The sequence below is a fragment of the Carassius carassius genome, chromosome 31 (genome assembly GCF_963082965.1).
Source record: "Carassius carassius chromosome 31, fCarCar2.1, whole genome shotgun sequence".
Taxonomy (NCBI): Eukaryota; Metazoa; Chordata; class Actinopteri; order Cypriniformes; family Cyprinidae; genus Carassius; species Carassius carassius.
The window spans coordinates 9,509,217-9,578,298 of NC_081785.1; the positions used below are offsets into that span (position 1 = coordinate 9,509,217).

Genomic DNA, 69,082 nt, shown 5'->3' on the forward strand with positions numbered 1-69,082 from the left:
TGCATGTATCTGATGTACTTGAACATAGATAGCCATCACTACGCAAGAAATAACAATGCGCCGCTAGTTCATTTGTCAGATTTAAATTATGTAAAACTTGCTAAAAAAAGGCATCCAAAATGTGCAGTTTCTCTTAAAAAAATGCAAGACCTAACATATGAATATTATTGTTATAATCTGTTGCAGAACACAGGGTTTTAGCATCATTAAGACGAGTAGATCCGGAAGGAACGGAACTGCGCAGGTTACGTCTTAGGACGGCCCGACGCCGACGTTACAGTGTACCAGCTCCCAACAGTGTGTGGCACATTGATGGGAATCATAAACTTATTCGGTTGGTGTTAAGCATTTCTTTGGTAAAGTTAATGGATAATGTTGCTAATGTCTAGGGTCACACATAATCTGCTCTCTTACACACCTAAATATAATCCTTTACATATGTCTACAAAATAAAATTCCCATCAGTCACAAAGTTTTATTTATCAAATATTTTGTTTTGTTTTATGTTTTCAGCTACCAATTATAGTGTAATAGTCTTGTATTCTTTCAGATTATCAGAATATATGCAAAAAAGTCTGCATGCTTGATCTTGCCCTGCTTGTTATATGTAATGATTTCATGTTATGCTTTTATTGACATAAGTGAATATGTGGTGTAGGAAGAAAGCCATTCCTTAAAACCTTTCCTGTACTATTGGACACAAAAGCATGTTCAATGTTGTAGCCATTGCATATAGTTTTTGTGTGCTTGTGTGGGACAAGTTATTTTTTAATACATGTTGTATTCTTAAATGAGTAACTTTAAATACTTAAATTTGCAGACGGAGAATTGTTATCCATGGGGGAATTGATGGCTTTTCCCAGCTTGTGGCGTACTTAAAAGTTGCCACAAACAACAAGGCTCAAACAGTGCTGCAAAGCTTCCTGTCTGCTGTACAAATATATGGTGTTCCCTCTAGAGTGTGTTCTGACAAGGGGGGAGAAAATGTAATGGTTGCCCGCTTCATGATAAGAACCAGAGGAGCAAACAGACAGTCACACATCACAGGAAGAAGTGTGCACAACCAGAGGTAGGCTTGTTACCTTGTAGCCACATGAATAGTGTTTTCCTTCACTGAAGTTTTTTAAACTGAAGTTTGTTTGTTTTTTATGTAAGAATTGAGCGGTTGTGGAGAGATGTCTTTGACCAAGTAACAGACCTCTTCTACACCACCTTTCTTCGGTTGGAAGATGAAGGATGGCATAATCCGGACCAGGAAGTGGATTTGTTTGCCTTGCACTGGTCTTACATACCACAAATTCAGAGGCATCTACAAGAATTTCAGAGTGCCTGGAATAGACACAGTCTAAGATCTGCTGGCAACAGAACTCCGCTGCAGCTTTGGTCAAATCATGAGAAGGAAGGCTCAAATCAGGTAATTATGCAGTGGGTTTAGTTCTTGATCTCTGCCCGTGTCCTGGTTTTCCTGTTTCTGCCTCACTCTCTGGATTTGTCTGTTTGTTGGATTGCCTGCTGCCTGTGTATGACCTTTGCCTGGATTTTGATTACGATTCTGAATAACACTTTAAATAAACTGCATTTGGATCCTCAAACTTCATGTCTCGGAGCAGTTCATAACAATATGTGCATATCAGAAAGACATTGTATTTGTTGATCAGGAATCAGACACAATATCTGAAAAAGCATTTAATTTATGCGTTAACACGCTGTAAACAACATTTTAAACTCATTAAAAGTTGGAATTAACCATGTCAGTATGAAGAGATTAACTGTCATGCATCAATTATTAATGTGTTAATGTTTACTTTAGGTTTTTTTTTCTAATGCTTTCAGAAATGAACAAATCTTGTAGTATGAACTTGACTGGTTATAGTGCATTGTCACTGAGCAATAAAACAGCTGAACAACTGTAACATTTCATGTTGTCAAAAAAAAAAACCATTGTATTTTCAAACAACAATGCATTTAAACTCCACCCTAATGAAATTTATCCCATAATTTACTCACCCTCATGCCATCCTAGGTGTACGATGTCTTCAATTCTTCAGCCAAACACAATTGGAGAAATAATAAATAACATTCTGACTTTTCATAGCTTTATGGCATTGTTGTGATAAACATGTAACAGTTTCAGAGTGTGTTCACTATTACTGGCTGTTTATAGCTGTTTTGTAATTATCTTCCTGGTCACCAGGGGGCAACGCCCTCAGGTAAGGGGGTTAGAGTACCCATATAAGGAAGAATGAGTGATCTAGCTAGGAAGGCCATGTGGTGGCTTTTCTGGGAGAGGACTCACTCTTTCTACTAAAGAGGGGTTTTGAGTTAAGGCTCAATGGTTATGCCTCTTTTGGCTACTATTTGAGGAACAGTGCGTTTGCAATACTCAATGTAGGCCATATTTCCTCAATTGTGTTGTTTGGTGTTACCCGGAATCCTTGTGTTCAATACGGGCTTAACCCCTGCATCAAATCTTCTTCGAACGGATTTCTTTGGTGGATTATATATTTTTTTTGTTCCAACCTGGCCCAGAGGACTACAAGTTTTGGCTGAGTGGGTTTTTTGCGGTGATGGGACTGTGGTCGCAACTGGTATAATTTTGAACTGAACTTTTGTGCACTATCAATTGGACTGATCATCGCTGGATGGCAGGTTCATTATTTCCATTACACACATATCATCCATATTATCCTTTTATGGTTTTGTGTTTACCTTGTATGGACTGAACTACTGTTGAAGGTCTCATTGGACCAGGTTTTGGGTGATTGTAAGCTATTATTGCTTTATGGTGTTGTGATATATTGTTTTGATATATATTCATTTTGAGCTGGTGGTTGGCAATTATATTTGGATGTGATTCCCCCCTTATTTTTTTTTTTTGTGTTTCATTTTTGTCTTTGATATTAGACGAGTTGCTACAAACAATTCAATATGAACTGCTAGGATTTTGTTAAATGTTACTCCACATGTATTTGGCTGAAGAAAGGAAGATGTTGTACACCTAGGATGGCATGAGGGTGAGTAAATTATGGGGTAAATTTCATTCATGGTTTAAGTATAACTTTAACGGGATACTCCACTTTGAAATGAAAATTTTGTCATCATATACTCACCCTCATGTTGTTTCAAACCTGTATGAATTTCTTTCTTCTGCTGAACAGAAAAGAAGAGATTTAGAAGAATATCAGTAACCAAACAGTTTCTGGTCTCATTGACTTCCATGGTAGGAAAAAATATATACTATGGAAGTCAATGAGACCAGAAACTGTTTGGTTACTGATATTCTTCTAAATATCTTTCTTTCTGTTCAGCAGAAGAAAGAAATTCATTCAGGTTTGAAACAACATGGGGGTGAGTATATGATGACAGAATTTTCATTTCAAAGTGGAGTATTTCTTTAATGCACATGCGTTGAACTACGCTACGCCAAATGTTGGTGCCCACAGTATGCCATTGCTCATGTGCATTTTGAATGACTCGTAATTGTAATGGATGGGCAATTTTAACACAATGTTGCAAGTGTTTGCCTCTGGAAATATTTTCTCTGGTGCGTCATGAAGAAATTCGATTTTGGGCTGCTGCAGAAAGCCATGGGGTGGAATGGCTGAAGACCCTGAAGTAAACTCCAGCACATTCTCCAACGTCAATGGTGTACATTCTTCATCTGTAACACATGTAGAAATTCAGTCTAACAGCTGTACTGTTTGTGCCATTCCAAACAAGCTGACAGTGTATTGGTGGTGGGTATTTCATCTTTTCAGTAAATAATTGTATATATACACAAATAACTAAATTATGTAATCATTCTCCATGCAACTCGTTGAAAATGTGATTCGTTCAGCAGAGAAACCATGGTACTGTGCAATGTTTTGAGAAATGCAATGGTTCAGTATTGACAGCACAAATGCAAAATTTGCAATAATGTCTGAAATCTAATTTAGTGTTAATGCTGTTAAGACAAGCAATGACATCTCTAACTGCTCTCTTCCTTTGGTACCGAGATAGAGATAAGATCTATCAATATTTGTGTGAAATGTCACTTACATTAACCTGTTGGATGAACCACTTTATAAAAGCAATATCACACTTTTAATCATATATAAATATATAGTGAATACAGAAGCTGTGTATAAAACTTTATAGGACAAAATATGTATAAAAAAAAAAAAAAAAATTTTTGCTAATACCTTCAACATCAATGATCCAGTCTCTCCAGAGGCACAAGGTCCTGGTCTCTAGTTCTCTCTTATAGGGGTCTTGATCTGACAGGTTTAATTCAAAAAGTGATGTCAGGTCTGAAGATCTCAGTGGTTTTTTGTCTTCAACAAATATGATGTGAAACAGATCTGTGTGTGTCTGCATTTCTTGAAGTCCAAGGGTGTTAAAACCATCGACAAACCTGTAAAAAAACATGTAGTTTGTACAAAGAACAAGATATGAAAACAATTTCAACAAACAAGAAAGTGTTTGATACTACGTACTGTTGCAGTGCAACATTGCATCTCCCATTAACATAATACTCCACAGCTGACTGTACCAGCATGTCCCGCTGCTTAAGAGTACTAATAGATCTAAAAGCTCCAATTATGGACAGGCAAACTTCTGCCATGTCAATGGCAGCTTTGGCTTCTGGAAGAGTTTCGGCTTCTTTTATCTGAAAAAACAAAAACCGTCATGTTGCAGCTAAAATACAAAAAACACTATTAATGGGGTACTCTTCCAGCATAACTTCTAAATTTTGCTCACTGCAGTTTAAGAAAAATACTTACTTTGCAAAGCATTTCTTTAAAGGTCTCATCATCTACTTCATCCAAGGTTGCAGGATGGGTGGGTTTACCACAAACTTGGAGAAAGAGCTTTTCTGAAAAGAAATGTGGCCCCATTCCTCCATGAATTATACAAACTGATATCATTTGAGATATCTGCCTGTAGAGACCTTTGTGCAAAGCTGTAAAGAAAATTACCAAAATATTTTAATTAACTACAATGACTTAATGTTATGAAATCATTTTAAATAAGACCTTTAGTTCATATGCTTACCTTCACTGTCAAGCCGCAACCTCTTACTATTTTCAGGGCCCACAAATATGCTAGACTGTTGGACAGCCTTAAGGAGCAATCTGAGGTACTCTCTAGTTGGACCACCACCGTCCACAGCCCCCTCTGCCGCTTTTGTATCATCAACAAAAGTCACATCCAGTCTAGCTCCGAGGTTAAATCGTCGCCGACTAAAAGCCTGAACAGTGCTTCTCAGTATGTTGTGGGTATTGCCTTTATAATCCCTTACAACATTGATCTGATTACTAGTGGGACTATCATCATCTATCTTGGCTGAAAGGAGACTCAGTATTGTTTGAAGGTTGGTCCTGGAAAAGAATATTATTATGAATGCAAATGATGACATTGTATATCAAATGGGATACAATCTAGATTAAAGACCCATCTCTTTAACCTGGCATACACATAACATACTAATATGCTTTTATTATCCAAATCCGTTAAAGGATTTTTAGGCTGCATTAATTAGGTAAACCGGAACCGGAAACACTTCCCATAACAACCTATGTACTTGCTACATCATTAGAAGAATGGCATCTACGCTAATATTTGTCTGTTTCTCTCTTGTTCCGAGGTCACCGTGGCCACCAGATCCAGTCTGTGTCCAGATCAGAGGGTCACTGCAGTCACCCGGATCCAGTACGTATCCAGACCAGATGGTGGATCAGCACCTAGAAAGGACCTCTACATCCCTGAAAGACAGCGGAGACCAGGACAACTAGAGCCCCAGATACAGATCCCCTGTAAAGACCTTGTCTCAGAGGAGCACCAGGACAAGACCACAGGAAACAGATGATTCTTCTGAACAATCTGACTTTGCTGCAGCCTGGAATTGAACTACTGGTTTCGTCTGGTCAGAGGAGAACTGGCCCCCCCAACTGAGCCTGGTTTCTCCCAAGGTTTTTTTCTCCATTCTGTCACCGATGGAGTTTCGGTTCCTTGCCGCTGTCGCCTCTGGCTTGCTTAGTTGGGGACACTTCATCTACAGCGATATCGTTGACTTGATTGCAAATAAATGCACAGACACTATTTAACTGAACAGAGATGACATAACTGAATCCAATGATGAACTGCCTTTAACTCTCATTTTTGCATTATTGACACTGTTTTCCTAATGAATGTTGTTCAGTTGCTTTGACGCAATGTATTTTGTTTAAAGCGCTATATAAATAAAGGTGACATACAGGTATAGAGGGGACTATGGGTTAACTGGTACTATAACATTTTAATTCATACTTCTGGACAGTCTCTTCCTGCTCTGAACGAGGGGAGAACGATGCCAGATGTTCATTAGAGGTGCTAGGTTGAACCAATGGGCCCACAGTCCCAGAATTATAATCATCTTTATTATGGTTGTCATTGCCATCAGGTGCAAGAATGGTCTGCATAAACTGATGAATGACATAAAACAGTAAATGACAAGATTTGAAAGATTTGAAAAAAGAAAAAAGAAAAAATTTGTAAATCTACCTCTGCGTCTTCGGAGGAAATCCACTGGACAAAAAGTGTGGTTGGCCCTCTGATATTTCTTTCAAAAATGGTTCTACATAGGTCATTTCTAAGTGGTGGTGATAAGGCTTCCTGAATATGGAACCATTCTGTAGCGTCCTCCACCTCTCCAACGAAGTCAAACAGTGCCTAGACATTTGGACTATTTCAAATTTAAACACAGAAGACTTTGCACACCAAAAAAACAACAACTATAAAATAAAATAAACCTTACCAACCTTAATTGATTCACTTAAAATAAATTTCCTGGTCCTCATTAAGCCACTTGGATATTTTACTTTTAGTGGCACACCATGAGCAAGTTCAGGTAAACTTGCGATTCGCGCTCGTCTCTCATCTATAACCTAAAATAATGCAGGCAAGTTTCAAAGTCAAACTGTAATAGTAAACAAAACAAGTCTTTTTTTTATCTTTTTTTTTGTCTCGGTGTGCGGTGCCTTGTAGCACTGTCACAACACGTAATAAAATCAATTACCAGGACTTTTAATCACTCCCTTTCCCTCAATGCCTAAATGATCTTTTAATAACTATCCAAAGAGCTCAAAAACATGGAATAAGGAAAAACAGCAACAATGTTTTGCACATGTGCATGTCTGTCCAAGTTTAATCTATATTTTTTCTGACTAACCTATTAACTCTGAATTAAAGCCCTAGTATTATTTTCTCTATGATGATACTTTTGTAGAATTCTTCAGCTTGTAATTTGCTTTAAGTTATCTTCTAAGCATCTGCTACGCAAATACACAAGTCATTACAAGTAAATATATAATGTCTTAAAATGGCAGCAACATCCTGATTTCCTCAACTTAGACTTACCTTTCTGCGTCTATTCTCAGATTCTTCGCTATTCATCTTCTGCAGTTCCTGAAACAAATTACAAATTCATATTGTAATGCAGACAGAAAGATTACACAATGTCATCAGAGGATGTCTGTTATAAAGTTTACCCTACATACTTTGGCTTGATCTGCTATCAAAGACTGATTATATTCATCATCCTGCTCCTCACGCATCCTCCGCCATTCACTTAAAGATTCCTGGCAATATTTTGATATAGGAATTAAGAAATATTAAAGACACTTCTAAGAGCACCTACCATAAAACCTGTACCAAATAAATGTGGATGATCCACAAGACCACTCTCTTCTTCAGTTTGATGAACATTATATACAACAAGTAGCACATTTTTTTTTTTTTTTTAGAAAAATAAGAAGCATTTTGAAATGCTAATATTGTGAACCTACAAACTGAAATTATGGCAGAAGAAAATGTTTGATTGTAGCACAAGCTCTTAATGCAAACTTGAAATTTACCATGTCCGTTTTTTCATCTGTTAAATCGATGAACAGTTGGTCAATATTTTCCTCAGTGGGTGACTGGTTGATGAGTGAATCACTGTCTGAAGTCTGTGCATTTAGTTGTTCGTTCTCTAATGTTGGTGGCAGGTGATTGGAACATTCAGTCCTTGGCCTTCAAAAACATGAAATTAAATTTTGTTTCCCTAATGAGACACTGAATATTAAATCAAGATTATGACCAGTCAATGTTCTCCATACCTGCAGCTCTCAATGTGAACCTTAAGTTCATTGAAATTGAACTGTTTTTCACAGGTAAGACATCTCTCCATTGGCCCAAGCATGGGAGATTCACAGACAACCTTAAATTAAAAAGCAATCTTAGAATTTTAGATAACTGTAAATGAAAATAATAAAACAAATAAACTTATTACATTTTAGGCAACACATGTTTTTATCGTAGTGTACTAAGCATAGAATTTAGCAAATAAGTAATTTACTGTAGTAAAAAAAAAAAAAAAAAAAAACCACTTACAGAACTGGACAGTTCTATGTCTTTTTGCATTGGACGTACGTAGATGACAGCATGTCCCATATTTTCTTTTAGAGTCTTAATTGTGTACCCTGTGTTTGGGCAAGGCAACACCACCAGATTCCTAGATCGGGTCATGCCTGATGTTTTTAAAATCTCAAATCCCCCACAGTCACCAAGTTTTGGATATGTCGTTAGAATGTAGTTTTTGAAATCTTCTGCATTGTTTTCATCACCTGTAAAAATGAAAAGATAAAGCAACATTTTTAGAAGCAAAACTTGTTTAAAAACTTTTGTCTATAAACAAAAACTAAACACAATACCCACCAAAAAAATTTAACCTTTTTCTCTCCAAGTCCTGTAGCTTCCAGTTCCTCCCTTTCAAACTTTGTTGGTGCAACACTTTGTGTCATTCTACTTAAGCAGCAGAAAACTCTTGTGAAGCTACTGCGAGGTCTTGTAGAACGACTACACAAGACTACGACGACTTAAAGGTCTCCTGCTAGACCCTCCAAAACTCTAGTTAGACCCTCCCCCACGCACTAACCCCCCAAACCCCACCCTTAAATCCTTCTTGTCGGTTATTGGCTGGAACAGTTTGCTATGTTGCGTGGTGCGGATTAGCCCAGTTTGTTTTGTTTTTCTTGCCCCTTGTGGAGCATGGACTTTTTTACAGTGTGTTCAGGGGACAGGCAGCTAGCAAATACTGAGAAGTTTGCTGTGACAAAATGTTTTGGCCTAAAAAACGTGTGATATCGCTTAGAGCTCCTTTAATTTACTTTACATATTGTACAGGATAGTCCAGGACTTCTGTGGTTTGTTTTATTTAATCAAATGAAATACTTCCAAAATATTTTATATATAAGTGTAGTTTTCTTAAATCCCCTTCTTTATTACATTTAGAAGGGTGTCACATGATAACAATATTTGTGACGTCATTCTTTAAATTGTCACATACTATATTTAATAATAAACTGAATCCCCAATAAAGGCATTTTTGATTTACTGTTTTAACAGAACAATATAAATAGTGAATAAACGCGACCCATTATACCAGCAATCACTTTCATTGACCTGCTAAAATCATGATTTATAACGGTGACATGATCTGACAAAAATCACCATACACCAAGGTTAAAGAGCGGCTATATATTTTGTAAATATTAAAGCAGAGCGCAGCATCGAAACAAACGAATCAGCTGTGGTAAAGCCCTGCATTTCAGCCAGAGCCCGACGGGCCCCGACTTATTTATGCCCCTAGGGCCGGGCTTCGGGCCAATTTTCAAGTTATAGCTCACATGCGGGCCGGGCCTCGGGCCTTTTTTGGGTTATCCTTCTATTTATATTTTTAGACATTAATAAAAATAAAAAAATAAGTTGACGTCGACGATAGAAAAACAAACATAGAAAGACATTTCATAACCTCATAACTTTAATAATATGATAATTCAACCCGTTATAATTACACTGACATGACAGTCTCACGCACGCACGCTTTTCCGTCAGCGCGACCCACGATTATACTTCACTTATATCCACTTATTGTAGTAGTAGCTATTATAGGCCGCTAAGTTAATGTATTAATCATAGCTTAGTTGGCCAACTAATAATTATAAAATGATGATTCATGCAGCGGCGAGCATTTCTGTGTCTGCATCTGTTGTTGCGGGCCACGCAGCAAAGAAGAGAGCGCTGGCCGAGTTTGAAAACATTGTGGAGCAGGACGAGGATGACGACGATGAAGTACAGCAATACATGTGCCTCAATCACAACATGGAAGGTGCTGGACGAGATGTGCTGCTATGGTGGAACAAGCACGAGACCCTGCTACCGCAACTGTCAAGACTGGCTCGCTCTGTGTTTAGTGTCCCGCCAGCAGCAGCAGCAGCAGCAGCGAACGTGTCTTCAGCGCAGCGGGAAGAGTGATAGGTTAAAACCTTCCAATAAATAAATATTTATTAAACTAACTGTCTGTGTGATATGCTTGAAGTGTTTTATATCTATGGATTTTATTGTAGCCAAGTATTAGCGTTAATTTGAGAGGCTTAATTGATTAAATATGTTTTAGGCTACTCGCTGTCGGCTCGGCTGATTAACGTTAATCGTCATTTTAAAAAAAATGTTCCAAACATTTTTCTAAACAAACTTGATAAAGAAATGAAAAGAAACATAACACAAAACTGAGCCCTTTTTTTAATTGCTGCAAATAGGGCAGGCTTCCGCTGTGTAATAAAATAAATAAATAAATAAAATAAAAACACGGGCTCATGTCGGACTCGGGCTGATAATTCTGATGAGCTGTCGGACACGGGTCGGGCTAGGGCCTGAGCATCTCGGGCCAGGACCGGGCTCGGGCCTAGATTTGAGGCCCGTGCAGGGCTCAACAGCAGCGGGCAATGTACAGCTTCTCCCGGCCAAAACACCCACGAGACGATCAACACAGAGACAATCCTGTACTGGGAGAGCAAGACCGATATTGGCGATATTTTGCAACATTGGTTTTATGCGCGCCTGTGTGTGTGTGTGAGAGACTAGGCCAGGATGAGGCAGGTGTCTGACTAAAACAATAACGTTACCTAAGGGTGTACTCGCACTAGCCAGTTTGAACCGTGCCCGAGTGCGTTTGACCACCAAAGCGCGGTTCGTTTGACTAGTGTGAGTGCTCCGAACCGTGCCCGGGCGCGGCTCGATTAGCCGGCCCTGGCCCGCTTGGAAGAGGTGGGTCAGAGCACGGTTCAGTTGGACTCGGGCGCGGTTCGCATGCAGTGTGAGCGCTAACCGTGCTGGAGCACGGAACAGGACGCGTGGGGTCACGGTTTTGTGGCGTTTCAAAAGTGCAGCTGCAAAGTCCTTGCTGCACTTCAGCTGGTACCTTGCAAACCTCCTCATACGAGCAGCACGATTAAGTTACGTGAAAATTTTCGCGCCACTAGGCGACACATCTGTTTGACAACAGGCTGTGGACCAAACGACACAAAATTATCCACAAAGAAAACAGAGCGATGGACTCCATTGTGTTCAGAGAGCGCTGCTCTTCCTGTTTATCCCAAAACTGTCGCGCACCATAATGACGTAAGCGTGCTCCGGCACGAATGCTGAAACCCTCCTATGTGAGTGCAGGCCAGAGGGGGAGTGGGGAGGGGGGACAATCGTACTCGGGCCCGGTTCATGGCAACCGTGCCTAGTGTGAGTACACCCTAAGTTACACCGTACGCGGCGCGACAAATGCCTCGTTTTAAATGGGTAATGTTATTTATCACATGTCAAATTATATGTAATAATATTGGCATAAGTCATATGTGAACAAACACATCAGCATATAGACGAACTACAAAATTTAAGAAAAGAAATAAGCAACTTTTCTTACTGTCCACGGCGTTATGTCCTCCTGGAGTTGGTCGGTCTGGGACATGAGAATTTGAACCACTATCCACATCATTGGCTAGTTTTCTTAAAATATTTGCAATGTCTGCCATTTGTACGTTTTATGCACAACAATTATCAGCACAGTGCCAATCAGCTATTACCATCAATCAGCGCCTCAGAAGCCCACAGAAGTAAATTAAAGCGGGATAAAGCCTTGATTGAGGCGACAGTTGATTGGTTGCTCCCACGTGTGTACTGTCCAATGGCATTTTTTAACTCGATTGACAAATGGATAAAGAAAAGCATTTGGCAAAACGGTAAAGAAAAGCATCTGGCAAATAGAGAGAGAAAAGGTTTGCCAAATGCTTTTAAAAAAAAAAAAAAAAAAAAGCAATTTAACTTGTGCATTTAAATTATTTATTAATGTACTTTTTATTGTTTTATTAATCCACGTTTAAAACATGAATTAAATAAACAGTTTAAATGTGTCTATTTATTCATACATTTAAAATGTTTTTTTTTTATTTATTGTTTTATGGTATTATTAAAATACATTTTAAAACATGAATAAAATAAACAACTTTAAAAATGTCTATTAATTTGTCCATTTAAAAGTGATTTATTTATATACATTTTTATGTTTGAATTATTAAATTGATAAATTGATTCTTCATTTTATTTTTAAGTGGCACTCGTGGTCCTCCATAGTTCTGTAGGTAGAACACTCATTTTTTATATACTCTGTAACTGTTTCACTTTTTTTTTTTTTTTAGACTGTGTGCTTACAGCGACCTGCAGTGGTGACATTCTGAAATACACACACACACACACACACACACACACACACACACACACACACACACACACACACACACTAGTATTTAGACTGGGAGTTTATTTTTCCAACCACTATCTTATAGCCTTCATAATGGGTCATGGGGTTATTTTCAATAGTATATGTTATTTTTAGTAATACGCCCAGCAAGTTAAATGTAGGTTGCGACTGACATCATAGCTGGTCACTTTAAGATAACTATATATTTTAATTTCCTCTAAAATAATGTTAGTTTGTGAAGTAATAAATGACATTACACATTTTATAGACTACTTTTTGATTTTAAATTACTTTTCATTCTAACCATTTATCACATTGATTTAAAAAGGATAAACGTGTACCATATTGATTTAAAAATGCAAAGAAAAAGAAAATGTATTCAATTAATCGTTATTAACAACATAAAGTGCATTAAACATTGCATTACGTCAAGGTTTACCGAATAGGGTTTGTGAATTAAAGGGGGTTTGTGAGTTTAATGAAAAGCCTATAACTCATTAAAATCATAAAAATGTACAATTAAAATAAATCATTTTAAAATAATATTTATTAAAATATAACACTTGCTAAAACATATTTGACATATTTAATTTGTTTACCTGCATGTCATGTTTAGTGATAATCTAATGTGTTACTTAACTTATAACATTAAAATCTCAGTGGTAGTTCAAGAAGACTATTGGGCGGAAGGTTTTGCTGATTAAAAAAAAAACTTACATTAATACATGGTTAGTAGATTACTACTGTGACAGATTTGTGACAATTTAAATAAACATTCATGTTTTTCTATAGCAATTTTATTGTAATTGTTTAAATGTTGAGGTAACACTTCTTAAAACTTAAATTATTATTTCAAATCCAGTGATCAAATACTGTGTGACTAGTGACTTTGTATGAGTGTCCAAAAAAAAATAATTTGACTTTCTGATTGTATATTAGCGCTCATCTATATTAGAAAGGAATATTTAAAAATTGAAAAAGAGGAATTAGGGAGAATCAATAAATAATGAATAATTAAACCTGGGCATCGTGTAGGCTACTAATCAATAAAAAAGTAGCCTAACTAAATACCACATAGTAATGTAGCCTAATCTAATTACAAGTAGCCTACTTGTGGAACCTGATTACGTAATCCATGTTACATGTAGCTAATCAGTTACTGTCCAGCTATCTCGGCAGATACTTTTATACAAAGCAAGTTCGGTGTCTATTCATTGTGGGACATTTCACGTGTGCTGAGGTGAGACGATATGGCTTTATCAGCGGCGTAAATACTCACGCATCTACGCAATTTCCTTGTGTGGGAGAGAGAGAGAGAGATATTCGAACGCCCAGTTTGTCCACAGCTCACATCACGCACGTAGATGTCTGATATTCCGTGCAGGAAAAGTTAGATCAGCTAGTTTGAAAGTTTTCGTGTAGGCTCTATCTACCGGGACCGCACGCGCTCACAAGGTGAAATAATAAACACCGGCGCCGTACACCTTTCCGTCCAGCCACCGTGTAAAGGTCACCAGCGATCATCTCCTATGTTTGAAACAATCGTAATGAACATGACGAGTTTGAAGGCGTTCACCGAGCCGTTTGGTAAGTTCATCCTCTGGTTTGTATACATGCGCTTTATACTGGACACGAGCAGCAAAATGATGGACAGTTGTTGTGTTCGGTGAACTTGGTTTTCAATTTTCGAAATAATGCATTTAGAAAGAGGTGAACATTTACAGGGTAAGGTCTTATGTTAAATATAAACAAACAAGAGGTTACACATCATGGTTTAAGTCATATATGTATGTAGTGTGTGTGTGTGTGTGTGTGTGTGTGTGTGTGTGTGTGTGTGTGTAATTGAGTTGCATCAGATCAGGTGGACTTTCTCTAGACTGAGGGTGCAGTCTGTGGTGTATAAGGAAAAAACTTTAATTATTACAAAAGACTTTCCTGGTGAAGGGGTTTACACTGCAGTATTTGTGTATGATGCTTCTGTTAGTGTATGGGTGGCCATGCAGAAGAAGATCTGTGTAGAGGGTTTTGCCCAGCAGGGTTATATTATGATGTGGTTTACATTTTATCTCTTCAAATGCATCCCAGGCAAGCAGCTACATGCTCTCTGCATTCCCTGGCTGAGCAGAAACAGTCATGAATGGATTCAGGCTACGCAGGTTTGGATTCGTCTGCAGTACTGACTGAGTTGGGCTAAATGTGGCACATGTAGATTATTCTGTCCATGAGCTTTAGTTTATCTCTCTGTAAAGAATGAAAGCATTTGATGCAGATGCTGATATAAAATAATTTTGCTTTAAAAAAATATTAGTATTGGGTATTTTTCAGTGGGACAAAATAAGTGAAAATAACTTTCCGTAGATAACATCAGCTCAAGGTGCTAGGCACCCTTTCCGGTTTTAAGATGACATCAGAGTTTGTTGCTTGTTTTTTCCTTGCCTGTACTTTCAGCAGTCATCATGATTGAACTGAAAGGGCAGCATCCTGTTTCAGTTGATGGGATTTCTTTGAAAATACCCTGTATTTCATGCTCATGCTTTTAGTGAACAAAAATAACTTCCTATTTCCTCTGAATTGTGCCGTTCATGTGAAGTAGCAGTGGCGGTCAACACACACAACATTTTGCGGCACAGCCAGAAGTTAAGCTGTCTGGCGTGGCAGAGACTGGGGTGATGATAACAATGCATAATGTTTTTTTTTTCTGATTTCTGAAGTTGTGCCTCTGCTGTTCCTTTAGCAAACCTCAGAAACATGGAAGTCCAGCTTCATGCTTTGCCTCTGGAAAAGTAAAAATAAAAATACTTGCTGTTTTTGTTTTGTTTCCAAATTTATAAATGGAACTTTTCCTCTGCATTGTTACATGCATCTGATTGAAATGGATTATCCAAAAGAATTGAATTAAATAAAATACAAATAAAACAAATGAATGTATGAATCATTCACAATAAGATCAACAACATTTATTTAGATAATGGATACCGTGGCTTTTATTTAATGCCGACTTTGGTTTTAAAACCGTATCATTAAAGATATCTGTAATTGAAACTGCCACCTGCTAGTGCTGCCACTGAATTACACACGTCATGCTTCTCTCACACACACACACACACACACACACACACACACACACACACACACACACACACACACACACACGTACATACATCACTTCCTTCCTGTCACAGTCATTTTTACTGTCAATCCTCTCTATTTCTTTATGTTGCTTGTTCCGTAATTGTATACCGCTTCAGAGGAGTGTTTGTGAACTGCACAACTTTAGAATCTGGCACCCTTAAAGTGAGGAGCCTTTTTTGCGTCTGACAAAACATTAACTGGTGCTTTTTGTCTTTGAAACTTAGAAATTTAACTGATGGTTTTAGTTCCATGTTTGGGTTTAGCCTTTTTTTTTTTTTTTTAACCTAACCATCACACTACTCGCACACTACTCACTTGTTAATATCTTTATATTGATATGTAAATAATCTCATTAAGAATTCACAGATCAAAAACGGCTAAACTTTGTTTTTGTTTTATTGCAGGGAGAGTGGCTTCTGAACCGGTGGAGGACACAGACCCCAGCAGCTTCATTACAGATATGGTATGATGTTTTTATTTTTCCTAATCATACAGTTGATTCATTTATATGTAAAGAATGTACTTTACTCCATCATAAGACTTTTTTTGGTGCAATGTTATGGATGGATGACGTTGGGTAATACCCACTGACACATCAATTGAATCATATGAATTTAGTTTTGGTTTGGTATAACATGCTACATGAGTTGTCGCCTTTCATATTGTGATCAAACACAATAGATTATGTAGGTTAGACATAATTTTCATCCATGATATGAAAGTAGCATTGAATGAGAGGAGCCAGTTTTGAAACTCACACTCCTGATGTGTGACACTTTCCACTCCAGTCTCAGAGGTTTGTTCTAGCATGCTCTCTGCTCATTTATCTGCACATCTGAAAGTTTAATTTTCCTCCCTTCGCTTCACCGTACACACCCCCTCTCTTCAAATGTGTCCCAACATGTAGAAAGAGGAACAAAAGTGTATTGTTTTCCTATGAGGTCTTAATTCATATGTGTGTGATGTTATTTTTGACCTCTGGGGTCTTTACTGATGTTTTTGTGTGTGTGTTTCAGTCTTTGAGGTCAAATTATCCTGTTCAGGTCACTGATCCACAAGGTATCAGAGGTATTTATTGTTAATTTACATTGTTGCTGCTTGTATTGATAGTGATAAATGTTTAAAAGCATACAATGAATGTTGGATTTATTGGAACAATTCCACTGATCACACTAGAATGATTCTTAGGTGATGAGAATGGTTACTGATTGGTCAGCCTCTACACTTTCCATATAATCGTGTTCAATAGGACATGAAGACATAAAGTGTTAATAAAAGATCAATGGGTTTATACACAGAAAGTTGATCTCTGCCACTCTACAGATCCTGTAACCCTACAGCTCAGCTCTGTTCCCCCTGGATATCTGTTGTCAGCGGTGGACAGGATACGACAGGTGATTCTTTTATTTCTTTGTATCCTCTGGAAATGAGTTGGGTCTGATGTCTTTCTATCATTATTTGCTGAAGTCACATAGCATTTCTGACAACATTCTTATTTATTGATTCAGATCACTCACTGAGTGGTGTACTGATTCTCAAGGACATTTATGTGGGCTGTGTAACAAATATGTGGTTTTCATATAAATGCCAGAGGCCATTTTTATGGTTCACTTGTCAGGGCTGTGGTCATTCCCATTTCACATGTTAGGTCTTAGCTGTGGATTTACTGTACCACAAACTTTAAACTGTACACAGTCCTAGCAGTGTAATATATTTATTATTATTATTTTTTAAATCCCTAAAAATCCTAAACGATATTCTCAATTATCAAGCTGTTTTGATTTTCTGAGCAGTATGACGTCATGCTTCTCAGGCCCCGTCAACGGCTTGCTGTGAACAGAATTGTTTTTGACAAGGTGAAATGGTGTTGTTTTACTTGACCATTGATGAACCAAAATATTTTGCAGACATTTCATGAAGATCCTAAAGAATCATACCAACTTTTAGAAAATGTGCATCTGATGTCCCATTGAATCTGTTGTGCAATGTGTATACTTGAGTCTTCTTTGTTGAGTCTTTAACTTCAATTATACATGCGCTTAACCATCTCTCGCTCTCTTTTTTTTTTTTATCAACCAGCCTGTGGAAAGTGATGGTAGTGCATTTATTCCATCATCTTCAGTTTCATCAGGTATGTGTAAATAGTAGATTACTACCATTCCTACTGTACAAACTGTCACTCAGTTGTCAGTCAGTTGCACTGTGAATGAGCACACTTTGCTTGGTTTCTCTATATAATCCATTCACAATTTGAGGAAAAGTTTAGTTTGTTATGCTGCTAAGAGGACCTCACGTTCACGCCAACTTTTGAGTTCAGCATAGAATAAGAAGGGGAGGGGTCTTGTTTCTTTAAAATAAATATATATTTATTTATATATCTACATAGGAATTATCTGTACATAAAAGGATATACAAGATAAGAATCACACTAAATAAATTCTGTTTTGAAGTATGGAACTAAAACCACTAGTAGTCATTGAATCTTTTGATTTGTTAAAAAGGACTGATTCATTCAGGAAACAAAGAAAGTGACTGATGACTTTACTAATAGGTTATTTAATCATTTGCTTCTTCCTCATCTGATGTTGCTTAACTATGTTCAAAATATAAAAACAAAAACTCATACAGGCAGATATCACTTCAGTGGTACATAGTGAGAAAATGGGTGTGAGAATAGTGTCAGTTGTGTGAGGGTTGGCAGCAGTGGATATGACTGACAGTGATAACTGTAAAAACGAACGGGGAACAAGATCTGAAAGCTGATGTCAAAATAGACCTGTGCATTATGTGAAGCAGTGTAAATGCCAAGCAACAAACCTACAAAAACAAGAAGTCTGTGTTGACTAAATACATTTATCAGTTTCTGGTTAAAGATAAAAATAAGTAAAGTACTCTTTTTCATTCTTTTCAGAAATGTTAAAAAAAATTAGTTTAAGTTAAATCTAAAAATATTTAAAGGTATTTAATGCATTATTGTCCGATTATAGCATTAACAATTAATTGATTTAAGTCGTAGTTAAATAGTTTTAAAAAAGTTAAATAATTATCCCCTCTAGACTGTTGGGGTCTGGTGCTATCATTACTGTTTGCATTCATTTTTTTATTTATTCTGACTTTATGCAATGTCTGCTTTTCTTTTCCCACTCTCTAGACTTCAGTAAAGAACAAAAGCCCTGTAAGGAGTGTATATGTTCTGCCCCTCCACCCAAAATCAGTGACCTCATGAACGACGAAGACCTTCTGTACAGTCTAAGGTTAAAGCTGGATCCGACTCACTGCACTGTCAAAAACTGGAAGAACTTTGCAAGCCGCTGGGGAATGAGCTATGACGAGCTAACGCTTCTAGAGCAGCGCACACATGGTCCCACCTACCACAGTCCTACTCAAGAGTTCCTCCTGCGCTACAACCAGAAACTTGTCACGGAGCTCACCGAACTCTGCCAGCTGTACCAGCGCATCGATGTGCTTCGATTGCTCCAGAGGTGGATGGAGAACGACTGGCCCTCGCGCTGGCAGCAGGCCCATTAGCTGGGACTTCACAATAACTGGACCTCAAAGGAGAAACATGTTCGTGGAAACTGAAATTCTTGGCTGCAGGAATGGACAGCAGGGTCAGAACACACATTTTTGAACAGTGGTGGTACAAAGTCAAGGTAGTACACTGGATGTATTTAATTTTTTTGTTAACCTTTGGTTGATTTTATCAGTCCAAATGCCACTGACTGGTTAGCTGTATTATGTGATAAAAGGGTGAATAACAAATATATGCAGCAGCACATACAGCATACAGCATTTAATTTATTTTTAATACAAACAGTCATCTGCTGGCGGTGTGCCATTGTTGGTGGTCTTATGAAGTTTTCTTAAATTAGTAACATAATGTCACTGGGCTAAATATCTAAATGACAGCTTTTGCAGACTTTATACACTGAAATTCATTCTGCTCATGTTCTGTAAAAGATACTCGTTGTGTGGGGACCGTTTGTGAAGTGGCCAGTTAAAGATTCAAATTTTGAATTTGAGCATGTAAAACATTGTGATCAAAATTCCCATTGCACTGCTCACTGAGCACTTGAATTTAAAGCAACACTATGTAACTTTTTCTGTGTTCAAAACATCAGTAGATCATAAATTCATCTACCAAACCACCTTTTTTATCTTATCCCAAATCACTACGGTACATTTATACCGCTGCGGAGTAACATACCTGTGTGAATCGCCATTTTCATAAACATGGAGAAGTAGCTCTAGCCTGACTACGTCAGACTTTGTACTTCCGCTCGATTTCAGTTCGTTTCTGTACTCAGTCTGAGATAGCAAACTATCTCCCAGATATCCTCCGGCTCCAAAACAGCTGGCCAATCAACGAACAGGGGGCGGGCTGGGAGCCGTGACATAGACACTAAGCGCCAAGTTTAAGATTGTAATTTAGGTTAGGGAAATCGAAAATGACCGCGGATTTTTTGCCAACTGAAGCCCGAACAAGAAGAGTGTTTGTTTCACATTTTGAATGGAGGTGATGTTGTGGCCCTACCCCCGAGTCCCGACAGGTTTTGGGAAAAAAGTTACATTTATCAACTGTTACCGATCGTCAGCGAGAAACTGGCGAGGCCAAAGTCCAGCAAGGTGATGATTGTGAACTGCCATGTTCCCTCCGGTATTTCGCTCGATGGTTTTGTTTCCGCAGCATTCCTGTGTTTACAGTGGAAGTTCAAGGTGGCTGAGCCGGCGAATAACACACGTCATAACCAAACGTTATGCGATACACCATTGGTACACCAATGATTTTAAACTTCAGACAAGCGACCTTCCAATTATGCCCTTCCAGACTCTGTCTACGAAGCAAAGCGAAGTAGCAGAGTTTGGTATTACCAGGCTAAAGTAGCTCCGGTTAGAATGTTCTCCCGCGGGATGCGTGCAGTTCTGTTTATTAACTGCTAGAGTGCCAACATTTACATAGTGTTGCTTTAATATCATGTTGGCATGAATGGCACTTGATTTTTTTATTATTATTATTATTATTATTTTTGTATATTTTAATTTTTTGAGATTAAGAAATATTTAGCATGCCTCTGAGAAAGGAATGGTAAAATAGCGGTATAACTGCAGAGAACAATGGATCTGAAAGTTGACTAGACTAGTTTTAAATTTAATTATTGAAAATATGAGCTTCAAAAATGCAGATTGCATATGTTTCAAAATGTATGGTCAAATGTAAATTACAATGCAGGAAGTAGGGTAGAATGTGACTACATTACCTCCTCTAAACAAGACTCTTAAAAAGTGTTTGGTGTTGTGCCATGTACTCTACATAGCTTTTTATTTCCTGTGTCTAAAAATTGCAGCCTGTTTGTGTGCATTAGGGGTTCCCTGTTTAAAAATAAAAGGTTTTTATGTACAGTATCTGAATATTTGTTATTATTACTATTATAGTGTAAATACAAAGTATTTTTTACATTATGATACATTATGAACTATTGGCATCGCTTGAATGTCAGTGGTCAATAACCAAAATCATTGTAGAAGACTTACTGCTGCACTGTATCTGTTTATCACTGTTATGCATTGAAGATCTTTAACGGGTGCATAACACACACCATTTTACCCAATCTCATGTTAATATTGTGTACCTGTGGAGTAGTACTGCATCCTTCATATCTTCAAAAAGCCTTTAGTTTCATCATATTTATAAAAGAAAGATACCGCTTTACGATTCTCTCTGGAAAAAAGCTGAGCTCCTGGAGGCATGCCATAGGCGGAGATAAAGAGTGATGAGCACTTGACCACCGAATGCCAACAAAACAGACATTTGATGCCGTTTCACTTACCGTCTGCAGTTCTGAATCATGACTGGGATCTTTTATAGCATGGACTGCTCCATCTTTCAGTATCAAACGATGTGCAAATCCAGCCTCGAACTGGGCCTTGTTTATAAAATGTTCGTCAACAAGCACACTTGTGAAACTCTGGAACTTGTGAAACTTCCCTGGAAAAACAAACTATATCCAGTGTTTACATAACTTTGTTCAGCTTCCTAAAGAAAGCACACTTCTATGGAGACTTTCTTCCCGAGCAGGTCCCGTACAGCGCTGCCGCCGAATAAAGTTCATTGATGGGCGTAAATCTCGTTCTCTCTCTGGTCAATCCTTGCGCGGATGCGTTTTTTCTGGGAGAAATGCCCATATAAGGAATTCCACCCTCATCTACGTCATGAAGAGCCACAATCGAAAAAAACTTGTACACACACGGAAGTAAGATTTTTGTTTACAGAAATACTCCATCATGCGTCCAAGTTTTTTTATTTTTTACTTTGTCATGTGAATCCAACACTTTAACACCGTAAATAACTCTGAATGCATGAAACCGCATTGTGCACCCCCCTCCCTCCCAAAAAAATTACATTTTAAAGCATGCAGTATAACAGTCTGAAATAATCAAAATATGAGTGTTAAAATGAATTGTCCATGCAATGTTCATATCAAATTTTATTAAGGAATTTTGAGACATTTGTGTGCTAACAGATATAGGTACATGCTTAATGGAACAAACAAAGACAGTTATTTTACTGATGTAAATTTTGCACTTAAATGTTATTGTTCTTTTATTTTTTCCAATTTGCAATACTGACATAAATATATATGGACAGGAAATAAGTGTAAACAAGAGACTATATATTAGATATTATTACATAAAATAATGACAAAATAGAATTACAGATTCATAATATTTTCCTTCATGTTTTGAGGAGATACAATCGTTGCACATTTAAAGAGGACTTTATACAATTATGTATATAGCTGAATATAAAAATTATGTCATATGTCAAATTATATAATGCTTCTCTGTCAATACTCTACCCATTTTAAAAGTATGTATTGTTTTACATATGTATTAACTATATGCAGTGGGTGTGGAACAACACTAACAAGACTCCTGGTTTTATTTAAAGTTTAGTTTACAAACCAAGCATGTTGTTCAAGCTGAGGGTAATCTTGGCGTCATCTTCGTTGCTAGTTGTATCAGTTACTTGGTAGTCCTTTGCAGCATCAGGCTCTGTGACTTTATATGTTCCTCTATTCACTTCTGTAGGGCTGCCTGGTTCTGAAGATATGCAGAAATCTGGGCTTGTAGTACGTGAATTAGACAACCGAAGCCTTTCCTGGATCTCTACAGGAGCTGTTTGTCCATTGACCCCAGCAGATGGAGGAGAAGCATTAAGACAGGTCTTGACTGACGAGACTGAGACAACCGTGTCAGTAGTTGTTTTTGTAGGGTCAGTACTGAGGTCAACCCCTCCAGTGAGTATTGGTAAGATTCTCTCTATTTTCATCTCAGGTAGGGGGTGAGGCTTGAACAATGGTATATTTTCAGGGAGTTTAATTTCTCCAGTGGTACCATTTACTTCTGGTGCTTTAATGCTTATATCTGCATCGTTTGATTCAGTAGATTTTCGCCAGAATGGCCATTTTACCCTATGCTTGGAGCTCTCAACTTCAGTGTTGATGCCTGGAACATCTACATCAACCCCAACATTTGGTAGACTCACATCAATATCAGGAGTACCAACCTCAGGTAAAGATAGTTTCAAATCTGGTCCACTTACATCAGCAGCAATGTCAACATCAGGAGATTTGACTTTTGGACCAGACCGGTTAAACTTTTTGAGTGTTGGAAATTTAAACTTTCCTTTGGGAGCGCTGATTTCAACATCTGCTGTGGGAACATCTACATCAACCCCAGGTTTTGGTAGACTCATATCAGTATCAGGAGTACCAACCTCAGGTGCAGATAGGTTCAAATCTGGTCCACTTACATCAGCAGCAATGTCAACTTCAGGAGATTTGACTTTTGGACTAGATAGGTTGGACTTTCTGAGTGCTGGGAATTTCAGCTTTCCTTTGGGAGCACTGATGTCAACGTCTGCTGTGGGAATGTCTACATCAACCCCAGCTTTTGGGAGACTCACATCAGTATCAGGACTACCAACTCCAGGTGCAGATAGATTCAGATCTGGTCCACTTACATCAGCAGCAATGTCAATATCAGGAGATTTGACTTTTGGACCAGACAGGTTAAACTTTTTGAGTGTTGGAAATTTAAACTTTCCTTTGGGAGCACTGATGTCAACGTCTGCTGTGGGAACATCTAAATCAACCCCAGCATTTGGTAGACTCACATCAACATCAGGAGTACCAACCCCAGGTGCAGATAGGTTCAGATCTGGTCCATGTACTTCAGCGGCAATGTCAACATCAGGAGATTTGACTTTTGGACCAGACAAGTTAAACTTTTTGAATGTAGGGAATTTCAACTTTCCTTTGGGAGCACTGATGTCAACATCTGCTTTGGGAAGGTTTAAATCAGCATCTGGCACATTGACATCTGCATCAACATTCGGAGCTGAGAGGCTGAGATCAGGAGCTTCTGTATTCAAGTCAATCTCAGGTGTCTTCACTTTTGGACCAGAAAGGTCAACTTTTGGTTTCTTAAATGTAATCTGTTTCAACTTTCCAGACGGAGCCTCTAAGTCTGGGGTCTTGATATCTAGATTGGGAATGCTGACCTCAGCTTTTGGTAAAGTTGCATTTACATCAGGCGCACTGATCTCAGCTTTGGGAAGATTTAGGTCAACAATAGGGGCATTTAATTCTCCTTTGAGTTTGGGAACTGAGAGATCTAGATCTGTGTTAGCTTCCAGCTCAGGCCCTTTAACTTCTGGCCCCGAGAAATTCATTTTTGGCAAATTGAAATGTGGCAACTTCATTTTTCCAGATGGCGCATTAATGTCAACATTTGGGACTTTAAGGGTAGCATCAGGTCCTTCAAGTTCTGCTTTTGGCAAGTCTATGTCTACATCTGGGGTGGAGAGATTGAGATTTGGTGACTTTAGATTTCCCCCAATGTTTGCAGTTGGAGCATTCAAGTTGGCCTTTGGCAGGCCAATGTCTACAGAGGGAGAAGGAATGTCACCTTCAAATTTAGGTGTGGAAACACTAAGATCGGGTGCTTTAACATCTACATTAGGTCCTTTGAGTTCTGCTGAGGGGATATTCACATCTACATCAGGTGCATTTAGATTTGGGGTTTTAACACGATGTCCAGAAAGACCAAATTTAGGCATCTTAAAGTGAGGTAGCTTGGCTTTGCCAGAGGGAGCATCAATGTCTACTTTAGGAGCATTTATGTCAATGTCTGGGACTTCGAGGTCTACATTTGGACTTTTGACGTTAGCATCTGGCAAGTTCAGATCCACATGTGGAGCACTCAATTTGCCATCCACTCTGGGTGCTGAAAGACTGAGATCTAGAGCTTTCACATCTAGGTTCGGTCCATGGAGATCTGCCTGTGCATTGAGGTCTACATCAGGACCTTTCATTTTTGGCCCAGATAGATTTACTTTAGGCAGTTTAACATGGGGCTTATTTAACTTTGCAGATGGAGTTTCTATATCAATATCTGGTGTCATCACATTAACAGCTGGAGTTTTAATATCTAGATCTGGTGCAGAGAGGTTGAGGTCTGGTGTCTTGACATCTATATTCGGTCCATCTAGTTCAGCTTTTGGCAGATTAATATCTACTCCAGGAGCTGACATGTCCAAGTCTGGTGCTTGTACCCCTGCATTTAGATCTGGAGTTTTCAGCTTTGATTTATGCAAGTTTAGCTTTGGCATTTTAAAAGTGGGGAACTTGTGCTTTGCAGACGGAGCATTAATGTCAACATCAGGTGCTTTTACATCAACATCAGCACTTGGTAAATTGACATCTGTATTTGGGATGCTGATATCCCCATCTATCTTTGGTGCTGAGAGACTTAAATCAGATGTTGAGACATCTAAGCCAACCTCTGGTGCTTTAACCTTCTGACCAAATGTGGGTTTCTTAAATGTTGCCCATTTTTTTTTGCCAGAGGGAGCATTTATATTGACATCAGGAGATTTAATATCTACATCTGGAGCTTCAAGATTGGCTCTTGGCAGATCAGTGTCAACATTTGGTGCACTAACATCTGCATTTAATTTTGGAGCAGAAATATTTGCACCAACACTCACCTCTGGTACTTTCACTTTTGAAGCTTTTGGTTTCTTTAATTTAGGAAATTTAATCTTGCCAGAGGGAGCTTCAATGTTAGCTTTTGGTGTTTCGATGTCCAGGTTTGGACCACTGAGCTCAGTTTTTGGCAAAGTCATGTCTACTTCAGGGGTGCCAATTTCTCCATTAATCTGTGGGCCTGACAAATTAAGATTGGGGTTTTTTAGGTCAGCATTTATGTCTGGGGCGGTTAAATTCACATCACTGTCAATCCTTGGTTTTTTACCATGTAGACTAAAGGTGGGCATTTTGAACTTGGATGTTTTGGTCTTCAGTTCAGGCTTGTCCACATTAACAGAAAAATCTGGGGTGTTAAGAGTAGGGGTAGAGACACTGACATCAGGTGCTTCTAATGTACCATCCAGAGTCATGTCTTCTTCAGGGGTGCCAGTTTCTCCATTAATCTTTGGGGCTGACAGATTAAGATTTGGGGTTTTTAGGTCAGCATTTATGTCTGGGGCGGTTAAATTCACATCACTGTCAATCCTTGGTTTTTTACCATGTAGACTAAAGGTGGGCATTTTGAACTTGGATGTTTTGGTCTTCAGTTCAGGCTTGTCCACATTAACAGAAACATCTGGGGTGTTAAGAGTAGGGGTAGAGACACTGACATCAGCTGCTTCTAATGTACCATCCAGACCTGCTCCTTTGAGATTTGGTGCAGACATGCCAAAAGTTGGGTGGCTGAAGTTAGGTGTGGCATCCTTTAGCTCAGTCTGTGGCATTTTGGCATTTACTGCTGGGGTTGAGATGCCATCCTTAAAGCAAGGGGCATTTATCTGTCCACTGTTTAATCGGAGATCACCACGAGACTAAAGAGAAAGATGACATGAAGACATAGTGAGACCTGTTTAGTCTCTGTTTTTCCTTTTTCTTTCTTTAATTCAAAAAGGTACTTACCAGTTCTGCTTTCAGATCCTTTGCTGTCTTAAGTTCAAGGTTCTTGTCGTAGGGCTCGAGGATTCTGATCAGGTTTAGCACTTCATCTTTACTGAGGTGGTCCAGATGAATGGTTGCAACAACAAGCTGATCATCTGTAAGAGACAAAAAGAAAGGATACAAACAAAGTATGTTACAGAATCCATTATTATCATTAAGCTTGTTGTATGATTGAGGCATCATAGAGGATACATGTGAGTTCTTTACCTTCCTTCGGGTTAATCGCTGGATTTGTGATTCCTGTGACAACGACCTCTCCTTTTTCTGTGTCCTCCAAAGTTATACTGTTTGAGAGGGCATGAATCTTTGTTTCTCCATTCTGCACATGAACAAGGTGACATACTACCATACATTAGAATTTTGTTTATAATCTCACAAATACATAATATTTGCTAAAGTAAAAAATTATTTACTATGCCATAGCAAGGATGTAATAAGAAGTATAATGAATGTGTGAAATGCACTTAAAGGCACTGTAAACTATTGTTAGCCATATTGAAACCTCCAGCAGACCTAACCATTGAATCAGACATGCACTGTCTTCTAAATGGCTAAACAAATCTAACTACCTCTGTCAGGTATAAGGAATATTTTCTGTGGCAATTCTGTTAAAAAAATGACAAAATCTTTCAGTTGTATTTTTTTTTTTTGGTGAGAGGGTACTAACCATCATGTCTTCACTTCTTTAAATGCAACTGACATGTCATGAATACCGGTTTCCAGGAAACCTGTCAAAACAAAAAGCAACAAGACTTGAAGTAATCTTTATCATTACATTTAGGACTGTATTATGTGGATATTCATTTGAGGTTTTTTTTTTTTTTTTTTTTTTGAAGTAGGCTACATTTCAAATTTCCAAGAGAAATGTCTGATCTAAAGCCATTCAAACGAATATTTTAGTTTATTTTTTCTTTTTAGGAATATACAAAGGTAGTACAATGACTAAGTTTAATTTAAATTTAACGCCAGTTTTAGACCTGAGTGCAAGAGAAACCCCTGCTGATTTAAAACAAAGCTTTTACAAGCAATTGTCATGCCATCTTTATGTCATAAAATGATCATATACAGTATTGTTCAAAATAATAGCAGTGCAATGTGACTAACCAGAATAATCCAGGTTTTTAGTATATTTGTTCTTGCTACGTGACAAACAAGTTACCAGTAGGTGCAGTAGATTCTCAGAAGACAAACAAGACCCAGCATTCATGATATGAACGCTCGTAAGGTTGTGCAATTGGGCAATTAGTTGAAAGGGGTGTGTTACAAAAAAATAGCAGTGTGGCATTCGATCACTGAGGTCATGAATTTTGTGAAAAAAAACAGGTGTGAATCAGGTGGCCTCTATTTAAGGGTGAAGCCAGCACTTGTTGAACATGCATTTGAAAGCCTAAGGAAAATTTGTCGTTCAAGACATTGTTCAGAAGAACAGCGTACTTTGATTAAAAAGTTGATTGAAGAGGGGAAAACCTATAAAGAGGTGCAAAACATTATAGGCTCTTCAACTAAAATGATCTCCAATGCCTTAAAATGGAGAGCAAAACCAGAGAGACGTGAGAAAAAACGCAAGACAACCATCAAAATGGATCGAAGAATAACCAGAATGGCAAAGGCTCAGCCAATGATCAGCTCCAGTATGATCAAAGACAGTCTGGAGTACTGTGACAGTTAGAAGACATCTGTGTGAAGCTAATCTATTTACAAGAACCCCCCGCAAAGTCCCTCTGTTAAAAAAAGGCATGTGCAGAAGAGGTTACAATTTGCTTCTATGGTGTTGGGCCTATTTATCACATACCAGGAATCATGGATCAGTTTGCATTTGTCAAAATACTTGAAGAGGTCATGTTGCCTTATGCTGAAGAGGACATGCCCTTGAGATGGTTGTTTCAACAAAACAATGACCCCAATCACACTAGTTAACGAGCAAACTCTTGGTTCCAAACCAACAAAATTTATGTTACAGAGTGGCCAGTCCAATCCCCGGACCTTAATCCAATCGGGTATTTGTGGGGTGATATCAAAAATGCTGTTTCTGAAGCAAAACTAAGAAATGTAAATGAATTGTGGAATGTTGTTAAAGAATCATGGAGTGGAATAACAGCTGAGAGGTGCAACAAGTTGGTTGACTCCATGCCACAAAGATGTGAAGCAGTTTAAAAAAACTGTGGTCATACAACTAAATAGTGATTCACAGGATTGCTAAATCCTAGAAACAAAAACGTTTGTGCAAAATAGTTTTGAGTTTGAACAGTCAACAGCAGACACTGCTATTTTTTTGTAACACACCCCTTTCAACTAATTGCCCAATTGCACAGCCTTACGAGCGTTCATATCATGAATGCTGGGTCTTGTTTGTTTTCTGAGAATCTACTGCACCTACTGGTAACTTGTTTGCCACGTAGCAATAACAAATATACTAAAAACCTGGATTATTCTGGTTAGTCACATTGTACTGCTATTATTTTGAACAATACTGTAAGTGCATGGGTATGTGGTTACTTCTTTGCTTCCTTTTTAACCTCTCCCACACTCCTTTAGACACTTGTTACATCTATATTGCATCATTTTAGTATCCTAGTACATTTACTGGAAATAAAGCTAATTTAAGCACTACTGTATTACATGTTTTTTTAAAGATAATTTTAAATCGATATCTACTATTTAAGTACATATTAATAAGTACATATTAATAATATAATACATATTCCATGCTGCAAACCACAATGTTTAGAACAAAACATAATCAAATGATGTTTTATGATGCTCCCTTTTAAGTTCTGCAGTCTTGAGATCCGTCACATGGGCTGTGGCTTTATGACATTATGACATCTTTATGCTCTCACTGTTTGAGCTAACATAGGCCAGCAGAGATTTTTTTTATTGTTATAATTTATTTAACAAAAGAATTGCATAAAACATGCATAAGTGCAAAGTACAGCCTGCACATGCCCAATGCTTTTTAATAATAATAATACATTTTATTTATAACACACTTTATATACAAGCAGAATTCCAAAGTGCTACAGATTAAAAAAGAAACTTTTAACTTGGTATTCTCCTGTCTCTGTAACAGATTGTGTATGCGTTTGTGTATGTAGCGTTTGTGTGAGGAATGTTTTAGGAATGGATGGACTGTGGATCATGAGGAGAACCAGTTTGTTCAAATGAAAGAAAGATTAGATGATAAATACAAGGTCACTCTGTATCTCTCTTGACCAGAAAGATTTGCACCAACACTCGCCTCTGGTACTTTCACTTTTGTAGTTTTTGCTTTTAATTTAGGAAATTTAATCTTGCCCAAAGGGAGCTTCAATATTAGCTTTTGGTGTTTCGATGTCCAGGTTTGGACCACTGAGCTCAGTTTTTGGCAAAGTCATGTCTATTTCAGGGGTGCCAATTTCTCCATTAATCTTTGGGCCTGACAAATTAAGATTGTGGATTTTCTCCATTTTGTCTCTCTAAAGCACATTAATCAGACTGCGATTCGAAAGGTCAGATGGTCTTGACAAATGTAGTTAAGATTTCATGGTCAAGATTCGAACATTATAATTACCCAGCTCAGTAAAGCCTTGTGTTTAATCAGCAGCGGGAATCATTTATTGTCTCAGCTTCACCCACCACCACAACAGCTTCCAAAGACTTGCTTCTATTGCTATCATAATTTATAAGTTATTCCATATTGTTATAGCCTGCACATGAAGCATGATAAATTAGTGCTGAAAATATTTCTCTTGTTCACTACAAGTATTAATATCAAAACCTCGATAGACTTACATTTATAACAACAATCAGAGCACAGTCCACGCCAAACAAATAGTAAAAGAGATAATAAAGGAGCTGCTTTAACAACAGAACAGTCTTCTTTAGGCCTGATTTGATATGACAAACATCAATATTTTGCAAGTAGCTAAATTTATCAGTTTCAATCAGATGAAGATGCAGGATAATACATTTTGTACTATGATGTTCTTTCTGATTCTGTATGATTTATAAGAGCACTGGACAGTGGAGAGTGAGTCACTTACCCAATGTCGATCATGAGAGTCTATCTGCAGTCGCTGATGTTAACACCTCTAAACTCCAGGTGGATCTGACTGTCATCCGCTCTGTCATGGGGTTTCTTTTAAAGTAAATCATTTGAAGCAACCTAACAGGTTCTACAGCACCAGCATGACAACCACACACACAGCAATGCACACCGAAACTACAGATACAGTAAGTTTGAAAGTGATTGTAAATTTGCATGCAAATCTGTGGCATGATGTAGTTACATGTTAGTGTTATATATTTTAAATTCATTATTATTATTATTATTATTGTATATTTTCTGCATCACAGAGAGCTTCTGTTCAGAATTGCCAAAGCAACAGTGATTCAATCAGTCAGCCTCCAAAAAATCCATAATGGAAAAAACACCATAAAATTATCATATCTGAATTATGGTGAACTAAACTAAACTAATGTTTTAGTCAAGTATGTGGTCAAATATTTAACATTTGTGGGGAACAAAGGTAAACGTTTTTGGAACCATGTCCCCCTTAATGTCTATGGTACCTAGGTTTCAGTCATATCCTTAGGAACAACAGCATAGAAACATCCTATGAGAAAAACTAAAGTGTGTTTGTCAACAGTGAAATATTGCAAGACTGCTGTGTTTGCACGGGTTTGGCCTTACAGTCTTGAACCACACACCCCCTTAAGGTCTTTCTGAAATGCATATGAATGTATATCACTACAGAAAGGTTACTGCTGGTTGTGTTTTGATCAGAATATCTTTATATATTTTATATCTTTATATATCACTTTAGTTTTTTTGTGTTCCACACAAAGTCACACAGGTTTGGAAGGATATGAGGGTGAGTAAATGATGAGAGAATATTTCGGTGAACTATCCATTTAACGTTAATGCAACACCCACAAACCCTGACTGAAATGGATTTCGGAAGTACTTGTTCATATTTCTCAGCATACTGAGGCATATTCAATCAAATTAGCCCACAAACATCCAACAGGAAACTGCTGTCTGGTTGAATAATACTGAAAGTTTGAGAAAGAAGCCTAATGAAACAAAACCACCAACCAAGTCATCATGGTGTTAATGCAATGCGTTTGTTGTTCTGAAAGGTTTTCCAGTCTGCCATACAGTAAAGTCTTTTTGTTTTATTTCATGAACGAAAGTTACAGCCACATTTCATAGTAAGTAATCTATTTAGCATGCTTTGGAAAGTAATACTATTAGTCACACACCTTGCAACCTTAACCTCTTGGCAGCAGAAATGGAGCCAAATCTTAACTACAATTCATGGCAGAAAATAGTTGTATGATGTGTTTCCTTTAAAAGAAGAGACAAGTAAACAAGTAACCACTCATTTTCACACTACAAGGTTTGTTGGTGTTTATTTGCACAGAGATTGTGTTTTAACTCCATGTACACTAAACTGCTGTAATTGTTAATGTTTACAGTTCAGTACAAAGGTATTTTGCCTATTATAAGACTTTATTTGTTTCTTTAATTACTAGAGTGATTTGTGGAAAATTTATTTTGGACTTTTAGACTAATACATTTATAAAAAAATGTTGAAGTTGGGTTAATTCTACTTCACGCTTTTGTTTAAAACTTATTTATCCAATTTCAAATATCCAAAAACTAAACCGTCGCACACTATTAAAAATCCACCCAGTGAAATATAGTTTGACGAAGTTTCATTTTTCAAGATTTCAAATAGTCAAAAGTGCACCTAACTGAAGAACCACCCATTTATGACCCTCATCTTAGCCGATTACACTGTATACTTAGCTAAGCTCCTATTGACTGCACTGTCATGAAGCCCACAGATGTATTACCGAACCTCAAAAGGAAGTGTTTGAAAGAGGAAAGCACCTTGTGTGCTTAGCGTAGGCTAATGCTTGAGGGCTGACTGTGGTATTGAGCTTGTGCGCATGTTGTGGCAAGAGCAGTACTTTCGCCTTAAGGGAGAGACTTTGGAGTTGAGTCTTTGACTTTAATTTATTCGTGTTACATCTAAGTATCAGCATCTGAGCATCAGGTACAAACTTGTCTCCTTCATTGTATCTCTGTAATGAAATAGTCACCAGCAACCAGGAAACAAAAAAAACGTGTTAAGGCCTCGCCATTAATTAAAGAAGATCCACATAGTGGTGGAAGCAAAAACACAGGAATGAAAGTTGCTTCAGTTTTCATGCAGACAGAGAAACAGGTGTCTAAATGAGTACTGAAAACTCACCCAATGGCAATATAGAGGAGCACAAAAAGAGGATTTTATTCAGTTTGGTCCAAGTCGAGAGTTGGATTTTTAAGGTCTTTTGTTTTTTGCTCTAACTATGGCACCATGAAATGCAATGAAATGTGGTTGAGCAACTGCTTGTTTGAATTGTGAAAATACATTTTTGTCATTGCACAAACCACCGACATAGTACTGAATGTTTCAGATACCACCGACCCGGTTAGAAACACTAACAACTAAGATGCAAAAAATGCCATGAATAGTTCATGCTGCACAAGTAAACCATTCATTTCCAAGTAACAAACTTTTTATCCAATTTACATTATATGTTCTGACCCTCAGACCATTTATTAATACATTATATAGAAAAAAAAAACATTTTTTTTAAACCTTAGCAAAACAACTATATACCATAAATGCATGCTTTAAGAATTGAACATCTTTAATAAGGTTTCACAGTTGTGTCCCAACTTTTTGTCAACTGAGAATAAAAACATCTATAAAATCAGGTAAAATCAAAGTCAGCCTTCCTGCTGAAGATCCTCGTTCCATATTTCACCTGCTGGGTTCAACAACGTCACAGGCTCTGGTGAGTTTAATGGTTTTATTATTATTATATATTAAGTAAATATGCTTATATTTTATGTCACACTAATTATGCCATCTCACTAAAACACACTAGAGTAATTGTTTGGGATTTTTACCTAATTTGCATCATTTTATGTAGGTCCTTCAGTATACAAACATCAGAAAAAAACTAAGTGACTGCTGCATTGTGTGTGATCTGCAAAACATGATGACAAAAAGAAAACAAGGTGTCTCTCGGAAACTCAAATTTCACACTTTCATATCTTTAGGTAAACATGTTTGACTAGCCATCACTGAAGTGTCAATCTGGGTTACTTACAGAAGTTGATACATTGTTTAATATTAGAACAGTAGTAGAAGTGAATAGAAGTGGTGTGGGGGAGGAAGAGGGAAGCCTGTAGAATGTTCATGAAGGTGAGGTAAGTGTTTAAGGAAATTATATTAAAGGCCCTAGTAATTATAGTTCTTGATTGCTTTAAGAGAAGATGTTCCTGTGTTCCAGATTGTAGCTTAATAGTTATTGTAGGGTATTATTGTTTTATGGCATATACTGCTGTGAGTTATCATACTGTATTTGTGGATGTTTATAGCATTTTCAAAGCTGCGACAACGTATACAAATTGAAAGTCTAATCAGTTTATATCGCAAACTACTTGTGGTTTCAGACATGTCTGACATTCCTGTTGGTTCTGAGTTTTTCCTCTAACATGCATGGCGATTGAGTCAGTGTTGTTGGCACTGTATAGTATCTTTGTAAACTAGGAGTGGCAGGGATTGAGCATCGTGAGCACACTTTAGAAGAATGCCATCACTCTACATTCTCATTCAGGTTTTTGTAGCTCAATGCAACTGCACAGCTCAGGCCAAAGAGGACAGTAAAAAAAGACCACTGTTTTAACATACAGTTTACAGTGCACAAGGATGTATGAATGGTGGAGTGGTAGCAGTATCTCCTAAGAGATCTTTTATAAAAATAGGGTATCTGTGAAAAAAAGTTTAAAGTGTTTAAATTGGATCTCATGTGATAATTCTGTTTTAGGCTGTATTTGTTTTTTTCTTTTAAGTTATATAAAAAAAAAGAATACAAATTTCAAATTCTGTATTCAGTTTAGCAGTATAATGTGATGGAAATGACCATTTAATTATTTTATTTTTTATAAAAAATGCCGGTTTTGTCTTGTCATTATCTAAAAAATTATAAAAAAATTTTGCACGACTTGTAGTGAAAACTTGAAGTTTCACACAAAATAAATATAGAATTTTACACTTATTTTACTGTTTCCAAGACCGTTTTAATGTGACCATCATGCATCAAAAATATACAATGAATGGTTAATTTAATAACAGTTTACCCTTGGGACATATACAATTGCCCAAAGTTGAAGAAACATCTGAATGAATCAATAGGTTAAAATTAATAATACATTCTTATATGCCTGCCAAGCAAGTGACATTGGATAAGTTTTATGCAATGAGTTTGTTCTCTGTACATTCAAATATAATTGGTTTTCTTTGAAACTAAATTCATTTTTACTCTTTTCATAGAATAGAACAGGAAAAACAATGCCAAATAAAATTTTAAACACCAGGTTTAGTGAGTTTAGTACTGGTCTCTAAAAGAACAGTAACTCATACAAGGCAAACAAGTAGTCTTTAGTATCACCATTGTGCTCTTCAATAAAGCACTTAAACCCGTTTTGCTCCAGGGCGGTTGTTCTTCTAACAATGAAAGTCACTTTGATGAATCATATGCTAAATAACTACTTAATTTTGAAAGCTGCTTCCATGTAAACAAGTGCAAATCCCTTTGGATACATTGTGTTTAACAGGTCTCATTATTTATTAAGTTGATGTCATATTTCTTAAGGAAGTTGTCCTGCTCTGGGCTTTTTATGTGATCATAACTTGACGTCTGAGTGAATTAGTTGAATTAGAAACACCCAAAGAATGTGAGAGCTAGAGAACTATTTGTATTCAAGGAAAACAGCACCAAGATTGTTCTGATATGTCTCTAAGACAAGAGTGCATGTGTTTCTCAGTGAGCACATGCATTTTTGTGAAACTTACCTGATAAGGTAAAGCATCTTTGTGCGGCGTCCTCTGATGTCCTGAAGGAGGAGTCAGGCATGAGGTCTAGCATTGCACCTCAGGTATTTGTTCACTCATATACTACATTCCTGAACCAGCCCCTACGCAGCACAAACACACTTTGGCTAAGTCATTTAGGTGGAATTCGGGTAAACTGCAATTCCAAAACACGGCACACATTCACACGGCTGAAGGGTAAGCTTAAATGTTTCCTTTAATAAAGGCCATAAACATAAAATAATCAATAATAATCCAGTTTATAGTACAAGTAGCAAGTCAATTTCTGTATTGCAATGGATTCAGCATTGTGACGTCTGAATGAGTTTGCAGTTTAAGTTACAATTTTTTTTGTTTTTAAATAAAATATGCATGAATTGATCCCATGAATGTGCATTTAAAAAAATAGTTAAGTCACCCTTAAACAGAAATGTTTGAATTTTTCACTATATCCGAGTGAAATGGCTTATCAAGAGAAAAAAAATGTAGGGCAGAGCTTTTTTATTAAACTTGATTTAATGACCTTCAATAGTTTGCATTCAGTCTGATTCACTTAATATTAAATGTGTTATTGCTTTTTTTTTTTTAAAGATTATGATTTTTAAAAACATATGATTGTTGATAAATCTGTTTACTGAGCACTCAGTATTGTATTGTGTGCATTTCTGGGGAAGTCGTGTCCTAGTAGTTAAGAGTTTGACTCCTAAGGTTGTGGGTTTGAGTCTTGGGCTGGCAATACCATGACTGATGTGCCCTTGAGCAAGGCACTGAACCCTCAACTGCTCAACGGGCCCCGCAGCATAAATGGCTTTCCACTGCTCTGGGTGTGTGTTCACTGCTGTGTGTGTGTGTGTGTGCACCTTGAATGGGTTAAATGCAGAGCACATATTCTGAGTATGGGTCACCATACTTGGCCATATGTCATGTCACTTTCATCTCCTACTGCATATATTTTGTTTTTAGTTTGTACCGTAGTTAAAAGTCAGAAGTATCCCCATAAAAATTAAAAATTCATGCACAACTTGTTCTTGGTCAAAATGAACTACATCCAGCAGAGCACATTGCAGAAAACAAACATTATTAGGAGAGAATACTGTCTTTTTTGACTTAAAATTTATACTATAATGAATTTTATTTAATTTATCATACAAAAACACGAACATACACAGTATGTTTGAAAGACTGGCTGTTACTCTTAAAAGAAACAATGATTTGATTGAAAAGACGTCATTCTGCGATGATGAGAATCTCTTGATCTGCTTCAGTCAGTTCTGTCATCACATTCTCCCTGACTTGAGACATCGGCTCTCCTTTCTTGCAAGTGTTCAGCTTCAGATTGTCCCTTAAAGAAACACGCGCATACATTTAAATACATTCACGTCGAAGCATGTGGCAATTTTGGTCAGTTACTATCATACTGCTTTAAAATATTAACACGCGTCTTATGGACAACTTTTCAAATGGCAAAAAGTAGGAGAGAAAAGCAGCAATCAGATACTTCTCGAATTTCACCCTTGAACTGACTTCATGTTTAATTCTTATGTTGATTAGCCCCTACCCATCAGGCCTGAGCAGGGATGGCCCTGGAGTGCCGCTGTCCTGCAGAGTTTAGCTCTAACACTAATCAAACACACCTGAACAAGCTAATTAAGGTCTTCAGAATTATATGGCTACAGGCAGGTGAGGGTTTTTTTCAGGGTTGGAGCTAAACTCTGCAGGACGTCGGCACTCCGCCACCTATGTTGTCTAATCCTGTGCATGAGCATTGCATAATGGGAATGTATTTCCTTTCACAGTGAGCAGGCATCACCCTTCTGTAAACTACTACAATAACACTTATTTTACCCAAGCAATCATTACACCTCTATTGTTCACACATCAACTAGGTTACAGCACCACTCCCATCAGTTTAATCTCTTGGTGTTAACAGGTTTATCCCCCTGCTGGCCACAGGTGGTACTGACTTTCATAAATAAACAGTAGAAGATGAATTGGACAGTGTGAGGCCTTGTCATCGGACATGTTGAATCCTTTATTTACATAATCACATCCTTACACACAGGCTGACTTACTTTTTGAAGCTGAAGGCCCCCCAGAGGCTGCTGATGGTGGCCTGCAGGCCTGGATTGTTCTCATTGTTGACAGTACTCTTTTTCCCACTCGCTTTCTTCCTCAGACCGCTGGGCCTAGCAGGAGCGGAGGTCTCAATTTTACCACCTTTACCCTGCCCACAAGGCCGTTTCCGGGACAACCCTGAGACCTAGAGCACATGTGTAAGAAGTCAGACTGAGAGTGGAGGTGTGGGGAAATATCATATCAATGTTTAATTCCCCCCACCCCCACCACCACAGTCTATGTGAGGTGGGAGGAAATGGAAATGCAGACTGTGGTTCTGGGTCATGATTAAATGGACGTGCCTTTGTTCTGTTTAGAGCAGGTTTCAGCTTGTCTGTGGGAGAACTGCTTGGGCTGTTGGAGCCATCTGAATCTCTCTCCTTTTCCTTCCAAAAAAAAAAAAAAAAAAGTGATAACTGGTCAATAATAAAATTCAATATTATTTTGTTTAAATAAAGTACAACACTAAAAATAAACTACAAATAAAACACAAATTGATCAATTAAATGTAGGCATTACAACATTATAATATACAATATAAAATTGAATATTTATTCAATAGGTTATTCATTTTATTTATTTTTTTTAAGATGAAGTGAGTATTAGATCACAGAAATATACAGTTAATCTACAATATAAAAATAGCAAATAAGCATGAACAATTAAATATCCAATATAGAGTCCATGACTTTGTATAATTGTATAATGTATCTAGGCCTGTAAATCACAAATTACTACAATTAAGACACATTTTGGCAAGCACCTTAAAGGGATAGTTTTATCTGCAGAATATAAAAGAGGAAATGGTAACCAAACAGATACAGAGACAAAGTCTCAAAATAAGGGTGAGTAAACAATGATTTTTGGTGAAATATTCCTTTACGGTTGACAGTATCTAATATGAATGAATCAAAAAGTATTTTCTCACTTTATCAGAGTTGTCCTCAGTGACTAGGGAGTCCTCCACACCAGCAGAGGTGCTGCTGGACTGAGAGAAATATGCACTGTCCTGAGACGGAGGAGACCCGGGAGAGTTCTCTGCATCTTCGGTGCCCTCTACAGGAGAGGACAAGAGAGAAAGCCCTGATCCTGCCCAGGAGAAGCTGCCCTTCTTTCTGTGGAACTGCTGCAGGGTGGACAACCCTGAAGGTGTGGAAGACCGGTGTCTGTCTGTGGTAGAGGTGGGTGGATGTGAAGCAGATTTACTGAGTTCTCTCCTGCTTCCTGACCAACTAAAGACCCCAAGACCCAAACTAGCAGACCGGGTGGAGTGAGCCGGAGATGCAGGTGGGCTGGACGACTCATCTACGGCCTGCTCTTTCTCTGAGTCAGGGCCCTGACACAATGCTGGTGTGTTTCCTCCAGATAGTGAGACACGCATGTCTAGAGACTTCACAGGCTGAGATAAATCTTGTTTTAGCAACTCTTCCTGTGTTTCTGCCATATCTGATTCACTATGACAGAAGAACCTGATGAACATGTCAATGATATCATTATTGTCAGCAGAGTTTAATCTGAGCAACCACTGGGCCTCCCAATTAATATAGCACTTTATATTTAATGCCATTTTGCCACATAACAGTTCGGCCCAAATTAACCCTTCATTGTGTGTATAATAAGAAAATTAATGTCTAACAGTAACTTTTGATAGCAACAGCACACATTCCTTAAGTCTCCCATCATGTTCTTGTACCTGCTGCATGTGACCTGCTCTCCAGTGCCCTCCTCTGATTGGTTCCTCCACTGCAACAGTTTTGCAAAGCAATTTCGAGGCCGGGACTGTCCAACTGTGTTGCCACTGTGCTGTCCCTTCTCCTTAGAAACAATCTTATTGTTGGTCATTGGCTCAGTGCTGGGCGGAGTTTCAGGACATCGTCTCTTTACACCAGCTGAATACTGCCCTAACAGGTCATCCACAGAGAGACTGGATGCTTAAAAAAAAATAAAAATAAGACAAAATATTACATATAAACATGCCCAGTCAGGTGTCTTATCAAAATAATCAGTCCCATCCTTGAGATGAGAACAACTCCTGCTTACCTTCACAAGATCTTTTCACCTTCGACTCTTTTTGGGGAAATTTTAGACTCTGCACGCTGACTATCCTCTCTTTGCCCCGGGTTGGAGGGAGTCTTTTGGGGTAGGTTGGACTCTTTGGCTGGGTGCTAACTGGTTCATAGTTCTTGCACCAAATACTCATTTGCAACGGGCCACTTTTGTCACATCTGTCATTCCAAGAACTACTGCGATCAGCTTTAGAGGGCTAGAAGAGAGGAGAGGGACACCTTAGGTAACCAGCCACAGTGTTATTATTGTTAACTAAAATTAAAAGCACCTTTAAACTTTCTGTAATTCCTATAGCTCTGAAATAAAACAAAACATAAATATTTACTAAAAAATTAAAGGGGATGTCTGATGCTATTTCATGTATTCTGACTTATTTACACTGCTAAAGAGTTGGATACTCATACTATATATATATATGCATACTCGAATATATATGGCTGGATCTGATTTTTAGGTTCAAGCTAACAGATATCAAAGATGACCAGTTTACCGGTGTGTAATGTGCGTCAGGGTTGAAGTCATCTATCCTTTGCATCGTGTTAATGTCCAGATTACCAAGAGCCATTTCCAGCCCCTTCTCATCTCCTACATTACTGCATTTAATCAGTTAAGTTAAATTTGCAGTCAAACAAAGCTTTGCAACACAAACATTCACATTTACAAAAAGGCTCACATTTAAAAACAGCTTCTCCAACCTTCATGCCAAAACAATTTATTGGTTCATTTTAATTAAGTGAAAATGTAAGATCAGCACTTCCTGCTTAATCAATGTACAGTAGTGTAAAAGATACGTTCCAGCATAGCTGAGGGAAGCAGGGTCAATGTGATCCGGGTAGGAGTTCAAAGGAACCACCTTCCTCTTCAAGGGGTCAAAGACCAGCTGATACAGAAATGTGTTGTTGGCTTTTGTGAAACCCTCAATGTACTCATCTGGCACAGTGATGTCCATCTTCAGGTACTGACCCATCTTCTTTATCACCTGTATCACATAGACGTATTAGTTAGTTTAGTTAAGCTGAATTATCCTCTAGTTTTACATTTACATTTATGTATTTAGCAGACGCTTTTATCCAAAGTGACTTACAGTGCATTCAGGCTAAAGATTATTTTTATTTTTTTACCAGTATGTAAATTTATGTTAGTTATGCTCGCTGGTTGCATTTGTTTTCACAATAAAAAGGAGGTTCTCTGCTAAAATATGTTTCAACAGCACAGATAGGACACAAATAAAATGCATTTTTGCATAAAAGAACAAGCTGAATATGAAATAAGGTTGAAATGTTAAGGTTAACAGAGCATAAACACAGAACACAGTGTGTCGCCTGGGCATCGAGAGGAATGCGATAACACATGCCATTTTAGTAATATGATCAGTTGCATAAGTAGGAGTAAACAGCATATTTAACTGATTGTTATGCCAGTTTAGCATAATACATTTTTCTAACCAATTTTTTTTATTCACTCACCTTCAGAATATCTGGGTTATTTGCCATCCTGAGCAGCTTGCAAGCCTTTCCCAGACCGATGCCATACAGAGACGGCAGATAATCACAGCCAGACAGGATGCACATATAACGGAACTTCTCCTCTGTGAAGATGTTTCCGAGTGACTTGCAACGGCCCAGGTGACACTGATCAATCTCCAGTCCATTACCCTGTTTATCCATCTTTAAAATCACCTTCAAACAATGCATAACAAATTCAATTGTTTTAGTAAAGCTCAGAAGAAGCATGTTCAGTTAATTACCACAAGAGCACATTCAGTGATCAAATCAATTAACAAGATAATTGGTACATAAGTCCACACTTAATAACTTATTAAGTGTGGACTTGTGAAACTCTAAATCCTGATTCAAATGAACTGTACTCCAGCAAGACTGTCAGCACCACCCAGAGGTTATGATTCAAGTTTATTTATTGTTTTACCAAGTCTTTTTTTTGTCTTGGTTTAAGCATAAGCCTTAGGAAATATTTTAAGATGCTTACAAAAAAAAAAGAAAAAAAAGAAAAACTACCTTACTGTTGGTAAGATTTATTTAAATGTTTGTGAAATAAGTCTCTTATGCTCACCATGGCTATTTTTATTTTATCAATGTAAAAAACTTTTAAATTTAAAATAACAGCCTTCTATTTTAATGTATTATAAAACATAATTTATTCCTGTGATAGCACAGCTAAATTCTCAACAGCCATTACTCCAGTTTTCAGTGTCATGTGATCCTTCAGTAATCATTCTAATATGCTCATTTTTGTATATTATTATAAATATATATATTATCAAAACTTAAAAACAGAAAAAATGCACAGTCTGAATGCACATATATTTTACAGATGGAGTATATATATTTTCTGAAAACAAGTGTTACTGTCCTAGACTATTTTAATGTAAAGTATCTTGTTGTAAGGATTTTTAGATACTTTCACCGGAACACAAGAAGAATTCAGAAAATGAGTTTATGCAGTGCAGACTTGCATGACACTAGACAGGGGTCAATATCTGGTTCCTAAGCAAGTGTACCGTATTTTCCGGACTATAAGTCGCACTTTTTTTTTTATAGTTTGGCTGGTCCTGCGACTTATAGTCAGGTGCGACTTATTTATCAAAATTAATTTGACATGAACCAAGAGAAATGAACTAAGAGAAATGAACCAAGAGAAAACATTACTGTCTACAGCCGCGAGAGGGCGCTCTATGCTGCTCAGTGCTCCTGTAGTCTACACTGAAGACATAGAGCGCCCTCTCGCGGCTGTAGACGGTAATGTTTTCTCTTGGTTCTTGGTTCTAAATAAATGCGACTTATAGTCCAGTGCGACTTATATATGTTTTTTCCTCATCATGACGTATTTTTGGACTGATGCGACTTATACTCAGGTGCGACTTATAGTCCAAAAATACAGTATTTTCTATTGCACACTGCACTGGTACCTTTTTGCAGCCAAATGCCAGCAGATCGGAGTCCTCTGTGATCACTGCCTGAGCGATACCTGATTTGTTCAGGAAAGCTAACTGGGCATCTGCTTCATACGGAGCAACAACACAGTCCACTCCACGCACCCGGGCGGTCTGAAAACCAGCAAATAGGTGCAAATAAAAAGATGCCAAACAAAAAAAGGGAAAATCCAGATTAATCGGTTTCCAATATTGCATAATAATTCATTATAACTGTCACTGTCTACTAATCACATCCTATTATATTAACTTCAATAAATATATTTCACTAATTCCAAAACAAATATTGTTTGCAGATATCAGATACAACGGTCTCACCTTAATGAGATCATGTGCCATGGATGGGGTGATATTAACACTGCGGGTAAAACATTCTCTGGCTTCTGATATCTTACCCTCCCGCAGCAGCTGTTTGCCTTTCTGCAGATTTGCCTGTCGGCGCCTGTTATTGAAATATACATTAAATATACTTAATAATTTTTTATAAAACAAAAAAATTTTTTTTATTCTCCAGTAAATATGTTCTTACTCGCGCCGGGACTTCTCCACTTCCTGTTTGGAGGGCAAGTTACGTCCGTCAAACACCAATATTGGCTTAACACCAAAAGAAAGCAGCATATCCACAAACTTCATACAGTAAGACACATACCTGATGGACACACATTGAATGCGATCATGAGAAATGCACATTTAAACTTGGAAAATGATGATGGAAATTACTGAACAGCTGAAATACTCATAATATCTTGCATGCAAACATTTGAAACTACTCACTGATCTGTAGGTTCTCCTTTTGCAAGTTTCTCTGCACATGAAAAAGCTCCCTTATGGAGCCAGCAGTATGTGTCCACCGCCACTGTCTGTCCCCGATACTTCTTCACATTGATGGGCTCCGAGGCATCTTTGATAAATTGCAACAGGCCTTGAATTCCCATGCTGTCAGTCTCTAGAAGGACAGATATTTGAAGATGATGGTTTATCAAAACCCAGCCTGTGTCACTCTTTCAGATGAAAACACACGTCCCCAGTGATCATCAATGAGAATAACTTACTGTAGAATTTAAACACATCAGCAAAAATCAACAGAAAACACTTCCTAACCGTCCAACCGCGAGGACGTATGTAAAAAGACAAACACCTATATACAATAACTTTTAATACATTTAATGTTTATTTCATCTGTTCTTAAAAAAATAACAGCCAAATCCCTCCAAAAACAAGCACACTGACAATTTTAGCGAAACTTAAACGACTGAACACCATGAGAAAGAACCAGACCGCTTGTAACGTTAGCTAATACCTTAATCATGTATACGTTAAATATTTTTTGTTTTATTATTTATTAAAAAAAAACACCTACCGAGAGCTCTTACTTCTTCTACTTCAGTGCCTGACTGATGCTACAGTGGTTCGACTTTAGCGGCAAAAACGTGACAACTGCAGAATAACCCTATTGGTCAGCCTGACAAAGACAGCCAATCACCGAGCAGAAACTTGAAAGAAGCGGGACAAGGAATTCCACAACCTCGGAAATATCAAAAGTATTTATTTATTTATTTATTTATTTATTTCTTTATTTCTTTATTTATTATATCTCTCTTATTTAGGACACAACATTATCAAGAGGGCGTTACTAAAATTAAAATGATGTTAGCGACATGTCAGCAACACTGACTTTGTTACATATAAGACTGAGCATATGCGAATGAGTGAACATATGCACAATAACTGTGGATGATTGTGGATTATTTTAGCTATATCTTCAGTGTGCAGTTCAGTTGCAGCTCTGTCTCACAACTTCTGTTCAATGTAAGTGTAATAACATGCAATGGATTTAATATAATAATGGTGTCAATAAGGCTGATTAAAATAAAAACTCCACCTTATATATTACATAATAAATGTCATACATGTAATCCTATTTTTTTGCAGAAAGGTCAAGGGGTGGCGCTGTCTCTGTGCATTAAAGACGTGTTGTTGGTGCTCATGTTTGTCGCTGGGTGGAGCGCGTGCCTCCCCGTTCCGCTCTGCTCCAGGATTTGACGTGTCGTCTGTGTTTTTCTGCACTTCCTGCTTCCTCCATGACTGTTTTGAGGCAGCAGTCCGAGAGCTGATCGCTAGGAATCGTTAAACGTGGCAATGGTGTGAAGGTGCGCGATCGGCGGCGGTGTGTGATTGTGAGTGAAGCCCGAGCTGTTATCGCTGTCAGCCATGCAGTTCTCTCCCACCAACGGAGATTTTACCTTCGTCTCCTCGACGGACGCTGAAGGTAAAGTAGTTAAAGGCCCCAAAGCATCCACACATTCTCTGCTCTGAAGTGTGAGCGTGATTTATGTTGGAATGTTGTTGGCTGTGTCTGTGTGTTGTGTGTATTACGTACACATACATTATTATGAGAATACACCCAAGTATATGATCATACCTTTTAATGCATCTTGACATGGTTGTGTTGTTCTGTAAACTCCGTAGGGATATAATAGTGAGCTGTATAAATCTAAAACAACCTCTTATCCAACAGAGCTCAGCGGCACCATCGATGCACCGGATATCACACTAAATATAGGCCCTGATTCCAGCAGGGACACTTATGCCACCACCTTCCTGAGGCAGAGAGGTTATGGATGGTTGCTGGAGGTGGAGGAAGATGATGCCGAGGACACTAAACCGCTCCTGTGAGTTTGTGGGACTTCTGATGCTTGATGTCACATTTGCTTTGGTTGTGTTTATTGGTTGTCTATGTTTGTGCAGGGAGGAGTTGGACATTGACTTAAAGGACATCTACTACAAGATCAGGTGTGTGTTGATGCCCATGCCCTCGCTTGGTTTTAACAGACAGGTGGTGAGGGACAATCCTGATTTCTGGGGTCCGCTGGCTGTTGTCCTGCTCTTCTCCATGATCTCCATCTACGGACAGTTCAGAGTAAGACATGAGTCTTTGTATCTGGACCATGGGCATTATATTTATAGTCATCAGTAGCATGTTTAGGCACCACATGACCCACGCAATTGTGTGTGGCCCCCGCGGAACACAATTTCCACCAAGGGGGACCCCCAGTACACTAAACACGCCACTGATAGTCATGATGCATGAGCATATAGACCTACCATCAAAATGCAAAATAGCCATAGACTGTAGGTTAGTGACAAGTTTATCTTCAATAACATGGAAATAAAATGCCTGATATTTGAGCTTCTTAAACCACAATGTCTATTCGTCAAATAGTTTTAATGTTTAGAATATTTTAAATATTTATTCTCCCATATTGCAGGCATGACTTGAAATTATTTTATTATTTTTTTTTATATGTAGTTTAGTTTTATTTGATTGACAGCCCTAGAATTAAAAGATTAATTAAAATTTAAGTAGAATTAAAGATTAAGTACAGATAGTTAAGAAAATAAATATAATGGTGTATCATTATTAATGCCTGCATACTAATGTAACTTTCAAGAAGGCATGAAGATTGCAGAGATTAATTATTTTGTAATTTTTTCATTGTAATTTGACCTTGTCGCTTGCATGATTTAGTTCGTCAGAACAGAAGCAGAAGCCCATCAAATTTGAATTATTTGTTAATATGTCACATATCTTTTTTTTTGTTTTTTTTTGACCAATCAGGTTGTTTCCTGGATTATTACAATCTGGATATTTGGATCACTGATGATTTTCCTTCTTGCAAGAGTGCTGGGTGGAGAGGTATTTATATCTTGTGAAGCATTAGATAGCATTTGATTTTTATAAGTCAAAAGAGATGCCCACTTATGATTTTTAATTTTGTTTCTAGGTGTCTTATGGGCAAGTGCTTGGAGTTATTGGCTATTCTTTGCTCCCACTCATTGTAATAGCTCCACTTCTCCTAGTCATTGGGGGTTTTGACGTTGTCCCTACACTCATAAAGGTAAATATATTTTTTTTTAAAGAATATGAAATTATGTCTAATAATAATGTCATGTAAATATGTTTTTGTTTTTTTCTAGCTTTTTGGAGTATTCTGGGCTGCTTACAGTGCTGCCTCTTTACTCGTCAGTGATGAATTCAAAACGAAGAAACCCCTTCTCATATATCCCATCTTCCTTTTGTACATCTACTTCCTGTCTCTGTATACTGGAGTCTGAATTGACCACAGGCTTTGATTGGCACATTGCTTGGACATTGACAGAGCACTGTGGAGAGTTGCACAGCAGGGATATTCCATGAAGACCAAGAAGGAGTTTGCATTTTCTTTCTTTCCTTTTTTTATTTTCTTTTACCCTGTTTATAATCACATATGCTTTGGGTAATGAGGTGTACAGACATTAGTATATTTAACTGCTTCCATTTAATTTTGTACACAATAAAAAGCTGTATCTTTTACTGTGGAAGCCCTGTGGGCGGAGAGCCACTGAAATCTGGAGCCCTGGCTTTACATAATATTTACAAACCCCAAGAGGAAAATAAAAAGGAGATCTTTATATTTCAAAAGACTATGAAAGCATGATAGTCATGTAACAGAATTTGTGTCATCACCATACACAATGGTGAAAACTTTTGTGAGTTAATCAGCTGATGATAGACAGATTTTGTTGTTGTAGACTGATCCAATACTTTCACAGAGTTCTTCATCTTATCACTTTTCATTTTTAATTTATGAGTTAAACATGGAAAAAAAGAGTGTGTAGGCAGTACAGCTTAGATTAAAAAGGTCTGCTATATATGGGTGCCTTGAATTGGTCGTTTTATATGGCTGTGGTGTATTTTATTTATGTAAATGTAGCCAAAAAGGAAAGGAATTTTTATTTGTAGAACATGCAATTGAAAACAACTTTCTACCTGGTGATGTGTACACTGCAGACGTATGTTACCATATTAGTTTAGCTAAAACAATTGAGTCTGGAAGTTGTTATATTCATGAAACAAATTAAAATCTGTTGACACTGTAATTACACTTTTTGTTGTGAATCTTATTAATGTCAGGGAATAAGAACACTTAATAGCAATGATTTATTGGATTATTTAATATTCCCTATTACAAAATGTTTGGTTACTGGTTGTAACGGTAAATACTTTAATCCAAAAAGTGATTATGTATAATGTTTTGAGGACACAAAAGTGTTGTATTTTAAATCTAAAAAAAAACAGACAAAACTAAATGGAGATTTGCTGTCAAAATTCTGTTGATAAAGATAATTTGTTGGTTTGACATAATACAAAATTAGTTATATTTAACTACAAGAACCTTCAAAGGTGTGACTTTTTCTAATGTGCTTCTGCTGAAAAAAAAAAAACTAAAGCTTGTTTTCAAACAGAAACTAACAATACCTTAAATTAAATGTAAAATAAAGAAAATTATAAATAAAAAATCTATCTATCTATCTATAGCGCCCCCTGAGGTTCGGCGGGCGATCACACGGTGACTACGCCAGTTCCGTTTCCACGCTGAGTGTGTGGCTAGAAGGTGCCGCTAGTTTCCGCTCCGCTGATGGTGAATCGCTGCTTCCTGCGGTATCGGGAGGAGGTTTAGATCCCGCAGTGGAAGCGCAGCGGTACTTCGGGATTCAGCTTTAACGTTTTCTCGTCGAGTCGCGTACACGGAGGAGCTACTGAAGGAGGAGGGAAGGCCGGAAGGGAAGATAGTAGGAAGATGGCGGCGGCGGCGTCGGCCTCGCCAGGCTCGCCGGACTGGGTCGTGCTGAGAGACGGCTGCCTGCGCTGCGACGAGGAGGGCCTGCGGAGTCTGTCGTACCACCCGGCCCTCAACGCCATCCTGGCCGTCACCAGCCGGGGCAGCATCAAAGTCATCGACGGCACCTCCGGGGCTATTTTACAGGCCTCGGCTCTGCACGGTGAGTCTCGGCTCGGACGGGTTCTGAGGGATTTATTCAGGCCGGGGATCATAGCACAGAATCCTGGGCTGGACCTCGTCGTAGAGGAGAAATATGGGAGATCCTTTCCTCCTATAGCTTGCGATGGAGAAGGAGAGTGTCGAGATGATCCTGATAGACAGTGTTTGATCTTCTGATGGTGCAGTGTTTTGGGATGACTCCTCTATTTGGACTCCTAATGTAGGACTGTCAAAACACTGTCCCTTTATCGCTATGTGATATTTCTGGTATGAAGGACTGTGTGAGTAATTCTCCTGATAGAGCAGTGTTTTAAGTTCGACACCTTACTATTCAGGCTCCCGATGGACCGTCCATCACTCCTAATAGGTGTATGTGATGATGTATAGGGTTTGGTGAGAGTAATAGGTCTCTCTTGATGGAGTTGCTGCTGTGACAGTCTTCTGGCCTCCTGATCCTCACTGTTTAGGGCCTCCTGGATCTGTTGTGCTGCCGGATCACTGTACACACTATCACGTTTATTCACCGTTTATATACATATCAGTACTGATTATTTACATTGCAGGCTACTCTTTGTCTTTATAAGTTAAATAAAGCTAAACCAAGACACGACCTAAAAGCTGATGCGATATGTGGGTAAAGCGGTACTAAAGCTAATCCAAACACATCATCTCGTAGTTGTGTGTCTTTCTCGTACTTGGGTGTCATTGACATCCAACCAATATCTCGTATATGTCAGTAACTAATATTGCATATTAACATAGGTTTTGGCTTTCAGGGTAAACAATTTTTTTTTTTTACTTTTGGCTCTAAATTAAGCTGGCATAGCTTTTTTAGCTAATCATGCTAACGTTAGCCTAGCGACAACCTAGCACGTCTGCTACGGATCAGTAACATTGCTCATGTTTATGTGAACCTTGACAGATGACAGCTGTCTGTACAGTTGCGTAAAATGTGAATATTATGAATGTGTGTTAATTTTATGATAGTATGTTTGGGAAGGTTCGAGTGCTTTCTCTGCAGGTTTGCTGTTAAACATATCATTTTGAATTTAAGAATGAGTCCCAGTGTTACTGTTAGTATGTATTAAAGTGTTTTATCTTTTATTCTGTTTGTTAAATGCTAGAATTAGGCCTTATTAATGAAAGACATACATAATTACACTAGAGGTGTGTATTGTTGCCTGAAGCTGTAATATTGAGTAAGTAAATGGATTAATCTGGCACTCTTTCAGACTCATTGATTGTCACAAGATGAGACCGCTAGTCTAAAATGCTATAAAGAAAGGACAGCGGGACACTAAAGGATGTAAACGGGTGTCTTTGCAGTGACACACGTCTTTTAAAGTCATCTGTCAAATGTGTGGTAATGAACATTTTTTTTTATATAGCTTTAAGCCCCTTTCCAGCTAAACTCCAGGGCCAGATTGAAAGTATTTTAAACTGAAGGTTGTGATTGTGGAATTTAGTCCAGGACTAACCTGAAAGGCCAGTTTAAAGAGTTAAACTTCATTCATGTCTCCAGCAGAGCACTGGTTGGAATTACAGTAGCTACAGTACATGTGCGGTTTTGTAACACTCCCCATTTTTGATTACAGCTATTTATCCGTGGATGCATTTGAAATGCAAGGAATGATTGATCTCTCACCAGAGACACTTTAGCACATAGGATTCTTTGTTGAAAATCCCCTGTGCGCAACAAGAAGTCTGTTCTTCTGGGGAGAGAGTAAGCTAGTGGTTGAGTTACATTTAGACTTGTGATAGTTGGATATTGCTGAGCTGCAGATATCATGCTCAACTAAAATAGTATGTTTAAAATTGCAATTAGGTTATTTAGCAGGGAGTCTTGGCTGAGAGAGCTGCTAGCACATAACAGTAGACTCATGCTTGTTTGGATAATATTGATTGGAGAGGTTTTCCTTTTTTCCCTCCTGTGTGTAACAGCTAATTAGGAGCGGATTTGTGGGGTGGCTGTTGCTCTTTGTTCCTCATGTTAAGATGTGTGATTTCAAATACATTAAAGATACAAAATGTAGGTATAAATTGCTTGAAAGCATTTTTGATACCAGTTTGTAACAGAGTGTCATTGTATTGTTACTGAAAAATCATATTTAGCTATTTAAATTTTTTTCTGTCATATTTTCCTACAGCTTTCTTTCATTCATGCATGTTAAAGGAGTCTTGGCTTTTTTTTTTTTTGGGTACAAAGGAACAGAAGATTTTGGAATGACATGCTAATGCCAGTGGCATTTCTCACTTTTCTTCATTTGATGTTGGTGAATGTTATGGATGCTTGTTTTTCAGTTCTAATTTGTAAAAACAAATTTAGTCTTTATTTATTTTCTAAGAAACAAGTATTTCAGTTGTACTCTGGAGAGAGAAACCCTTTTTTTAGGGTTAAAATGATCAAAAGTGACACTAAAGACATGTATCATGTTACAAAAGATTTTAAGTTCAAGTACATTAATCAAACAAAAGTTTTCATTAATCAAAGAATCCTGAGGAGGGGGGGGGGTGGTTAACAGCAATTTTTATTAGCATGGCTGTTTTCAACACTGCTAATACTAAGAAATGTTTATTGAGCACCAAATCAGCATATTAGAATGTTTTTTTAGGATCATGTGACACTGAAGCAAAAGACCAATCACTAATAGCAATAGAGTAAAATTCAGCTTTGACATCATGGGAATAAATTTTTAATTTAAAATGTATTAAAAATAGAAGATAGTTATATACTGTTAGAATATTTTACAATATTATTCTGTATGTTTAAAAAAATAAAATGAAGCCTTGGTTAGGCCGTCTTTCCAGAAGATAAAAAAAAAAGACATGTTTGTTTGTAAGTCTAATAATCACCCTCTCTTGTTGCATGTGTGTTTTGTGACAGCTAAACCTGGGGGTCGGGTGAGGTGTCAGTACCTCCCAGCCGTGGATAAGGTGCTGTTTGTGGATGATTACGCTGTTGGCTGCAGGAAGGACTTGAATGGAATCCTTCTTTTGGACACGGCTCTCCAGGCTCCTGTGTCCAAGCCAGAAGACATGGTGCAGCTGGAGCTTCCTGTTACTGATGTATGCATTTTTTTCTTTTTTTTATGTATTGAGTTAATGTATACAGTAAAATGTGACTGATTGCTGAAATATTGGTAAAAGTATAATTTGCAAGTCTATCACCCCAGATGGCAAGTGTTATTTGCCCGGTTTATCGTATAGCTGATTAATGCTTTCAGTTGACACATCATTGCTTGACAGCACATAATGTAAAAGTCAAAATTCTTAATTTTTCATGACTGTTTTTGAAAAACGTCTAAGCTCAGGTCATCTTTCAGCCTTGCGCTGAGGTCAGTTCAGTGTGTTATAACATAACAAGTTTCCTTTGGTCAACCAACTCTGCATGACAGGAATTGTTATGTGATTCCTTAGTATACTGTGTAAGTTACAACTCAGCAAAATGTTGGTTGTTTGAGCATGCTTGTTGATATAGCTATCACATATCTAGTGTGACAAATAGTGCTATGCAGTCAGATTGGTCCATTGTGTCCTAGGACGCTCTGAAAACAAAACTCCCAGCTCTCACCACTCCCTAGCCACATAAGCTTATGTGTGAGAACCAGTGGATTTTGTAGACTGAGGCCCTGTTTACACTGGTGCGTTTTTGTTTTAAAACTCATAACTTTTACTACAGTTAACGCCTATCGTTTACACTACTCTGGCATTTCGACCCTCGAAAACGGAGAATTTTGAAAACGTTGCTGACCCCGTTTTAGTTTGAAAACTCTAGGGTTGCGTTTCAGTGTAAACGGACGAAAACACAGTCTTTTGAAAACGATGGCGTATAGTTGACGACTGTGTAAACGAAAACATCATGTGCTGTACCCATAGATGTATAGGTAGATTCCCCATTCGACCGCTCCAAGCACGTAGACGCGTCCGCAATATAAATAATAGGGAATCTACCTATTCATATCTATGGCTGTACCTGTATGCCTGGTCACGTGACGTGTGTTTTAGGTTTTATAGTGTAAACGGGGATTGTTTCTGAAACGCCAGTGTAGACGAGGATAGTTTTCATTCTAAAACGGCTTTTTAAAATGAAAACACACTAGTGTAAATGGGGCCTAATGCTCATATTAACCTGGGATAGTTTGACACTCAGATATCATGTTGTTTGTGTCTGTTTGTGTCTGAAAACGAGGGTCATGTCGGGCACGCTTGATTTGTCTTTTGACTTGTTGAATTGGATGCAGTTAGGGGTGTTGAGGTTTGGTATTATCTTTATGGTTGATTTGTCATGCATTTTAGGGCCTGGTGTGTGTTGTTCGATATATCAGGGCTTGATCATTAGTTCATCTTTGACTGTTGAGATGAACTGTTGGAATATTCCTTATTTCCTTTACATGCTGAGGTGTGTACCATTTCTCTCAAACATATGTATTTAGCCTTATGCTAGATAGTTGCATTTAAGCAAAGTTAGGAATGTAAATCCTCAGCATTGTTGGTTGGGACTAACAGCCTAATCAGTGGAGAAAAGTATCTTTATTGAATATTTTGTAAAATAAAGAAATATAAAATATTTTCCTTTTTTTATTAAATATGCACTACTGTACAAAAGTTTTGGGTCAGTTAGATTTTTTTAAAGGTAGCATTCATTCAGCTGACATGAATTAAATTGATCTAAAGTTACAGTAAAGACATTTTAAATTTTTTTTTACATGGTTTCCTTTTACATAATTTCCACTAAAATATTGGGCATCTCATCTGTTTTCAACATTTATAATAATTAGATTTTTTTTTTCTTTAGCACCAAAGCACATAATGGCACATAATGATTTCTGAAGGATCATTTGACACTGAACACTGGAGAAATGGCTGCTGAAGATTCAGCTTTTCCATCACAAGAATAAACGTGCCTACTCTTTAAAATATATTAAAATAGAAAACTGCTATTTTAGGTTGTAATGGTATTCCACATTGTATTGTTGTATTTACTGAAACTTTATTCAAAAACAATTTAAAGAATCTTAAGCCTGGAACACACCAAGCCGACGCCGACGAACTAGCGCTGATGAAAGCCAACTGTGTTGTCGCCTTGCGTCGGGGTAAAAATCTGCACTTGAACACACGAGAGAACTACTGCCGACTGTTAGGTAGAATGCGCGTTCTGCGCCTGCGTGTAAATGAGACAACTGTCTATTTCTGCAGATATATTCGTCCATATTCGTCATTCAAAAAGGAAAACTGACGCTGCCGGCTGAAGTTATACAAACCGTAAACAAAGCAGCGCGTGCTTACTGTTTTGAATATTAATCCTGCTAAACACTTTCTTTATTCCACTCCTCTCGTGTTAATATTGAAATATTCGCCAAGGAACAATCAGGTAAGATGACATATCATTAGAACAGCCTCTATCTGTACCGTTTTGACTTTGATCGCTGTTTTGCTATTATTCTCGTCCACTGACTCGTTCACTAAGCTGAACAGCCAATTAGAGTTCCCTCTTTCACCGACGGCCCGACGCCGATTCAACATGTCGAATCGGCAGAAGAAAAGCCGACGAGGACCAATTTCAGCCGACGGTGTGGAACACACTGAGGAAACTTAGTCGGCCGACGCACAAAAACTGCCCGACAGCCGACCGTCGGCTTGGTGTGTTCCAGGCTTTAAGGACCCTAAACTTTTTAAACGGCATTGTAAAGAATAAGAAATTGAAACAAATTTGAATGAATCCACTGTCTGTTTCTTTGAATGCCCATATTTTTAAAGAGACTAGAAATAAAAATATGGCAGTGGCATGCATATCATTTTTCTAATGCCTTAAATCTTCTTTTGATCTTCCATGTGCATTTGTCTGAGATGATATTTTTCAATACACAATTGAGGCTATTGATGTCAAAACAAACTTCTGCAGGCCATGAGCTGTTCCTCATGGCTGCCAAATCTGTTCTGCTTGGTCACATGAGTTAACTTGGGCACTTCAGTCTGAGACTAGGGAACTCCTGAGTCATGTGACTCAGCTTGTTCAGAAAGGCCATTCATAAACGTGTACAATGAAATGTGAGAACTGAGTCATTACCGCAGCACTGGAAATAAATCTGTTTATATAGGATTTTCAATAGCTTCATGTTGATTGGGATTATCTTATTGTTTTATGTTACTGATTTGAAATGGTAAAATGGATGAGACAGAACATGTTCTTACAAGACTGTTAAATACCTTTTATATTCAGCCTTTCTAATCTCTGGGGCGTTGTTTCACTTTGTTGTGTACTCGTCTAAAATTACATTGCCGTCATGCCAAGTTGTTACTAGAGTTTTTAGGCTCACAAAAATAGCATAAATAGTTGGAAATCTCTAGGTGGAGTCAAGCATAATCCCTGTGACGTGCTTTATTCTTATTGAGAGGTAGGGAGTAATGTAAGGTCTGAGCGCGTCTGAAACTGCGTTTTAAGGCCCTTTTACGATTTGTGACAGTGTTACCCAGTGCATTGAACTCTGAAGCATCAAAAAAAAGAGGCGTGATGATGAGCTCAGGTTCACAATTTTTAGTGTTGACCCTGTATTGGTTTTAAATAAAATGTCATTACAAATCAACATGAAATGGAAGAAAGACTGATTCTGTGTGTAATTAGAATCAAAAGTTCGAATCAGTGTAACCCAGGTTAGTTTAAATGTACACTGCAGTTCAAAAGTTTGAGATTGGTAAGTATTTTAAATTTTTAAGTATCTTACGATGGCTAGAATTTCATTTATTTGATAAAAAACATTATTATTATTATGCAATAATTTGACTATTGCAATTAACAGTTTTCAACTTAATCCATTTTAATTGTCATTTCAGTCTTGCATGAACCTTTCAGAAATCTTTCTAATATGCTGATTTGATGCTCAAGTAACATTTCTTACTACATTTGTATACTGTTGTGCTGATTAATATTTTTGTGGAAACCTAGACATTTTACAGCCCGACATTATTCAAATGTGCACACGCACACAGCTCTTTTGTCTGTCAAAAATGAGTCATTTATTCATGTTTTAACATAATTTATTAATAACTAACGTAGACTACACCACTTGGAAGTTGGAATAAAGAAATAAAATAAGTCCTCTGTGACATCTTAACATCTTAAGCACCAATAAAAACTAGTCTTTTTAACAAATTAAATTAAGATAAATTTTAAATTAAGATGGTATTTAGCAATAACGAAATTAAGATAAAGGCTCCGGATTTGCTTCGCCACTAGCAGCTGACATTTAATAAAAGAATAATGCCAATATTAGCATAAATACTCTGTCCACATTATGCATTTAAGACTCAATGAATATTTAGTTTTCATTTTAAAAAACTTTTTTATTACTCTTTCTGTGCTTTTTGGAAAATGATTGAATCCACTGTAGATGTCTTCAGCGCATTCCTGCGCTCACTGATGGGGCGTCATTATTCACTCATTATTCTAATTATAAACACGGTCAAAACTTTTCCACACCTCAGACTTTGCTTTAGTTGCTGGTCCATTACACCTACTCAGCATCCATTTTCGCATCTTTCTCGCGCTAATCGAAACACATCACATGACCGCTCGTTTACCTCGCAAACCGGAGCGCGAGCCCGACCCGAGCCCGTGTAAGATTATATAAATTAAGCCCAAACCTGTCGGGTCCCGTCGGGTTCGGGCAAAGATCTTAAGATCTCCTGCCATGAGCTCTGCTCTGTATATAGATGATTGACTTTTTGCTTATATTCTGCACATTTGAGGTTTGAATAAGTGGTAAACATGAAATACGATGTTCCCCTGCAGGCCCAGCAGATGTTGTATGCATGTATGGAGAAGGCGGATGTTTCCAACACAGAGGGCTATGATCTCTTTCTCACCCAGCTCAAAGAAGGCCTGGAGAATACCTCACATGAGACGGCAGCCAATCACAAAGTGGCAAAGGTGAGGCTAACAGGAAGGAGGATCCATCATTCATAAGTCAACTCATAAGTTTTTAATCATTAGAATGGTTTTTGTAACCACAGAATATAATAATATTGCACAATTGCGATTATATGTATTTATTTTAACATGTCTAATCATTTGAATTTATAGCGCACAATTAAAACTGTATCTCAGTCACAATGCACCTTTTTGCAATTGTGACATTAACAAATTAGAGCTTCACTGCTTAGTTACCTTTTTTTAATCTGAAGCAGAAACAGACTTCCATAGAAAACATATTCTCTCCTATCAAGAATTTTTTTTAAATTGTATTCATATTCCTAAAGTGTTCTTCAGTCACAGGACTGGTTCTCTGTTTGACACAAACACGCACTCTGGAACTATTCGCCATCCATTCATTATTGTGCAGTGCTGGGATTTGGCTTCATGTTTCAATGCTGCAGAGCTTCTGGCCGCCTTTTTCTTTCTTGAATTTGTGGGTCCCATAAAGTGGAATTAAAAAAGTGTGTGTGGTGCATGTTTGCTGATGTAATGCAATCTGACTGTGTGTTTGTGTTTGTTAATAAGCAAGAATAGTTGAGTCATGTAGCATTACAGCGTATAGATTATTCATGAGACACATCCTTGCAGTGACTGATCTCTGCAGACACACACAGGCTGTATTGAACAGCGGTGCGGCAGAGCTCTGAGGTGTATCAGTAGCCCTGCAATAACAGGAGGATGATCAAAGACTCCCACTAATGCACCTGTGCCAGTAAAATCTGTCCGAGCTTAAGACTCCCTCTGTCTTTATACATACTGTCACGACTGCTACTGTAAGAATGCAAAGTGAAGAGCAGAGAAACAGTCAGTTTAAAGAGTAACACATGATTATATGTGACAGGATTCTCTGCAGCAAAAATGTACTTAACAGATCGCTTTCTTAAAAATTTTTGTTTCAAAGTGTTCTTTTGGAATAATAATCGGCAGAATAGTTTTACATAAATTATTATTATTATTATTTTAATAAATATAAATATTGTGCCAGTAATAAAAAAAAACAATAGCAATAAATCGTATACAACAAATATAAAAAAACAACTAAATAAAGCATAAAAATGTTCTAAAAAAATCTATTAGTTGTATGTAAAATTTAATTATTTAAAAATAAGTAAAAAATAATGTGCTAGTGATAATACAATTGCAATACCAATTTAAGCTCTCATTGCTGCAGCTTCTATCAGATGCAAGCACGTGGACACAGAGCAGAGATTTGTTTAGTCTTCTGTGTATAGTATATACAGATTGCAGCTGTGTAATGAGAAAACAAGAGCATCGGTTATCACACCGGCAGTGTGCGGCTCCTTTATTTATTTAATTGCGTTTATAACGACCTCTCATAAATGCTGATCTAGGATCTGTTTTCGCCCATCTGTGCATGAGTCATATTCATCTAGATTGAAGGAACGAAACTGATCCTAGATCAGCTCTCTCTTTTTGAGTCTTTAAATAAATGGGCCTCTGCAGTTAATAATGATGGCATGTTTCTCCTCTGCGTCCTCCAAGCCATCAGCATATTACTGCAGTCCGGTTCATCCGTTTTGCAGTGGACCACAGCATCAGCTCCACGTGGTTAAAAAAATGAAAATGAAAGAAGTGTTCCCTTGTGTAGTGATCTAAGCACCCTTTTTCCCATGATTTGGCAGACAACCAGATTGCACTGCTGTAACAATGAGCTTCAGCTACGGTGATCGATTTCTCACTCAGCTCTCCATTGACCCCTGTAAGGCCACTGCACTGGGTTCTGGAACTTTCCTGGCTCTTTGAAAGTGCACAGATTGTGTATCAGGTTATTTCATGTTTGAACATTGGAGGTTTTTCTAAATGAGAGGGAAAGTTCAAATAAGCCAGGATCGTTGTGAACAAGCTTGTTTAGACTTGTTCAGACACTTCAGTTAAAGAAATATTGAAACACTTGGCCTGAAATAAGGTGGCTGAACTTAGAAAATCCTCAAGTATTTGCAGCTCTTACAAGCTCCTAAAAAGATGTAAGCCTATTATTAACGCCATGTTGCTGTGAATGCTGTTGGAATTTAATGTTATCCTACATCCTTCTCACTTTCCAGTGGGCCACCGTGACCTTCCATCTCCCTCATCACGTGCTAAAAGTGGTAACGAATGCCATCGTGAATGAGTTGAAAAAGTTGAATCAGAATGTTGCAGCCCTTTCAGTCGCCTCTTCGGTCATGGACAGACTCTCCTACCTCTTACCAAGTGGAAGGCCAGAGCTGGGTGTTGGACCCGGGCGCTCTGTAGACAGGTAACTACACAAGATGGGGCATTTCAGTGTTTGTTGACTTATTTGTGATGGCATAACCGCATTCAGAATTATAAAATATACCTCAAATAGTGCAGCTTTAGAATTGTAACGTTACTTTTCCATTTCCATTTGTGGACAGTAGGTGAAAAAATTCAAGCCTTTTATGTTGATCAATGGACCCAAGTCATATCTGTAAACCAGTACATGATTGAGATTTGGAGGATAGGGTAATTTGGCTTGGTCCAATAATAAAAAAACTGTTAAAACCACCCAGCACACCTTATGTAACCAAACTAAAATACACTGGAAACTATATTTATGGTCATATTTTCTACAGAAAGTGTAAAAAACTATAGTGAATTTGAGGAGCTGATTTGAAGTACTTTACCACCAAAGATTGTTTGACTTTTTTGATATTTACAGGTCTTTGATGTACAGTGAAGCTAACAGGAGAGAGACGTTCACGTCCTGGCCTCATTCTGGCTACAGGTGGGCTCAGCCTGATCCCATGTCCCAGGCAGGCTTTTATCACCAGGTTTGTGTCATTACCATGGCAATGATTCTTTCCAAAATGACTGCCACCTTTAAATTTTGCCTTGGCTTTCTGTGCTAAGGTCCTCTTCGCTTTGCTTTTCAAGTGGTGTTTGTCATTTTTGGTTTCTTTTTTCACTGTTTGAATGATTCCTCTTGATCGCCACTGACTGACTGTGAAAGCCTGATTGTATCACTATTGAAAGTGATAATCATTTTGAACAGACATAAACTGTGTCAACAAGAATGAAAAACAAATTTCTAATTGTTCCGGCCATAAAAACAACAGAAATAAATCCAGCACATTACCATCAATTAATGTTTAAAATGAGATCAAAGGTCATTTTATGAATGTTTCACTTTTATATTTATTGTAATATTAGGGAATTCCTGATGATGCTCTGGTGCATGATGTATTGTCTTTACTTAAGTCATCATGCATGCCAAGGATGGTTGAACTGTGCTGGTAACCAAGGAGACCACACTACTCCTCTTACCCATGTTCCCTGTTGCCATGCCAACCGAAAAGAGCCAAAGGAGAACAGTTCCTCTGTGTTGTGGATGAAAGGGTGATGCCACCGCAAAGGGACATTCTGCAAAACAGGAAAACATGATTAATGAACTGAAATATATTTTAAGGTTTGCCCGGACCGTCTAGGTAGACTTTAACCTTTTTAAACTGTTATACCAGATTTATTGGTATAAGTTAAGGAGTCTTTCATGTAAACACTTTGTGCTAATGTAAGAGTCTTTCATGTAAAGACTTGTGCTAAATGTAACATGCTGAAGAGCAGATCAAATATGGTTCCCGCATACAGAAATTATAAGTGATTATCAGAGCATTCATTCATGTCATTCTTTTACTTTTGTTCCTGGGTATTGCAGTTATAGTGTACTATAATGTGTTGTCTTTGTCCACTTGTATCAGGTCTTTGAACATCTCACTGCACTTTGGATGGTGCTAACAGCTCTGTCTTCTTCCTTCTAGCCTGCATCTACAGGTGATGACCGGGCCATGTGCTTCACCTGCAGTGTGTGTTTAGTGTGCTGGGAACCTACAGATGAGCCCTGGTGAGAAGCACCCCACTAAAACATGGCTACAATGTCTCACTCACTTTCACATGAACCATAATGAAGGCCAAGAGCTGAGGGATTTCCTTCCTATTGCTATTAATCATAAAACAACTGATATTTTTTAGGTCTGAGCATGAGCGCCACTCGCCCAACTGTCCCTTCGTGAAAGGGGAGCACACACAAAACGTTCCGCTATCGGTCACCCTGGCCACCAGCCCAGCCCAGTTTTCAAGTGCAGATGGTTCAGATAAAATTGTGTGCTATGGGTTTGGTAGCTGCCCTCATTTCCTTGCTACGGCAACCAAAAGGGGGAAGATTTGCATCTGGGATGTTTTGAAGCTTATGAAGGTTTGTTGTTCATCACTATCTCTAAAGTGGAAGAGAAAGATGCAGTACAACTAAATCTCTTTGCTCAACATTTTTCTCACCTCTGCAGGTGCATTTAAAGTTTGAGGTGAACCCATATGACCCAGCCATCTTGAGGCAGCTGATCCTGTCCAGCAGTGAGCAGCAAAGTCTTACAGGCATAGAATCACGAAGGCCCACGCTCTCCTGGCTAGAGGAGGCCACCTGCTGCTCTGACTTACCCAAACTAGAGGGGGACAGGTTCTAAACCTACTTCTACACACTTGTGGCAAATTATTTTAAGATGTCTTACTCTGTTATTGAGTTTATTGAACATTTCCTGTGTCTTTGTTCCTAGCGATGACCAAATAGAGGACTCGGACAGCGAAGAGCATTCCAGATCAGAGTCGGTCACAGGTAAAAACTATAAAATTGATTTTCATGTCTTAATAATGTTAATTCAACACTTGGTTTTCATATCTGCACTTAGTGTTGTCAATAAACACACTATTTATCATTCTCCTGCTTTCCATACGTGTAGGCCAACTAGGTCAGAAAGAGACAATGGAGGTGAGTTTGGGAGTCACGGCTCTCAGTGTCCTACAGCAGCCTGAGAAGTTGCAGTGGGAGGTGGTGGCCAGTGTGCTGGAGGACACCGTTAAAGACCTGGAGGAGCTGGGGGCCAACCCCTCGCACTCACTGGGCCCCCCAAAAGCCGACAAGTCTAAGGAGAGGATGGCCGAGCACCATAACATTCCCTTCCCCTGCCTGCTGGCCGGCGGACTGCTAAGCTACAGGTCAGCAGCTAGTTCTCCACTAGGTCCCCCTCCATCTCGACGCTCCATGGATAGCCCAGTAAGGACCGCTGCCCCTGAGGGGCTTGCACCGGACCAGGGTCCCATGGAGATCGGGTCCTGTAATCCCCTCACAGACCTGGGCTCCCCAAACCTACCACCAGCCAACCCTGTGCATAGGACTATGCCTGTACTACTCCTGTACAGCATCAAGGAAGCTGATGAGAAGTCTTCAGGGAAGGTGTTCACCCAGATGAACAACCTGATGAGCAAAGGGCTTCACGAGGAGGGCTTCACTGTCCCACAGATTATCGAGATGGAGTTTGACTCGCATGAGCAACTGCTGCTGCAGGACCCTCCCATCACATATATCCAGCAGTTTGCGGATGCGGCGGCTGGGCTCGGACCTCTGGATGGGGAAAAGTGGAGCTCTTTGGCTCCACGGCCGGGCTCTCTGGTACAGTGCTTGCGGTTGCCAAAAGCGTTGGAGGAAGAGAACCTGTACGTTGACTCCATCATGCCCTGCAGCGATGGATTACACTTGTTAGTTGGTCTTCAACCATGCTCCGTAGAGTCTCTTAGCGCTATCAATCAAGTGGAGGTATTAAACACACTTAATCGTCTGCATTCAGCCCTCTGTGGCCATCGCAAAGGACAGACACTGGCCAATGGCCATGACGCCCACTCGGGCACCTCTCCTCCAAAGACCCCTCTCATCCTGCCCCCTCATGACCAGCAGCAGCCCCATACTTCCAGACCTCTAGGGGCCAGTGGTGGTGGTGGATACCTTGCACTCTATAAGTTGAATTACTCCACCCGCATTGTGACCCTGGAGGAAGAACCAGTTAAGGTGCAGCAGATTCGTGACCCTCGGGATGCTGTCACATCTCTCCTCCTCCTGCCGCCAGATGTGCTGGATGGCAGAGAGGATGACGGAGAGGAAACGTCTGAGGAGTCGACACCTTCTGGGCTCAAAAATGGCACGGGGACGGTTGCATCTGCAGTGACAGCAGGCACAAGTATGGGAACTGCCGCTGGGAAGGAGAAGAGAGGAGAGGTGGCTGGACTTGGACACCTGGTGGTGACTACACAGGCAGGTTACATCATGATTCTAGACTTGTCCACCCTAGAGGTGCTGGCCAAGGTGGAGCCACCCAAGAAAGAGGGGACAGAGGAGGTGGATCCCTTCGTCTCTGTTACCTACTGCTCAGGCACCGACCGGCTGTGTGCCTGCACAAAAGGTAAGCAATTTATTGACACTTTTATTTTTGATTCAACAGTTAGCACTAGCTTCTTCATGTGTTGCTCACTAACAAGGAGATGTGAGGCGTGGAAGTTCACTGTTTCTTTCAGTTAAGCTTGCTGCCTACATATAACTCATCGCCATGGTAACAGTAAGGTTCTCATTAACCATAGTGAGCTCAACCGACTCTTAAACATGGCCGCTGTTTCACTTGCATCCATGAGAAGTGACCTTGTGGAGTCAAGGATTTTCACTGTTCTGGTTTTATGATTTGTAATTCTTTTTTTGATTGGCTGAAATTATCAAAATTAGCAATAAAGTTTATTAATCTGTTCCTCTGGTCTATTAATGCCAGCTTTGCTGTTATGTGTTTTTGAGTATGCATTTTCATTAAAATGTATTCCTGCATTTTCAGCAGCCAGTCCAGTCTTCAGTGTCACATTATCCTTAAGAAATCATTCTAATATGCTGATTTGTGCATTTATTAGAGTAAGGGAGAATAGGGGATAACACCCCTGCCTTTCACTTTCATTTTTTTTGGCTGTCTGTCACTTTATTTATTAATAAGTAGTTTTATTAAGACTAAAATCACTTTTAATAGGGCCTTTCACATCGCAGGAACCTTTTCATAGTACCAGAACTAACTGTGAAACTACTAACTTTTGGGCATTTTCTCACCACAGGAACTAAGTGCGATTATTTATTTATTTTATTTTTTTATTTATTTTTTTAGTAGCGGACTGCCTTTTTCGAGAACCAAATTAGCTCCTTCTCAGGAGCAGGATCTAACCAGCACAACTGGTACTAACCGTGACCTAAGTAGACGTTGATTGGCCATAGGCTTTCGAAAACGCCCTGACGTGCCATGATTTAAAACGTACTGTGTAGTGCAACATACTGTAAAAATTCTGTCAACTTATTTCGAAAGTATGATGAACAGCGATAAATGTATGGATGCTGAAGTGCAGGCACTTGTAGCAAAAGTAGCACTGCCAGTTGTCGTTGGAGATTCTTAATCCTCCTTTCCGTTCTTTCAGTCGCTTTACGTATACGTTGACATTCCATGTCCATTATTGTGAAACCCGCGAGACACAACAAAAACACAGCTCCAATCACAGCGTCCTCCATCCTCATTATTTTTCTTTGTTAATGTTGTTGAACGCCACGCACAATTGACATTGCTGTCGACAGGCTTACGTCGCATCCTAGTACACACGGTTGGTGCGAATGCAACCCTTTAAATGGTACTGGGAAATAGTTCACTCAAAATCTTCTTTATTAAATTTAGATGTAGTACAGTACTAATACTTTAGTACTGTACATTTAGTACTGGAAATAAAGCAGTGCGAAAGGCCCTAATATAAGATGTACTTGCAATTAGGGAGCTGAACAAGTATGAAGTATGATGTGTCTACCATCCCTTATATGCATATGAATAAATAAATTGTGTGGTTTGTTGATAAGGTGTGCCTGTCCCTTTTTTTTTTTACTTTTACAGGTATCTGACTGTTTAGTGTTCACTTGCAGGCAAAAAACTCACATTGGAGGAGGAAACCAGTTAATACCTAGAATATCCTGAATAGCATAGTAGACACACTATTGATTTGGCTTGTGACCAGAATATTCTCTTAAGAATTTTTGCACCATTTTCTCCAGAATATATAGAAAACAATATACTTTCTAATTTTGAAAGTATTAAATATTAATACTTTTACTTGTAGTAAACAATGCTACATGCAATTATTTAAATGTTATCCAAGGTTAATTTCTGAAGCTTGTGCACTCGGTCACATAAGTTTGTATTTATTTATTTTTTTCCTATATGAAGGTGGAGAGCTTCATTTCCTTCAAATTGGAGGTGTGTGTGATGATATCGATGACGCCGACATTTTTGTCGACGGCCCCCTGTTTAATAGGGCAGAGCAACTACTGGACGGAGCAAAGCCAACATCAAATCCTTCGAGCCCAGGTATCACAGGTGGGTGACGCATGAAAGCACAATAAACTTTGTGTGTTTTTGTGTCTGTCCGATAAAGCAGGGTATTAGATGGTTTATTTAATTTGCAACTTCAGCTACCTCACATCAACACCTTAAAAGGATAGTTCACCCAAAAATGAAAATTTGATGTTTATCTGCCTACCCACAGGGCATCCAAGATGTAGGTGACTTTTTTTTCTTCACAAGAACACAAACAAAGATTTTCAACTCAAACCTCTGATTCACCGCAATGTCTGAACTGTCCTGAGCACATTCTCAACTGCCAGCACGTGATGTGTATTCTTCTTCTTGCTTCACAGCGGATCAGACTTCTTAGTGCATTCGTTTCTTTGAGGCTGGACGCTGGACCTATCTCTCAAATGGACCATCGCCACTCTATCTACAATCTTAAGAAGTGTCAGTAGTCCATTTGAGAGACAGGTGGCAGTAATGCACTTAAGTCTACGGCAATCTGCCGTAAAGCAAGAAGAAGAAGATGCATCACACGCTGTTTAAGAAATCAGTTGGTCCTGCTAAATTGAATTTTGTGTAATTAAAACAGCGGATGTGAACTTTCTAGGAAATTTTCCTCTCTGTGGTGTTCTTTGTTCATTGTGTCATCTGATGTTGCATTTTCTCTCTGTAAAGCACACTAGCAGTAAAATGGTGGTTTGCTTAGTACCTGTGGAAATGTTCAGTATAGTAAGCTGTGTGTCTTATTGGCAGGAGTTGACCTCCTAGTGGACCAGCCATTGACCGTAGAGACACTTTCTTCTCTGGTGGAACTAACACGTTTTGAAACGCTGACGCCACGCTTCTCGGCAACCGTGCCCCCATGCTGGGTGGAGGTGCAGCAGGAACAGCAGCAAAGGCGGCATCCGCAACACCTTCACCAGCAGCACCACGGCGATGCAGCGCAACACACACGCACCTGGAAACTACAGAGTGACAGGTGTGCATTCACAAACAGCCTACACTCTCCCTTAAACAGCATACACCCACCCTCAAAGTACACATGATCATGTATGTATGAAAACAGTTGTAGTTAATTGAGAAATTAAAATTCCCTTGAATTTGCCTTTTTGCATATAAGAGGTCGTTGTACTCTAAAACATCCTGTAAGTTTCAGAACTCAAAACTTTCTCTTTAGTCTAAAAACAGCTTGTATTGAAGCCAATCTGCCAAATATCTCTCTCTCAGCTCCAGCTGGGACGAGCACGTATTCGAGCTGGTCTTGCCCAAAGCCTGCATGGTTGGACATGTGGACTTCAAATTTGTGCTAAACAGCAGTATTACTAACATCCCACAAATCCAGGTCACACTGCTGAAGAACAAATCACCAGGCCTGGGCAAAGTGAATGGTGAGTCACTCTTAAGCAGAAAAAGATACCGTAGATTCCATAGGCTTGTTTGGTCCGATTTTATTCCCCAAATTAATCTTTTGTTGCGTAAAACTTTGTACTGCAGAGACCGCAGTGGACAGGCAGATTGTTTTCCCCTTGTCTCATGTCTTGCACTCAAATGGAGAGAAGAATGGACAATCTCATCTGCACGATTTCTCAGAGGACATCCAGTTCATGGACATCGAGGAGTCGGCAGGTAATAGTCCTGATGATTCAAGCTATCTTGACCACCTGAAAATGTTCACCTGTTATGCTAACATCTGTCAGCATTTTTTTAATAATAAATCTCCATCTGTCTCAGGCTCCAGGCTGTGTCCGTTTTTGCAGGAGCACAAAGATGATATCTTGTGTGGGCCGGTGTGGTTGTCCGGTGGACTGGATCTGTCTGGACATGCAGGGATGCTCAGTCTTACAAGTCCCAAACTCCTTAAAGGTTTGCCTGAACAGTGTGTCAGTAGATTAACAGTGAAAAACACAGCTATAAACAAGTGCAGAGCTGCATACAGTATTTAACTGGCATGAATATGCAACACAAAAAATACTGATTGTACCTTTTAAATACTATAGGCATTTAGGTGTTAGTAAATGAGATGTAATTATGCACATTAAAACTGATGTCATAGTCCTGAATTCTGTTGTAAATCTCTTATATTTAGAACAAATGAATCCAAATCATTCCCCTTTCTAGGCATGGCAGGGGGAAAGTATCGTTCGTTCTTGGTGCACATTAAAGCAGTGAATGATAAGGGTCTGGATGAGAGCTTGAGGCCGGTGGTGCGGATGCCCTCAGCCAAACCTCACAGTAGTAAAACCCATTCGCTCTCATCACTTCTACAGAGAGCTCAGGCCACAAAGGTACAGTACAAACACTAACTTGAACTGTAAATGACTTTCATGCTTTTTTTAAACCAAAGCGTGAAATCCTTGGTGTTTGTTCAAGCTGTTTCAAAACTCTAATTTCTGCAAGACATTGACATCATTGCTCTTGAGTCCTGGTTTGTGGGTGAGATTCAGCTGTATAACTACTATACAGACCTCTAGTGGCTGTATAGCTGCATTGCTTCATAAAAGAGAGAACTCTTCACTTGGTCTGTGTTCTTCGCACAGAGGTAAAGACCAAATCATAATCAACACGACAGTTCTAATTTTCATAAAATCTCTCTGTTTTTAAGGAAAAGGCCTCCACGTCTAAAGCAGATCCTCAGTCTACCCCTAAAAAGCCTGATAACCTGCGGGGCTGTGACTTGCTCCAGGAAGTGTCTGTCACAATTAGGAGATTTAAGAAAACGTCTGTACCAAAAGAACGGTAGGAGTATATACTATACAGTACCATTCACAAGTCTGAAGTTGGTAAGAATTTTTTTTAAGAATCTTGTCTCTTATGCTCCCCAAAGCTGCATTTGTTTGGTCAAAAATACAGAAAAAACTATAATATTCTGATATATTAAAAATAACTTTTCTATTTTTAAATATTTTAATTTAAATGTAATTTCTGTGAAGGCAACACAAAATTTCCAGCAGCCATTTCCCCAGTCTTCAGTGTCATATTATCCTTCAGAAATCATTCTAATATGCTGATTTGGTGCTCAAGTTTCTTATAATCAATGTTGAATAACCGTAGATCTGCTTAATATTTTTGTGTTGACTGTGATACATTTTTTTCTGGACTTCTTGATGAATAGAAAGTTAAACAGAACAGCATTTGAAAGAAATAATAAAAAAATGTCTGGTCAAATAAAAGTGTCTCTGTTGTCAGTTTTGATCAATTGAATGCAACCTTGTTGAATAAATATGCATTTCCTTACTGACACTCAAGTGTTTGAACGGTAGTGTATGCATGTGTTAGTTTGCACATTAAATAAGCAATTATTACCCTGTTTCAGTGATTCATTTTAAGGAATGCAACGGCCAGTCCATTGTCTGAATGTGCAGTCTGTCGGCTTTTATTTTCCAGAGTGCAACGCTGTGCAATGCTTCAGTTTCCTGAGCTCCATGAAAAGTTGCTAAGACGTTTGTGTAAGCGTGGAGAGGACGTCCAGAGCTCAGAACACTGTCAGAGTCTCATTTTGGACATCCTCTGCTGGCTGGCAGGGGTTTACTCCAACGGACCCTGCAGGTGAGACGTAGCTGCATTTTTAGGCATTCAGTTTTACCTTTTGCCTCTTTTAATGAATTTTATAATCCCTTGTCCTTTAGTTTGAGAGAGGGGAAGGAGGGGCTTTTGACTAAAACTAGGAGACGGCTGACAGACATCATCAAGGCATGTTTCTTTGAGGCTGGACGCAGTGTAGCTCATAAATGCTCTCGCTTTCTTGCACTTTGTATTAGGTGAGTTTGCAGCCTCTCTATTTTCTGATCTTCAGTCTTTTTGTAGTCTCATTGCAGAACTATTGAACTAGACTTTCCCGTTAATGTGCCGATACAGTGCTGTCTTGTTCATTAAGTTTAATGGATAAATGTCTTTCACATTTCAGTACCGGTAAAGGAGACCCCGGTCAGCAGGGTTTTGGCCAGGCTCTGTTTAAAGCTCTTCTGGATAATATGCCTTATTTGCCTGCTGCTGCCACAGGAGGTAATTTTTTTTTTTATAGTTGTAAATGTATAGTGCCTTTTAATATTTATTATAGTGATGAGACTGTTTCATTCCAAAAATGCAATACTTAATATAATTAAGTGTGAAAGGTTAAAATGCTTGTGTTCCTGTCTTTCTTTGTCTTTCAGGATCTGTCTTTTGGTATTTTGTCCTGTTAAATTATGTGAAAGATGAGGACCTGGCCGGCTGCAGTACCTCTTGCGCCTCTCTGCTCACTACTGTCTCTCGGCAGCTGCAGGACCGCCTGACTCCACTTGAGGCACTTTTGC

At 38.5% G+C, this 69,082-nt stretch overlaps 6 protein-coding genes and 1 long non-coding RNA gene across 21 annotated transcripts in view; 4 read left to right on the plus strand and 3 right to left on the minus strand.

Annotated features, from left to right (window-relative positions):
- Positions 1-209: 209 nt before the first annotated feature.
- On the plus strand, positions 210-1,408 carry LOC132112053 (uncharacterized). The gene is made up of 3 exons (XR_009424876.1): positions 210-334; positions 821-1,069; positions 1,156-1,408. It is a non-coding gene; the product is annotated as an uncharacterized LOC132112053 (long non-coding RNA).
- Positions 1,409-3,302: 1,894 nt separating this feature from the next.
- On the minus strand, positions 3,303-11,905 carry LOC132112055 (G2/M phase-specific E3 ubiquitin-protein ligase-like). 4 transcript variants are annotated; one of them, XM_059519645.1, is made up of 14 exons: positions 11,759-11,905; positions 8,395-8,627; positions 8,121-8,221; positions 7,878-8,034; positions 7,521-7,601; positions 7,381-7,428; positions 6,783-6,908; positions 6,526-6,693; positions 6,292-6,446; positions 5,038-5,363; positions 4,767-4,945; positions 4,479-4,651; positions 4,185-4,396; positions 3,303-3,661 (listed from the first exon to the last, which is right to left on the minus strand). In XM_059519645.1, the coding sequence occupies exons 1-14, from the start codon at positions 11,865-11,867 to the stop codon at positions 3,414-3,416; spliced, it is 2,316 nt and encodes a 771-aa protein (XP_059375628.1). In that variant the 5' UTR covers positions 11,868-11,905; the 3' UTR covers positions 3,303-3,413. The 4 variants fall into 4 exon arrangements, with proteins under 4 accessions (XP_059375628.1, XP_059375630.1, XP_059375629.1 ...); XM_059519647.1 differs by lacking the exon at positions 11,759-11,905 and adding an exon at positions 8,733-8,857; XM_059519646.1 differs by lacking the exon at positions 7,521-7,601.
- Positions 11,906-13,731: 1,826 nt separating this feature from the next.
- Positions 13,732-21,127, plus strand: LOC132111487 (ectodysplasin-A receptor-associated adapter protein-like). 5 transcript variants are annotated; one of them, XM_059518836.1, is made up of 6 exons: positions 13,732-14,179; positions 16,129-16,187; positions 16,741-16,783; positions 17,048-17,118; positions 17,804-17,855; positions 18,876-21,127. In XM_059518836.1, exons 1-6 carry the CDS (start codon positions 14,122-14,124, stop codon positions 19,250-19,252), a joined length of 660 nt encoding a protein of 219 aa, XP_059374819.1. In that variant the 5' UTR covers positions 13,732-14,121; the 3' UTR covers positions 19,253-21,127. The 5 variants fall into 5 exon arrangements, with proteins under 5 accessions (XP_059374819.1, XP_059374818.1, XP_059374821.1 ...); XM_059518835.1 differs by having other exon boundaries at positions 13,733-14,179; positions 16,741-16,792; XM_059518838.1 differs by lacking the exon at positions 13,732-14,179 and adding an exon at positions 15,139-15,258 and having other exon boundaries at positions 16,741-16,792.
- Positions 21,128-22,085: 958 nt separating this feature from the next.
- Positions 22,086-30,846, minus strand: LOC132111488 (neuroblast differentiation-associated protein AHNAK-like). Its single transcript, XM_059518840.1, has 5 exons — positions 30,777-30,846; positions 27,422-27,482; positions 26,962-27,073; positions 26,716-26,849; positions 22,086-26,627 (listed from the first exon to the last, which is right to left on the minus strand). Exons 2-5 carry the CDS (start codon positions 27,425-27,427, stop codon positions 22,680-22,682), a joined length of 4,200 nt encoding a protein of 1,399 aa, XP_059374823.1. The 5' UTR covers positions 27,428-27,482; positions 30,777-30,846; the 3' UTR covers positions 22,086-22,679.
- Positions 30,847-36,746: 5,900 nt separating this feature from the next.
- On the minus strand, positions 36,747-43,736 carry LOC132111489 (exonuclease 1-like). Its single transcript, XM_059518841.1, has 13 exons — positions 43,576-43,736; positions 43,331-43,450; positions 43,120-43,243; positions 42,778-42,915; positions 41,318-41,530; positions 40,643-40,830; positions 40,342-40,444; positions 39,825-40,047; positions 39,478-39,715; positions 38,713-39,253; positions 38,087-38,170; positions 37,742-37,929; positions 36,747-37,011 (listed from the first exon to the last, which is right to left on the minus strand). The coding sequence occupies exons 1-13, from the start codon at positions 43,734-43,736 to the stop codon at positions 36,897-36,899; spliced, it is 2,436 nt and encodes an 811-aa protein (XP_059374824.1). The 3' UTR covers positions 36,747-36,896.
- A 1,047-nt stretch (positions 43,737-44,783) lies between these two features.
- Positions 44,784-47,721, plus strand: LOC132111490 (protein YIPF4-like). The gene is made up of 6 exons (XM_059518843.1): positions 44,784-45,070; positions 45,320-45,473; positions 45,550-45,721; positions 46,421-46,498; positions 46,587-46,700; positions 46,780-47,721. The coding sequence occupies exons 1-6, from the start codon at positions 45,013-45,015 to the stop codon at positions 46,915-46,917; spliced, it is 714 nt and encodes a 237-aa protein (XP_059374826.1). The 5' UTR covers positions 44,784-45,012; the 3' UTR covers positions 46,918-47,721.
- A 478-nt stretch (positions 47,722-48,199) lies between these two features.
- The window catches only part of LOC132111491 (baculoviral IAP repeat-containing protein 6-like), an 81,470-nt gene continuing 60,587 nt past the window's right edge, over positions 48,200-69,082 (plus strand). For 7 of the 8 annotated variants that reach the window (XM_059518844.1, XM_059518846.1, XM_059518851.1 and 4 more), the window contains exons 1-21: positions 48,200-48,624; positions 51,508-51,689; positions 56,413-56,550; positions 58,659-58,852; positions 59,276-59,387; positions 60,372-60,454; positions 60,583-60,805; positions 60,894-61,063; positions 61,161-61,219; positions 61,344-62,837; positions 64,668-64,817; positions 65,544-65,769; positions 66,018-66,178; positions 66,285-66,416; positions 66,522-66,653; positions 66,909-67,075; positions 67,393-67,526; positions 68,175-68,336; positions 68,417-68,548; positions 68,695-68,792; positions 68,942-69,082. The exon at positions 68,942-69,082 is cut by the window's right edge and continues 7 nt beyond it. In XM_059518844.1, the coding sequence (XP_059374827.1) occupies positions 48,423-48,624; positions 51,508-51,689; positions 56,413-56,550; positions 58,659-58,852; positions 59,276-59,387; positions 60,372-60,454; positions 60,583-60,805; positions 60,894-61,063; positions 61,161-61,219; positions 61,344-62,837; positions 64,668-64,817; positions 65,544-65,769; positions 66,018-66,178; positions 66,285-66,416; positions 66,522-66,653; positions 66,909-67,075; positions 67,393-67,526; positions 68,175-68,336; positions 68,417-68,548; positions 68,695-68,792; positions 68,942-69,082 (4,492 nt within the window). In that variant the 5' untranslated portion in view covers positions 48,200-48,422. The remainder of the gene's footprint in view (positions 48,625-51,507; positions 51,690-56,412; positions 56,551-58,658; positions 58,853-59,275; positions 59,388-60,371; positions 60,455-60,582; positions 60,806-60,893; positions 61,064-61,160; positions 61,220-61,343; positions 62,838-64,667; positions 64,818-65,543; positions 65,770-66,017; positions 66,179-66,284; positions 66,417-66,521; positions 66,654-66,908; positions 67,076-67,392; positions 67,527-68,174; positions 68,337-68,416; positions 68,549-68,694; positions 68,793-68,941) is intronic. The other variant, XM_059518847.1, reaches the window with a different exon arrangement.

What these genes read in the sequence shown, in the direction of transcription:
- LOC132112055 (XM_059519645.1), bottom strand. Translation starts at nt 11,867, where the DNA reads ATGGCAGACATTGCAAATATTTTAAGAAAACTAGCCAATGATGTGGAT. An exon ending in CAGATGAAAAAACGGACATG is followed by an intron (nt 7,602 to 7,877) that starts GTAAATTTCAAG and finishes AAATATTGCCAG; the next exon opens with GAATCTTTAAGTGAATGGCG. An exon ending in TGATAGCAGATCAAGCCAAA is followed by an intron (nt 7,429 to 7,520) that starts GTATGTAGGGTA and finishes AATTTGTTTCAG; the next exon opens with GAACTGCAGAAGATGAATAG.
- LOC132111488 (XM_059518840.1), bottom strand. An exon ending in AGCGATTAACCCGAAGGAAG is followed by an intron (nt 26,850 to 26,961) that starts GTAAAGAACTCA and finishes TGTCTCTTACAG; the next exon opens with ATGATCAGCTTGTTGTTGCA. An exon ending in AGGATCTGAAAGCAGAACTG is followed by an intron (nt 26,628 to 26,715) that starts GTAAGTACCTTT and finishes CTTTCTCTTTAG; the next exon opens with TCTCGTGGTGATCTCCGATT.
- LOC132111489 (XM_059518841.1), bottom strand. Translation starts at nt 43,736, where the DNA reads ATGGGAATTCAAGGCCTGTTGCAATTTATCAAAGATGCCTCGGAGCCC. An exon ending in AAAGGAGAACCTACAGATCA is followed by an intron (nt 43,451 to 43,575) that starts GTGAGTAGTTTC and finishes TGTGTCCATCAG; the next exon opens with GTATGTGTCTTACTGTATGA. An exon ending in GTGGAGAAGTCCCGGCGCGA is followed by an intron (nt 43,244 to 43,330) that starts GTAAGAACATAT and finishes TTTCAATAACAG; the next exon opens with GCGCCGACAGGCAAATCTGC.
- LOC132111487 (XM_059518835.1), top strand. Translation starts at nt 14,122, where the DNA reads ATGTTTGAAACAATCGTAATGAACATGACGAGTTTGAAGGCGTTCACC. An exon ending in CGGTGGACAGGATACGACAG is followed by an intron (nt 17,119 to 17,803) that starts GTGATTCTTTTA and finishes TTTATCAACCAG; the next exon opens with CCTGTGGAAAGTGATGGTAG. An exon ending in ATCATCTTCAGTTTCATCAG is followed by an intron (nt 17,856 to 18,875) that starts GTATGTGTAAAT and finishes CCCACTCTCTAG; the next exon opens with ACTTCAGTAAAGAACAAAAG.
- LOC132111490 (XM_059518843.1), top strand. Translation starts at nt 45,013, where the DNA reads ATGCAGTTCTCTCCCACCAACGGAGATTTTACCTTCGTCTCCTCGACG. An exon ending in GAGGACACTAAACCGCTCCT is followed by an intron (nt 45,474 to 45,549) that starts GTGAGTTTGTGG and finishes ATGTTTGTGCAG; the next exon opens with GGAGGAGTTGGACATTGACT. An exon ending in CAAGAGTGCTGGGTGGAGAG is followed by an intron (nt 46,499 to 46,586) that starts GTATTTATATCT and finishes TTTTGTTTCTAG; the next exon opens with GTGTCTTATGGGCAAGTGCT.